Source organism: Lytechinus variegatus, chromosome 15 (genome assembly GCF_018143015.1).
Source record: "Lytechinus variegatus isolate NC3 chromosome 15, Lvar_3.0, whole genome shotgun sequence".
Taxonomy (NCBI): domain Eukaryota; kingdom Metazoa; phylum Echinodermata; class Echinoidea; order Temnopleuroida; family Toxopneustidae; genus Lytechinus; species Lytechinus variegatus.
Window position 1 is genome coordinate 19,211,922 of NC_054754.1, and position 72,089 is coordinate 19,284,010.

A 72,089-nucleotide genomic window follows, 5' to 3' on the forward strand; every position below is an offset into this window, starting at 1 on the left:
CATTTATTGTTAATGTTCATCCTCTATTTCTATCTCTCTCTTCTCTCTCCCTAGTTCCTTCCTCCTCCTCCGTTTAGTCCCTCATCTTATTTCACAATTGCTTATTTCTCATCAAACAAAAATTCAAGGATTTATTTTCAATTGACTTTTACAGTGGAACTCACATTCAAAAGCTCTGGGGCTACTTGTTTCTTAGGGGGAAGGGAACAAATCAGAACAGAAATTGAAATTTTCACTGGCATTATTTCTTGTGACCTGGCTGCAACAATTTGATCGTAAATTGCTACAGCTTTCAGTGTTGATTGCTGCACTGGCCAGAAGCCCGAAAATGATGTTGACATTGTATGGTTATCACCGTGACCTTGCATGAAAATTGTTTCATTTCCGTTCTTGCGACTTATATTCTTTAAGACTGCAAGCAGTTCAATGTCTTCCAAGCCTGGTGCCCTATGGGTTGCATTGAGCAACCAAAATTACAGAAAAAGAATAACAAACTCAATACGGAGTCAATTAATCAGTTGAGCACCAATTACTTGACCGATAAATTAAAGTTAGCCTTCATGTGCATGCAGTGCTGTCCATGCTCTCATTGCCATCAATGGTATTTCTCGTTCCTTGTTAGTATTCTGCATACACAGACCCTTATTTTTCGCATATTCGCATAATGCATAATGTCTAGTGCATAATGTAGGGTCTGAAGTACTGAGACTAGATCCACTATGTACTGTGGCTGGCTCTATTTGTCACAGACTATAGAGTTTGGAGTGTAGTCTTTGCTCCAGACATGGATTTGGCTAAAGTGCCAAATTGAGTGTTTGCAGACTGTGTTTGCAGACTACCTTGTTAGTGATGTTGAAGCTGGTGTTACGACTCGGCAGGGTTGTACCAAAATCATTAAGTGCAAGTGGCGGGATAGATTAGCAGTGTAACTGACATGTATTCTTGACTCAGGTGCAAAATACTAGGTGGGAGAGGGGAGGGGGTGATATATGTTCTTTTAAATTTTTTATCTAACATTGAGTAAAGATGGAATATGCATGTTTGTTGGGTCAACTAATGCCAATAACTGTGTACATTTGTGTTAAATTTACCCGTGAAACATATTTTTAACGTAAATTTTATCTAGTCTACATGCTTGTTATTATCTTACGTAATATTGATTAAATTTTACACAACTTTTTAGAGAGAGATATCGAGGAATATGATTGAAGAGGATGAAGAAGAAGTGTTACTTATATGATATAAAAAGGTGAAGAGGAAATATGAAGAGAGAGAGAGAAATTTTAAGATGAATGAAATGATAATATAGGATTTGTATAGCGCATGTATCCACCGTGTTAGGTGCTCAAGGCGCTCCAATATTACCCCGGCTAAGCTAGTCTACCCATTCCAGTGCACACAGCTTTTTGAGGAATTACTTCCTGCCGGTACCCATTTGCCTCACCTGGGCTGAGTGCAGCATAATGTGGGTAAATTTCTTGCTGAAGGAAAACAACAGGCCTTGGCTGGATATCAAACCAACGTCAATCAGATTGAAAGACAAGAGTCATGACCACAACACCTCCACTGAATCAGGGACGGATCCGGGATTTTCCAAAGGGGGGGCACATTTTTCGAAGAAAAATTTGAAAAGCAAAAAAGATTGTCAACCAAATATTAATGAAATTCTGTCCCAGAAAAATATTGACAAACGAAAAACCCCAAAAGTCTTCATTTTCATAAAGAGGGGGGGGGCCTCACTTCTGTTTTAATGGCTTTGTGCCCCCCCCCAACTGCCAGTGCACTGCATATTGTATAATGATGAAAATGAAAGAAGTTTAGATGTAGAAAGATAGTTGTCTTGAAGAATCAATGCAAGATAATAATAAGATGAAAGGTACATAAGTTATAATCAGGAACATGATAAGCCAAACATTTTGAGGGGCATAGCGTGGATGAGGCAAAAAAATGTTTTTTTAACAAAAAAATCTGATTTTACTTATACTTTGACTCAATATTTAGGAAATGATATCTAATTTCACCATAAAGTTGTCCTTTCCTTTTCTTTCTTTGTTCCCCTTTTCTTATTTTAAAAAATTCTTAATTACATAAATTTTAGAGGTTCAAATACGCCAATGGCTGTAATGCATCTTTAAGCATTCCTGAGATTGCGGGACCATCCCTTCCTACATATCATGCATGGATAATTAGTCATGTCTGTCTGTCTTTCTATTGATTCATCGCTTGACAGTACCATTACCTGTAGTCTTTGGAAAACAGCCTCGAGTGGTACCACTGGCGTTACTCTCTCAGGCCCCAATGGAGGCAGGAGACCACCGTGCCCTGCAGTGCCTCTTTTAGTGCATGGCTGTGAAATCTTCTTTCTTTTGATCAAATTTGAGGCTGCAGAATAGTGCCCTTTGTAGCTTGGCTTATTTGAAAAAAGTGCTCTTTACCAAAGTGGCCAAAATAAATTGCAAGTCCTACTCTCATATCAAAATTAAATGGAATTGAATGTATTGAAGAGTAATCTTAAATGCTGATTTATGAATTGATGTGAGCTAACCCTTCTATCTATCTTTCTATCTTTTGGTCTGTCTGTTTGTCTTTCTGTCTGTCTGTCTATCCATCCATCATCAATCCATCCATTCATCCATCCATCTATCTATCCATCCACCCATCTGTCTATCCATCCATCAGTCTATCCATCCACCTATCCATCAATCAATCCATCCATCTATCCATCCACCAACCCATCAATCCATCCATTCATCCATCTATCTATATCAATCTTTATCATTAAATCTCACATGAACCAAACCCAAACTCTCACCCCCTATGAGACATGCAGCTCTCTCTCTCTCTTTCTGTCTTTTTCTCTCTGTTGCCCTTTGACCCACCCCTTCCTCTCTATCTTCCCTACCATGTTACAAATTTGATATACAGTAGAGTAGATTGTTTATGCCTATACCCCTATTTTATTTTCCTTGCCTCACTTCCCATCTTCATTTTTCCCACCCACACCCCTTCAAACCTTTTCGCATTCTTTTTCTCTGAATCAAGAAACCCATCCGAATTCTCATGGGCATTTCACCTGAGCCTCTCTCAGGGAAAGGCAACAAAATTCTCAGAACGTCTTTTTTTTTTTAATTAACTGTAGAAATCCCCTTCTAAGTGCGCTTATCGTGAAAGTGCATGAAGCTTGCAAATTCATTTTTCAAGCTGTACTATATGTATAAAGAGCTCCCTCTAAGCTCAAGTGGAAGCAGGATTTTCATGGTCGATTGAGGCTTATCGGCTTGAATATTCTAAGAATCTGTTTTGAGTATTGCAAATTGCTTAGGACTTGAATTTCAGTTGGGATATTTCATATATTGCTCTTGCTTAGTTTCCACCCCCCCCCCCCCTCCTTCACACTGATAGAATACCTTGCCATATTTGTTTTCTCCCCTGCATAAATTATCTCCATCATTAAGGTATTTTCACATCATGCCTAATTGATTGCTGGAGGGAGCCCAACCACCATAAATAGTTTGAAAAGAGAGGATAAAGAAAATAATGAATGAATTTATTACTTCATCACCTAATTAATTGCTGATGGTACTCCTTTCCCATAAATAGATTGAATTAATTTCATCACCTTTATCCAAGGGGAAAGTCTCTCTGTTTCCTGATTTTTTTTCTATGCATTTATTGTCTGTTAAAGACTAATGAAATGGGGGGGTCAGAATATTTCTGATGAGAATGTCAGAGGTCAAAGGTCACCAATGGACAGACGAAGAGGTCCTCCAAGTTTGGGGGGGGGTCCCTTCACCATCTGACCAAGGGGGCAGGGGCAAATTCTACTAATAAATGAGAGGTATCTTAAAAAATTTCCCTTTACCACAAAAACGCCTTTCTCTGTCAAACAACTTGGTATCAAGCTTGGCACAGATAAGGTTAAGATATTTTTTTTTTGCAGGATTTTCTGCATTTATTGAAATAATATACATAACAAATTAACAATGCTTGAAACATAATCATAATATAGTATAAAGTACATAACCAAGTGACAATCTTATATGTAGTGACTGAAGACATGAATACATAAAAAAAATATATATATATAATGAGTAAAATGCAGAGGCAAACTATATAAGCAAATACATGCTTGAAGCATAGCAGCCAAAAAAGGGAAGGGCTACATGGAAACCTAAGAAATTAATTGTGTCTGTAAAAAAAAATTAATGTCACAAATCATCAAACCAAGGGAAAAAAAGTAGAAATTGAAAAATGAAGTGTGTGCTAGTGGGTGCAAGTGCAGTTGGAAGATTTATGAATATCTGGATAAAAGGTATTTTTTGAATGAAGCTTTAAAAGAAAAGACAGATGCAGTGAGTTTGATATGATTGGGTATGTTGTTCCATATATCTGGGCCGTGGTGTCTTATTGTTTTCTGTGCTAAAATTATTTTCGGGTTTGTCAAATGAAAGTCTGATGAGTGACGTGTAGGATATGAATGAATGTCCCTATTGTAAGTAAAAATGTGTTGAAAGGATGTAGGTATAGCATTGATTGAGAATTTGTACATAAAAATGGCAGATTGTAGTTTTTTCTTCAGTCTATATGATAGTACTTCTCCATCTTCTTTAGATATGAACATATAGCTTTTTGAAAGGTTAATTTATCTAAAGGGATATCTGCATTCCAACCCTTAAATCAAACTTTGCAGATGATTGACTGGCAAATTCACGTGCATTATTCATGTTTTGAGATTACCATCATCGCTGATAAATTGCCATCGTTGAATGAAGGAGATGAACTTAGTGTTTCTCTCTCTGCGTCATGCTGTGCGCAGATGCGGGTGCACTAAAAGTCACCTCCAATGTGCACATGAGTTATCGCTGTTAACATAACTTCTGAATTGTTTGTTTGTATTGGCTCTACCTGCTTTTGCTCTCTCTCTCTTACTCCCCCCTCTCTCTCTCACTCCCCTCTATCCCTCTATCTTTCTCGTTCTCTCTATCTGTTTCAGAGTCTTTGTGTGTGTTTACATTGGTCTGTCAATCTGTGTTGTGTGCGTCAGTCTTTCTTTCCTCTCTCTCTTTCTTCCTTTCATACTCTCTGTGTCTCTCTCTCTTTCTCTTTCTTCATCACTCTTCATATTTTTTGCTTATTCGGATGTTTTTCTTCATTCCTTAAATTTTTTCTTCAGTCTATGTAGTTTATTATTAATAATAACCTACACCTTCCACAATTTTTTACTCATTCTTACTGTAATCTTAACATTTCTTTATTGTAATTTCTTTCTGTCTTCTCTTTTACCCTAACTCTTCTTGTTTCCTACCGTTATATACCCCTCCAATCTCACCCCTTTACATCTCAGCAAGCAAATCTCTTGCTACATAAAGGTTAAACCAGAACTACGTCGAGACGGTGTAGAACGACGTCATTGCATTGAAATGTATTCATTGATGTAGGGTCGACAGGTGGTCAAACCTTTGCAGGCTTTTTACCATTGTTCCCAACTGTTCAGTACCTCGCTTCCTTCCGCTAGTGCGTCGTTCTCCTGAACATTGAGGTGGATTCATGGACACCCCGCCTGAATCATGCACCGTTTTTTCACTTCCTCAATACTCTACAAGTCTGTAGTCACTATAAACATATGCTTTTGTAGTTATCTGTCCCTTGTTATAATGCCATCATAAGCTAAGAGTGAAAGATGACTAGTTGCAGTGAGCCTCAGTTACCTAGAATTTTTCTTAAACACATTTTCTACAAGAAGATTATGATGATGTCATGAAAGTTTATAGCATTTGGTAAATGATACATTACCATTTGTGATGTTATTTCAATTTATATCATCTATATGTTCTTTGTATATACTAGCCTTGATGTTCTGCATCAAATATATTCTTGAATAAAGAATATATAAAGAATACTACTAATAGCCAGTTTACACTTTTGTCCAGGTAGGTGTTTCATGGCTGTTTTTAAGTTAAGAGCTACTTTAAGAAATACTGGTGAACCTTTCTTTCGTGCTAAATAATCACCAATGAACATTTGGTGAATGGTGAATACCATTTACCACAAGAAAGGATCACCGGCCATTCTTATAGTCACTCTTAACATATGAAACGGCCCCTGGATTACAAACTTGAAATCATTGTATGGTTTCAGCTACTGTTGTGTGTAATCATGATTGCAATGCTTTTGGTCAAACAAGACCGCTTGAGCTTTAATAATAATAAAAATAGTTGTATACTTACCCAGGGTAGCCACTTGAGTTCTGAAATCTACTTCAGATACGCCATACTTACCTATTCCCTTAAATGCCATTCGATCGCCACGCTCGAATACACCCGGCAAAAATTTCTCCTATAAAAGGAGAAAAAGTCTGCAACGCAGACTAGAGCCCCGCACGACAAGGAGGGAAACCCCGCCCTATACTATAAGTACCTTGCGTGCGTGGCTCACTTCCTCTTTCTTTTGCCGGCGCCCGAACCTAACGGTTGTGTGGCGCTTACGCTCAGTTAGAGTTTCTATACACCCAAACAGTTAAAGATTTTCCCAAGAGTAGACAGAGGTCTCAGAACCCACGTCTCGGGACAAAAAGTAGACAGAGGTCTCAGAACCCACGTCTCATTACAAAAGTAGACAGAGGTCTCAGAACCCACGTCTCATGACAAAAAGTAGACAGAGGTCTCAGAACCCACGTCTCATTACAAAAGTAGACAGAGGTCTCAGAACCCACGTCTCATCACAGAAGTAGGCAGAGGTCTCGGTACCCACGCCTCATCCGATCCCATAGCCATAACCAGACGGAGGTACGTTTCAGGCCCCACGTCTATATTATCCACCATAATGAGCCAAACAACTGGATCGAAAGACTCTCCCCGTCAGGGCCCCAATCAAGCCTGTAATATCACTTCCCAGAACAATACGAAAGAGGATGGAGCTATGAAAGATGATGGAGGAAAGAAAACCCCCAATATAGCCAGGTCTAAACGAGGTACAGGGTTCAAAATCCCCCTCAAAGGAAAAGTCAAGACCCCCTCCCAGGCCAGACCCGAGGGGAAGACAGCTAAAACCCCTACTCCGGACGAATTAACCCACGGGACGTCCGTCACCTTACTGGGAAAGATACCGAAGGTTAAGGGGGCCGAGTTTTCTTTGGACGACTCGGATAAATTCGAGACGATTCCCGTCAACAAGAAAGCGAAGGTGGGGGAATCAGGGAAGGACGTAAAAACGAGTTTTCATCCCCCTGACGACACGGACATTGCCTCGGCGGCATGGTTCATGAAGATGTTCCAGGCGGCGCAAAAATGTATGAACTTGTCGAATCAGCCGATTGCAGGCGACACCAGCGCCCCTACCAGATCAGCGGCGCAGACCAAAACTCGGCCCGACAGCCCAGGCGCCCCGACGCCGGACGGGCCGCTGAGGCGTGACGGAGTACCGGCGAAGCGGCCACGGCCAGGACAACGGGACATTGAAAGCCGTACTCGGGGGAGAAGCCCGAGTACCTGTCATGCTCCCTCTATTGATATAAATGAGGATGATTCAAACTCTGAATATGGCTACCATCGGCCCATAGCATCCCGCAAGCGAAAATGGGCAGACTCTTTGCTGTCTCAACTTTCCACTTCAGGTTCAGAGAGACAGAGCATTGCTAGCGGTCGTTATGAGAAGGAGGGGGTTTCAGTGATTAGTGAGGGTTTTTCTTCAGCTATTTTTGCTTCCAGCCCCAGCTCTCGCCATGATAGCGTAGAAAGCAAGCCTGTTTCGGCTGCAGATTTGATTACGAAATACTGCCCCCAGCTTAAGGCAGAGACTACCGACTCAGAGGAATCTAAGCCTATTTTCTGTCTCGATTCGGAGCTTGGGAGACAATCTGTCAACTCAGCTGCGGTGAAGCTTGACAAACCCTTCTCATCCTGCCTGAATTACCTTAATGACAGGGGAAGGGACTTACGTCCTACCAACAGAGTGGTTAAGAAGCACTTTCGCTTTGGGGAACGAGACTTTAAGCACGCTTTCAAGACTCCCACAGTCCCAGATGCAGCCTTTTGTGTTGGTGATGCTAAGGCTAAGAGATCGCGCTACTCTAATCAGAATCCACTCGGGTCACGTAGATTTAAGCGTATGGAGAGTCAGTTGACCTCTATTGACCAGACAGCCAGGGCATCTATGCGCCTAGCAACCTATCACACATATCTTTTGACAGCCTTTCGGGAATCTGAGAAACTAGGTATCTCCCCAGAGGATCGCAGAGACATATGGGAGTGTGTTATGAAGATTGCAGAATACCAGTTTGAACAGGCGTCGAGAACGGCCATACTTTGCACGAGAGCAAGACGTTCACAGGTCATTGACCTACTTCAGATTGAAAAAAATGCTACTCGACTACTCGAAAGACTGCCAGCCTGGGGGGATGACCTTTTCAGTGGTCGTTTTCAGGAAGTTTTAGAATCTTCTATCTCTGCCTCTTCCACGGCTGATAAGACAGTGTACAGGTTGTCTTCACATTCTTATGGCCAACGTTCCTCCTCACGTCAGCAGGCCTCTGGGCCGAGTAACCAGCAACCGCAGGGCCCCCCACAACGCGAGGTCAGGGCTAGGAGCCCCCAGACCAATCAAAGGACCCCTACACCCTTTCGGGGTCGACGCAGATTGTCCCGCGGTTCTCAGTACCCCCCTAAACACTTGTGACTCCTTGGCCGGACCGTTTTCCCCAGACTTACACGCCCCCGTAGGAGGAAGGCTCATTTTCTTTGCAAAAAATTGGAGCCTCATAACAGGAGACAAATTAATTCTCAGGATAGTGCGGGAGGGATATCGGGTCGAGATCGACCCACATTATCGGGATGCGTTCGCACAATTAACCAAACCTCTGCCCTCCCCCACTCTCTCGAAACGAGAGAGGCTCTTTTAAGGGAAATCAACGAACTGGAGAGAAAGCGTGCATTTTCCAAGGTGCCCTCCAGCCGAAAGATTGTTTTGTCAAATGTCTTCCTAATTCGGAAACGGTCTGGAAAATTCAGGATGATCCTGAATCTAAAGAAACTAAACAGGTTCATCGAAAACAAGCCATTCAAGATGGAATGCCTCTCCAAGATCCTGCCCCTGCTTCGCCCCCACGAGTGGGCGGCATCTATAGACTTATCGGACGCGTATCTTCACGTTCCAATAGCAAGGTCCTCTCAGCATCTCCTAGGTTTCGCAATAGGAGGGGACACTTACCAGTACCAGGCCCTCCCTTTCGGCCTTCGCTCTGCTCCTCGCATCTTTACAAGGCTCGTCAGGGTAATTGCTGCAGAGCTAAGAAGAAGAGAGGTAAAAATTTTTTGCTATCTGGACGATTGGTTGATCCTCGCCCCCTCAGAACAAACCCTTCTCAGACACTTGAAGGTCACAATCGCGTTAACGACAAATTTAGGCCTTCTCATAAACTGGGAAAAATCAAGATTGACTCCAACTCAGACTCCGGATTTCCTTGGAGCATTTATAGACATCCCGAGTCAGGTGGCAGCCCCCCTTCCCCACCGGGTTCAGAGAATGAGAGCAGTCGCGGAGCAACTCCTGTCCAGTCGTCTCTCGACTGCGAAGACTTGGCAGATTTTTCTGGGACTCTTAGCAAGCTTAGTGAATACAGTTCCCCCTTGCAGACTGAGGATGAATTTTCACATAAACAGTTTGGAGATGATTGCGGTGCAGTTAGCCCTCCAACACTTTGCATCCGAGATAGTGGAAAAGTGTGTCCTGATAAAGTCAGACAACCAGACGGTGGTAACATATCACATAGCAGACTTCTTATCGAGGGGGCGCTATCTCCCCTCGGACTGGATGCTCCACGAGGCTGTGGCCAGGGAGATATTCAATCATTTCGGCAACCCACAGATAGATCTATTTGCCTCAACACTACCAGGGACACAGCACTACTACCCCGAGCCCAACAAACTGAGGCTCACACTGTGGCCCATTACAGGGCAGCAGCAATCAAGGCTGGACTTTCTGAACGGGCTGCCAATTTCTCAGCAGAACGTTTACGGTCTTCCACACGATCAACCTACGACTCCAGACTCAGTCACTATGTGAGATGGTGTCGGCAGGCTAAGACTAATCCATGCAGGGCATCTGTAGGTGAGATTGCTGAATTTTTTATATCTTTGTATGACAAGAATTTGGCATGTAATACTATTCGGGGTTACAGGTCTGCCATAGCTGTCCTACATGAAGGCTTTGACAATGGTGAATCTGTTTCCTCGTCTATTTTTCTGTCACGGTTATTAAAGTCCTTCTTTCTTAACAGACCCAGTAGAAGGCTTCTTGCTCCTGCTTGGAGCCTTCCCCAGGTGTTAGTCTCCCTCAGTCAGCCCCCTTTTGAGCTAATGCATCTTTGCGGGATTTAACCATAAAAACTGTTTTCCTTCTGGCAGCGGCTTCTGGTCAGAGGCGTAGCTCTATCCATGCTCTTACCACAGCTCCTGGGCATATTCGTTGGGAGAAAAACAAGATTAGACCTATTCCTCATGGCCGTTTTCTTGCTAAGATCAAACGGGAGTCCTCTCTCCCTCTTGAAATTGTTCTACCATCCATAAGTTCCTTTTCTTCAGTTGGGGAGGATAGATTTTAGACAGTAAACACTGATTTCATGAGACAGTCTGTAAAACAAGGCTTAATTGTCAGTATATCACCGAGGATCTAGATCTGGTACAGTTACATTAACTGAACTTTGTGAAATCTTGAAATCTACGCTGAAAAATGTTCACACCGAAGATCCCCAACACAGATAAGCGCACGTGGGACAATTTATAATTATTGCTTAGGGCGTCGGGCCCGACGCCCTACCCGATTCCTGTGCTTATTTGCTGATTTCTCAGCAATTTCACAATTTCTTCCAGAATTCTTTGGCACATGCGTTTTATACAAACAGACACTTTGGTGGTCATTTCATTGGATTCTGTACGAACTCATTTTGATATCGTTACCAAAACTAGCATTTACCTTTAAAATGGTATCTTGATAAGACTAAACAATTTCTTGCTTCCGATCAACTTTTTGTTAGTTTCATTCCCCCTCACAGGGCTGTCTCGCCGGATACTATCTCTCGTTGGATTGTGGAGGCAGTGAAATCTGCTGGTGATCCAGTCATCATTCACCAGAAAGTTAGAGCCCATGACACAAGAGGATTGGCTGCTTCCTGGGCCCTATTCAAGGGCGTACCCATGGAGGATATAATGAAAGCGGCATATTGGTCCAACGCTAATACATTCACATCCTGCTACCTCTCGGATGTCCTCGGTGATGAATCCAAGTTTGCGAGGGCCACCCTGTCCGGTCCCCATCGCTAATCCAAGGTATGAGTTTAACTTTACAAGCTTGTCATTAGTATCTTGTATAATAGAATTGATCTGTAGGGCCTCTTGGCTTTGACCTTTGGCCTGACCACCTCCCATAGTTGTTTCCGTGGGAATCTGGCATTTAAGGGAATAGGTAAGTATGGCGTATCTGAAGTAGATTATGTTGTTCAGTAGTGAACACCATATCTACGAAGTAGCCATACTTACCTATGCTACCCTCCCACCTCCCCTCTTTCTGTATCTGAGGTTCGTTTGCCTAAGAAAGAGGAAGTGAGCCACGCACGCAAGGTACTTATAGTATAGGGCGGGGTTTCCCTCCTTGTCGTGCGGGGCTCTAGTCTGCGTTGCAGACTTTTTCTCCTTTTATAGGAGAAATTTTTGCCGGGTGTATTCGAGCGTGGCGATCGAATGGCATTTAAGGGAATAGGTAAGTATGGCTACTTCGTAGATATGGTGTTCACTACTGAACAACATAAACTGTTCTCTCAGCGGGCCCTGCTATTATTACCTCGGCTTTAGCTGGGCTGCATATGCACTCAAGCATTCAAGGAATTAATCTTACCGGGTACCCATTCACCTCACCTGGGTAGAGTGCAGTACAGTGTGGATGAAATTTCTTGCTGAACGAAAATACACCATGGCTAGGATTCGAACCCACGACCCTCTGTTTGAAAGGGAAGAGTCAGAACCACTAGACCACGACGCGCCCAATCCCCAAGCCCAAGCAGCATTCAAACATCAAGATGTCGGATGGGTACCACCACACACCATCAGGAATTTTTCTGATCGGCGTAACCTCTGTGTGCTGCGGGCAGATTGTTTCAGCTGTGTCTGCTGTGCAAACCCTTCACTCGAGTTAAGGGTCTGAATGTGCAGCCTATCAATGCCTTGTGCACTGAAGGTCCTCTCGTTCCTGTATGTGCCAGTCTATGCGTCGAGACCCACTTGTTGATCAAAGTTTCAATCAGGGTCTGTGCCTGCAGACTATGCAACTGCTATGTCTGCTTGGTGCCTGTGGTCTCAAGCACAGTTTACAGCAAATCTCTTATAGTTTTCTCTTTAAAGATTACTGATCACTCACATTTTGTCTACATTAAGCTTTCAGATATTGTTGATTGTGCTCTTCAAAAATATCTGATTTACTTCACATTCCTTCGAGCAGAAGCCCCCCCCAAAAAAAATGATAATAATAATAATAATGATAGGAATGAATGAATGAATGAATTTAAAAATATAAAAAATAAAAATTATATAGTTATAATGTTATTGATAGTGAAGTTAGTCCTTCCCACATAATTGTAAATAGCTGGAGAATATCAGTCAAGTTTTTGGTCACGTAAATCGTTCAAATTTAACAGTTGTATGAATAATTTTGATGATATCTATTGCATGATGTGTCCAATGAAAATAACTTCCTTTTCATTTTTTTTTTTAATGCATGATGAAAATATAAACCCTCAAAGCATTGGGTCATGGTAAGAAAAGGAAAGTGTGCAGTAGCAGGATAGGTTGACATCCGTCTTTTCTAATTACTGCGGCTGCAGGATTCTCTTTATTTGAGGTCAAATACATTCGGGTAATAAATAAGGACAAGGCGATCTGTTCTTGGTAAATAACTAAGGGATTGAGTAATGCCGGAAGGGGTATGTTTCCGCAATTAGTCCATCATGAAGTGCCATCTGGGTTCTTCATGCGCTATCAGTCTCTGTCTCTCTCTCTCCATCTTTCTCTTCCCCTCTCTTTCTTTTCTGGTGCTCTCCTTTAATTAATCTCTCATTTACTTCCATGTTTCTATCTTTCCTTTGTCCTTCACTCTCTCTCTCTCATGCTCTCTCTCTTCATCTCCCACATGCTTTGCCCTATTCTCTTTCTCTCTTTATCCTTCATGGCCCCTTCTTTCCATGCCTCTCTACTAAGATGAGTATGAGGAATCTGAGAAAGAGAGAGAGAAGAAGAGAGACAGAAAGAAAGAGCATGAGAGAGAGGATTCTTTAATGGCAAGGAGAGGGAGGAATGGTGAAGTAAGAGAGACGGCACGATCTCCGCTTGTCGTAGAACGCGGTTTGTTTGATCAGCCGATGGCTGGCTCGTCGGACCATCACTGTTGGCGAGCCTGCCGGTTTCTGCGAAAAAAAAGGGTGGTCGAGGCGATGATTGCTTACGTACATGCTGATGACAAGTGCATCGGAGTCGATCTTCACGCCTCGGTGCTACCAGCTGACTAGGGAAAATTGAGAATGCCTCCCTTGTCCACGGGGGAGCCCCACTACCTTCCATGAATGGGGATGTCCAAGAATGGTCTATAATCTTTCCAGGCATGTGCAAAGTAGTAATAAAACCTGAGACAGGTTGCTTTGTTGTCGATGGTCATTAACAATTGCCATCACTTCACGTTTTGGAATAATAAAAGAAGAGACAGGGGAGTAGAGGCTGTGGTTAAGATAGCAATATGTTCTGTTTCAACACCCCTCGGCTTATTCCTCGAAAATTAGACGATAATTCCTTCCAAAGTATTTCCAATCATGAATTTATTCTTACGGCTGATGTGTAATGATATACCATCTTTATAAGTTCCCAGGAAAGACTGCAATTATGTTCTTTATATTCAAATTCAATTTCATTTTTTTTTTAAGAATGTAAACATCAAAGCAAATGCATTTATTGATTTCGAGCCCATATTTCAAATTATCAATGGGAATTCTGGTTTCCATCTAGCCGCGGGCTTGGTTAAACGATTCCCTGAATATATCAATAGCATATCTCTATCCTCTGAAAGGAATTTGCCGCATCCTAGTTCTGGCTTGGAGGCAGTTCTACTACTTACTTACCCATAGCCATTTAAATGAGGGCACTTTGGCCCTATTTGCTTGAATTTTCTTGGAGTTTACTGTGAAATCAAGTGCTTTACCCTTTTCGCATTTCCTGGTCATGAACTTAAATGAATATCTTCATATATCTGTCTTATTACTTGCCCCTCTCCATTATTATATTCAGTCTCTCTCCCTCACTCTCTTACTCTGTCTTTCCCTCTCTTGTTAACCCCTCTCTCTTCTCTGTCCCTTGCTTTCTACCTCCCTCCATCCACTTCTTCTTTGTTGGTGTCACTTCTCTTTTCTTAATTCCAATACCCATTTCTTATTTCTCTCCTGATTTTCTCCATTTTTCATTGCTTCTCTCTTTCCCCTTCCATCTAAATGACTGGACCTTGCAATGGTTACTTGTAGAGCACTTAATCACTACATATATAAAAAAAATCTGGATTGTTAGTTGAAGAAGCAGTTTGTGTATTTTTTTTTAATCCATTGAATACTGATTTATATCATTTCTATTGGCTTTGTACTGGGTCGATTTGGTTCCGGTAGTTGGGGTCAAATACTTGCATTCACAATTCTGTTTGTTCATCATCTATATGTCTGCGCTAGGATATATTATTATTTATTTATTTTGCATTTTTTGCATTTGTAGGTACTGTATTCCTGCGTAGGGGTTCATTTCCACTTTATCTATCTCTTCTATTTTTCCATCATGTGATCCTCATTTGCCTTATCCCATACTTTAAATCAATTAATTTTTTGTTTCATTCTGAACAATAACAAATAAAAAATGTAATTCAATCAACTTTTTGCTGAAAGAAATTAGATATACAAGTAAGTAATTAACTCTATTTGTAAAGTGAGCTTGAATTAATTGCATGAAAGACAATAATACTTCCTGATATTTATTTTGAATATTTTCTTGTTTCATATTCAATATATCATGTTTTAATTTTATTTTTTGTGTGTTATGATGCTTCCTACATAATGATGAATGCTTAATACCATTGATAGATGGAATTTTCTTTTTCCGGTCATATTGCTTCCTTAATTGAAATATTTTCTGAGAAAGAAATAATCCTGTCAAAATTTCCTGCAGAGATGTGTAGTATGAGTGGGCTTTTTCTCATAATGTTGATTTCACGAAAAATAGCATGGCTAACGTGCTTATTGGTTGTCCATATATCACGCTGCGCACATGTAAAACCTACGGAGCAATATGCTGCTATCAGAATGTGTGTGTACACACACCAGCCACACAAACACAACAGTCCTGAAACACACGCACTCATTCTCCCACATTAGATGCTCTAACCCACTCACCTTCATATTCTTTGTCTGTCTCTCTCTCCTCCCTTTCTCTGTCTATCTCTCTCTTTCTCCCTGCCTCTCTCCCCAGCCATCGTTCCGCATGTGAGCTTTCCGCATTCCCTTTACCCTGAAACAACGATCCATCTCACCACCCGGGATCATGATTCCGGGTCGTACTTCGATATAAAAGATGATGTCATTCCACCACTGTTAGCCCTCTTAGTAATCGACATGAAACCTTACAAGTTATAGGCACATGCCAAACAGGAATATATACAGCTATAAAATCCCCTGGCAACTTTTATGAGTTATCAGACCGAAGCGACCACGTTGGACAGGACATACAGTTTGTGGTCCTTCCGCAGATGATTCAACAATTCTTAATCCCCATCCATCAATATTTCCTCACCCTCTGTTTTGTTTTAGAAGCAAGCAGCACCTGCGGCCACTATACTCATGTTACTGACGTTATCCATACTTGGAAACGCATCTTTCGCTAGCAACTCGTAGCGCCAAGCAAATACCGTCGCTGGACCTGCGTCAGCCTTTGTTACTCTGGGAAACATCACAAAAAATTTATTTATCAATATATACAAGAGAGAAAGAAATAAAGAGAGATTTGGGGAACAGTTGATGTTTTTTATTGGACTCTCCTGTATCGTACTGAACTCTGATGGTAAGGTCGGTCCTTTCAATTTATCTTGTGTGGGTTAGTGATATCAGTCGTGCCGCGACAGAGATAAAGAGGGAGAGAGACACCGTCTCTCGAAACTTGTTGCCATTTTACCTCCTCATTACTCCAAGGATCAACCCATCTCGTTGGAAAGCCTGTTTTTCGCAAGCCATCTGATATGATTTCCTCTCAATGGTAGACACTTAAAATGCAGAGCTAGGAGGGATAGTCATCAACAGACAATTGCTCTTTCTTTTGCCTTTATTGCATTGAATGCCAACGACAAAACAACCCTTTTAATATTGGTAATATATTTACAAAGAGACAACTTCTGGGAAAAGGCGCAGTTTGCCTCTGACTCTTGGTGTGATAACATCAATATCTTGATTTCCTGCCTTCATTGTTGCGTGTGCCTTATATTTTCGTCTCCGGCCAGATGATTTTTCGACTGGATATGCATTTTGGACTGCCAAGGTAGGATTGTTTAAATTCAACTTGCAAATTTCTTACTTTTCAATCTTTTTTTTTCTTTCATGTATTAATTTTGTAAGAGATTGATAAGTTGTTGCTCATTTATATTTTTTCCTTCCCCTTTTCCAATTTCACGTAATTTATTCCTCATCTCTTTCTCTCTTTTTCGCTCTCTTTCTCTCTTTTTTGCTCTCTATTTCATTCTCTTATTTGCTCTCTATTTCATTCTCTTTCTCACACTGTCTCTCTGTTCCCTTCCTGTACTAACCCTAATCCTCTCTCTTTTCCTCTCTCTTGCACAATCTCTTTAAATTACTTAATCTCTCACTTGGAGGTTTTTTTTAATCACAATTGAATATAATGATGTAATTCCCTTTCAATTTAAAACTTCTTTGAATGTCATGCTGAAAAAGAGATGTTCAGCACTAATCCAAAATTGCGTTTGAGTTGTCATCAACACTGAGAGGTTTATTTATATAAAGTTTTAATATTTGAGAATTACTTATTTTTCTCATTATTTTGAAAGGGTGATCTGAAGTCTATGCAATAGATGTAGAAGTCTGTGCAGTATTTTTTTTTGTTTTACACTGAATATTTATTATATCTCCTTTTTTTTGGGGGGGGGCATAATCATAAACCAGAAGATTCTTGGCAAGACGATTCTCGTTCAAAATAGTATTTGTGGAAGACGTTTATGAAATCTTGTATTTTTGCGGAGGTAGTGAAAATCTTTACCATTTAATTTATAAGTAGATACTTGGAATATGGGATGTGCTGCAGTTAAGTGATGCTTTGGAAAAGGTTTCTTTCTTTAACACTAAAAGTTATAGCGCTAAGATCAAAACAATGGATATCTTTAGAGGACCTCACCCTCATAGAGTTTGAACTTAATACCAAACACTGTAAAAGCAATAAACAGAATTTGTTAAAAATAAAACCAAAGGGTGTTGAACTGACACCTTTGATTCAACATAGATGGAAAAGTTTGGTGTAATCCTGTAAACATTTGCAGTGTAGTGTTAACACCACATTTTTTATGGTGAAAGTGTTAATTTAAACACTGTTTGCCCTTCCTACTTCATCTGTACTTCATAGCGCTCCTCCTTCCATACCTGATTTAGGCGTTACACCGAAGCCACGATCTTGCCTTTAAACAAAAGTGCTGACTCGCATCGTACCCCAATCTATTTGCAAGTGGATTATAATGATGGCAATCGGGATTTGTATTTTGCGCCTATCATTTTATGTAAAGACGTGACAGCGTGGATGGCAGGGGCTGAAGAGAAATGAGGATATTATTTTTGCAGCCTATGGCGTAGTCAGGCACTCATGCTCAAGAAACGAGCTCTATAACATTAAGTTGCTACATACTAGCCTTCTCAGGCAGAGCTTCTGATCTTATCAATAAGCCAATGATCATATTAAAATTCAAGAGGAGTAATAAGAGGATGATGGGAAGGGAGGGGCAAGAATTTATAATAGAATTATTGGAGGGGGATTCCGTTCTATCTACCCACCTCATCAAAATCCAATATTTGATGGGGTAATTTAAGACTTTGAGCCATTCAGATCTTGAGAAACAAGAGAGGCGAGTACACAGCTCGTTCCTCTGTCCCAGTTCTCCATCCTGGCACCCTACATCGATGAGTGAAGTCGGAGACGCCAGTTTATGTATAGTCACACCTATTAGATGACACTTGCGTAAGCGGGCGATTGTGCTGCCGAAAATTTAGACGGACTCATCGGGACTCTCTCCTTGCCGTTCATTGTTTATTGCTTGTCTTGGGGGACAGGGTAAGGAAAGGGGTTAGTAATATAGGAACCTCAGAAGGGTTTTGTTGTTTGGAGCGACTGCATGGGATGATCAGTGGACTCGAGTTTGTTATCGTCCTTGCGCGGGATTCATTCCTCCAGGCTCTTTTGAAGAGTTATGTAGCTTGAAGTTGCAGACTTGCGGAGTTCATTTCTTGCATGTGCCACCCTAGTGTCGTGTCAGCTAAGCTTGACTGTGAAGTATTGATATCATCTCACAGCATTTCTGCACTATCCGTCATCCCACCCCCCCCCAAAAAAAAAAAAAAAACTATCAACTCAACAATGGTTATTCGAGGGATGTTGGTGTTCAATCATCTTTGTGAAATACCCGTCGTCTTACTTGTGATTACTGCATAGAAAGAAGATCATTGATTATCATTCATCTAATACCACGAACTTTGCCATTCACCAGGGAAAAACGTTTTGATGATGTTGTTTTGTGTGAAGTTCTATAATCCTTTCGGTTCATCGGTATCCAGAACGTAGCGCCTAGGGATGTTTTTGAGGAAAGAATGAGCAAGAAACAAAGCTGGATTACCTCATATCAAAAACCAAGTTCAGCCCTTGGCGCCTTCTCTCTATGCCATCTGTCTTAAATCCAAGCTTCGAAACCGGCTTGTTTTTGCAGGCTTCTAGAAGCATATTAACAGCCCTTTCTGGATTTGATGTGCACAAGCCTGGTGTGGTGTACCAGCTGTAACTGGTCCAATATGAGGTGAACCTTCTTTTTTGTTTTGATCCCTTTGTCCTTTTAGGGATCACACTTGAACTGAGCTTAGTTGTAAAGTACTGAAGTGCATTTTTGCATGAACTGGGATTCAAAGTGGCAGTTTGTATGCATTCTGCAAGAGCATATTTCAAGTTGCCTTTGTAATTTTTTCCCGTGCAATTGTGAGTATCAGATTGCTGATTTTGATGTGGCTGACTTTATAATCACTGTTTGTGGACTTGCAAATGCTATCGATAGATATATGCAGGGATAGCTCCACCTCTCACCCACCTGTGGGCACTGCTGTAACCCCCTCCCGCCTCGCACCGTCAGTTTCCTCCACTTTACAAACAAAAAACACTTGATTCTTACGTCTTTAGTATTCAGGGCACCTCTTTGCATGTACGGCCGAACAAACTTTACCTCCTTGTGAGGTGGCAGTTCAACCAAGAGGAAGAGATAGGGCGAGAGACCAAAAAAGAGAATGCAAGCAGGGAGCACCAGTTTGCTTCCGTAAACAACCATAAAGTAGGAGCAGGTGGTCGACGCCACATGGCTTTTTTTTTCTTCTCCTGCTGCCGTAAAGAGACATAAGCAGAATAATTGAGCATCTAATTGGTCAGTCGGAAATCTCTGTGATCTCTACATGCAGATTTTTCAATCAATAATACCTTCTTGACTGTTCAAAGATTTGATGGAGGCCTCTCTAATTAATAATGTACTGACCGCAGAAGCTGCTCCTTGATAGATAGCAATTATTTCAACCCATCCTTTGTCACTACAGGGATACCCCTTAGAAATAAAATCTTTTAAACTACAGAGAAAGCTTCAATCTGATTTCCAATTTGGTGTAGTCCCAAAAAATCCTGATTGCTTGAAAATTAATCAGCCAGGGTTTTTCTTTTCAGCCAGTGTCTAGTGCACGTCAGAGCTGTCAGCAGATGCGCTGTGAGCTACTTGTGTTTCACAAGAAAACAACAGCTGTGAGAAGAGACCCGTCAACTCTCGTCCTTATCGGATCATAAACTAGTAAATTTAGAGAGCTTTTCTCTTTTCTAAACATCTCTGACTTCTCAGTATTGTCATCCTCATCTCTTCCTAATATGGATATTTGCGTGTTGTTTGAGGATTTCTAACACTCATTTATTAATTTAGAGTGCATTTACATTATTGGAATTGACAACACTGACTGAGGTCTGTGGTCTGCGATTGAACTCACTTAGGCAACTTTGCCGATGTCATATTTCCATCCTTGGAGCTAATATATTCATCTATAGACTAAATAGCATAAACAGTATTATTGAGTATTTCCTCGTGATCTGGAGAGACCTGTGTTGTGAATCTGAGAGCAGCGAGTGTTTTTTTTAAAACGTTAATAATGACATCAAAATTAGTCAATGCCATGGAGATTAAACGATCAGAGACTTTTACGAAAGAAGGCACTACGTAAGTATACTATCAAGATATTTCATGCCACATTTTATTGATATGTACCCTTGCTAATGTCATCTTGGAATAGTGAATTACAGAAAAACCGGCTATATTGTACAGTGAGTAAAACAGGCACTTATGTAAATGTCCAACTTGCTGAATTGACTTTGCCCAGATTCAATTTCTCTTCCTTGGGTATGATCGAAAATACCTGGGGCACATGTCATAACGCTGTTCCTCAATTAAGGGTGACTTTAAGAACGACTTGTGATCCTTTCTTGTGGGAAATGATACTCACCATTAGATATTCATTGGTGATTATTTAGCATGTGAGAAAGGTACCGGCCGTTCTTAACAGTCGCACTCACCATACGAACAGCTTTATGGAACAGGCACCCTGATTTGGACAAAAATGAAAATAATTAGCTAACTTAAGAATGTGTCAGATAATCAAGGTTTGTCGTAGACTGAGCTTGATAGCACCTAGGAGGAAGATCACCCAGTTGTATAAAGCTTTTTATAGGTTATGCATGTCTGGTGACCCTTTCTCATATTATATGGTATACATCCTTTGAAGATGAAATAGCACCTAAGAACGTATTCCAGTCCTGCGTGAAGTAGCTCGTAACTTTAGCTTACTGTAAAACAACTTTATGAAACACCTTACAGGCCGACAGAAGAATTCTTATCAATATGAGTATCACAAAAATGTTGATGCATAGCTTGATGAAGTAACCAACCATTTTTCCTTGCAAAGCTCTGGGGCCCCATGATGTAAAGCTTAGCGATTGATCATACTCAATAATCAATCCAACCAATAGTAGAAATCAACCCCAGATCAATCGCTAAGTTTTCTGTTACAGACCCCTGATGTAAGTTTCTCCATTAAGACAGGGTAGTGTATCTTAAACCATGGACATTATAACATAAAGTTTTTATTTATAATTGATCATAAGGCTGAGATCATAGGAATCAGCCCATGTTCAATCACTAAACTTTATGTTACAGACCCCTAATGTAAGTTTCTCCATTAAGACAGGGTCGTGTATCTCCAACCCTGGACCCCTTAACATTAAGCTTAGCAATTGATCATAAGGCTGATTTCTATGATTGGTTGCATTGATTATTGAGTATGATAAGTGTTAGACCAAAACGAAACTGGTATCGTTTAACACTTCTCTGGTGTGGACATAATAGATTCTGGGCCGGTGTCAAATCAACACCAGAGTTATTGCAGTGTAATGTACAATTTAGTTTGCTTATTAAATCCCAGCCATCATATTTTTGGGGTGAAAACAGGCAAATTATAAACTTTGCAACGCAAATCACACATAATGTGACCCAAAAAGAAGTAGAGATAATGATAAAAATGCAGATTTACCATTACTTGAACAACACATCCCACATTATTTGCTAATGTGAATTGCCTTAAAACAATAATGAATCAGAATGATGATTTGAAATTGGATGTAAACTCAGTCAACTTGCCTCTGCGGATTATACTTCTAGAAGTATTATAGGTTCAACCTAATCAGATATGCAATCATTGACCTCAAATATAGAATAAGGTCTTTGTAAAGACTTTTTTCTAGTTTCTCATAATATCAGAATTCTTTTTTTCTTTCAGTGCAGGATTGTTTTATCCAATTTGAGATCAGGTGTTTCCTTATATTGCATTTATATTAGTGCCAATGGCATCAAGCATCCAGGCTGGAGTGCCTCTAAGAAGCCACCATTATTGCCAGTATTTTTGTTTGAGACACACTTTATTTTCAGATACACTGGGAAATCGATGCTCTATTTCTTGCACGTCAACTTGTACAGATCAATAACTTCATTCTAATGTTAGAGAGAGAGACCCCCAAAGAAAGGCCTCGACTGGACTGTTTTCATTGTTCATTGATATTTGCGCTGATGGTAGAGACAAAATTCAATTTGGCCGGAAGCAGATTCCCTCTGAATTGACAATTTGATTATTAAGCAGCAGTCTGTATTTGTTCTGTTTCTTTGTTCAAAAGTGAAAACAAAATTGTGTATCATGTACAACATCACTCATTGACGTGAAGTGGAAAAAGGGGTGTTTTCAAATTATTAGAAATGTATTTTTCCCCGAGTTCACAACAGTTTTAAAGCTTTGAAGATCTTGTTTTATTCTGTAATTTATTATTTCTTTGTATGTTTTTTCTTTGTTTTAGTCATTGCTATGACTTCCTTTGAATTGAATTGAATGGATTTCTTTTCAAACATTTAACAATACATATAGATTGATAACATATACGAAATTGACAAATGAAAATGGGAGGATGGCCTACTCAGCAGCATCAATCATGGTGCTGCTGGTCTTCCAAGGGGTACAAAGTGCAGAGATGTTTGCAAAAAGTATTTGTCAAAAAATATATGTTAAGATTTCACCGAGGTGGGGAATATTGATGGAGACTCGTTGTTGCTTAGAATGGGAAGTCCGGGAAGATTCTTTGTTTTCACATGCCGGGAACATTCTTGTCAAAGTTGGATATAAAAGTGAGCTCATCCAAAAGAATGTGTTACTCAGTGATGGTGGTGTTGCTTGTTCTGCAGCTGCTGCTGATGACGATGATGACGATGGTGATGGTGATGATGATGATGATGATGATGACGATGATGACGATGATGATGATGGTGATGGTGATGATGATAATGATAATGGTGATGATGATGACGATGATGACGATGATGACGATGATGTTGATGGTGATGGTGATGATGATGATAATGATGATGGGGATGATGATGATGATGATGATGATGGTGAAGTGATGGTGATGATGATGTTGGTAATGCTGATGATGATGGTGATAGTGATTATTATGATGCTGATGGTGGTGATAGTGTTGATGATGATGGTGATGATGATGATTTATTCAAAATTGATTGCAAATGTTAATAAGAAATTTGTGATCAGTATTAGCATAACTGTATAGAATCAGTCTATTATTTCTATTGCAAGAGGCAGACTATAACTAATTGCAAATCGCCAGTCAATCAATCACAATTTTTATAACTGATTTTAGGGATCTTCATTTCTTTTATAATTGATTGCTAGTGTGCTAGTTGGGACTCTCAGAATACATTGATCCAAATTTTAAAATGGATGAGACTTGTAATGAATTGTACCAGTATGCTGTATAATAGATCAGTATGTTAATATCTAACTTGGATAGCCCTACAACCATTGAATATACATCAAAGACACGTAAGTATGGGTTTATAAGTGTATGTGAATATGAACTATCTGAAGATAATAGTTTGTTGTTATTTGTGAAAGGCATTGCCGTCGTCTCTCACATTCAAGAAAACGAGTAAGTTGCTTTAAGAAGATTGTGGTTGACCTTTTTGAAATTCCTGATCTTTTTACCCGTGCTGAAAAAAATAAAAGCAAAATAAGGACGAAATGGAGTTCTGTGCTAGCCTGCAACAAATTTAGGATTGTGATTTCTTGCTATTCATAAAAGGAATTAAAGGTCATTTTTCACATTTTAGAAAACGTGGTCACTCAGTAAGGATAAAACAAATAATGTAGTAAGGACATACTGTATAGACATGGACAGAGATCGTGCAGTTTCCTGTTCATAGTTCATACCTGTTTGGAAATGAATGGATATGAAATGAATAAAAATGGAAGATTTGAACAAGCTGGAACTCTGTTTACTTGTAGTAAATTACGTATTGTTGTTAGGCATGAAAGGCATTGATTAAAGGTCACATCTCACGTTTCATAGAGCATGGGCTTTTACTAAATTGTAGCCAAAATAAAACGCCTGTAGCAATATCATTTTTCCTGTCAACCCATTCTTAGCACAAATGTATGTGAATATGAACTATCTGAAGATAATAGTTTGTTGTTATTTGTGAAAGGCATTGCCGTCATCTCTCAAATTCAAGAAAACGTGAGTAAGTTGCTTTAAGAAGATTGTGGTTGACCTTTTTGAATTTCCTGATCTTTTTACCCATGCTGAAAAAAATAAAAGCAAAATAAGGACGAAATGGAGTTCTGTGCTAGCCTGCAACAAATTTAGGCTGTGATTTCCTGCTATTCACAAAAGGAATTAAAGGTCATTTTTCACATTTTAGAAAACGTGGTCACTCAGTATGGATAAAACAAATAATGTAGTAAGGACATACTGTATAGACATGGACAGAGATCGTGCAGTTTCCTGTTCATAGTTCATACCTGTTTGGAAATGAATGGATATGAAATGAATAAAAATGGAAGATTTGAACAAGCTGGAACTCTGTTTACTTGTAGTAAATTACGTATTGTTGTTAGGCATGAAAGGCATTGATTAAAGGTCACATCTCACGTTTCATAGAGCATGGGCTTTTACTAAATTGTAGCCAAAATAAAACGCCTGTAGCAATATCATTTTTCCTGTCAACCCATTCTTAGCACAAATGTATGTGAATATGAACTATCTGAAGATAATAGTTTGTTATTTGTGAAAGGCATTGCCGTCATCTCTCAAATTCAAGAAAACGTGAGTAAGTTGCTTTAAGAAGATTGTGGTTGACCTTTTTGAATTTCCTGATCTTTTTACCCATGCTGAAAAAAATAAAAGCAAAATAAGGACGAAATGGAGTTCTGTGCTAGCCTGCAACAAATTTAGGCTGTGATTTCCTGCTATTCACAAAAGGAATTAAAGGTCATTTTTCACATTTTAGAAAACGTGGTCACTCAGTATGGATAAAACAAATAATGTAGTAAGGACATACTGTATAGACATGGACAGAGATCGTGCAGTTTCCTGTTCATAGTTCATACCTGTTTGGAAATGAATGGATATGAAATGAATAAAAATGGAAGATTTGAACAAGCTGGAACTCTGTTTACTTGTAGTAAATTACGTATTGTTGTTAGGCATGAAAGGCATTGATTAAAGGTCACATCTCACGTTTCATAGAGCATGGGCTTTTACTAAATTGTAGCCAAAATAAAACGCCTGTAGCAATATCATTTTTCCTGTCAACCCATTCTTAGCACAACTGAAGCTAGGTCTTAAGGTCCTTCTGAGATCATTTGTGCTGGTGCTTAAAGAAACGGAAATGTTTAACGTTTCATGATTGACCTTCAATTTTCTTTGCAGCTTTCTTTAAATAACGGTCTATTGCATAAAATACAATAAAGAGTGAAAGATAGACAGAAAAGGGGTTTCTGTGGTAGCCCACTAAAAACTTGAGGATAATGATTTCTTGTTATTCTTAAAAGGTACTAAGGCCATCCCTCATGTTTAATAACATGTGAGACATTCACTCTGAAAAAAAAACAAATAATGAATAAATGAAATAAAAATAATGTGTAGCAACGATATTATGTGGGCAGCGGATCTAGTCCCCACTAAAATAGAGATTATGTTTAGAGTCATGTGGTATGGGGCATGGGCAGGAGATAAAGTTATTTAAAATTCCAATTTGACCTGACTTTATTTCCTGTTTCTACTTTTGGAATATATTATGAAAGATAAAAGATTTAAATGCTGAAGCACCATTTATGTATAAAATGAAATTCTTGCAAAGGAACTTACAATGAATTTTTGTTTTTAATTAGTTTAAATTTGCATGTAAGGAACATAGATATTGTCTTATTGATATTGCTATGTTGATTCTTGGTGTTTCATAAAAAGTTCTTTTATTGACTTTCACTGACTCCTCTGCTCTTAAACCAATCGGGTGCAAGGATTTTAGTAGCTTATCACTGTTGGTAGTGAGAATCACCGACAGATCACTTTGTGAAACTCTCCCCTGCTTGACCTTATTCAATTTCCTGTCCTCGTTGAGGTAAAAAGGTCGGGGGCCCTTTGCAGAAAGAGAGGCATTGAAATTCAACTTTTAAAAAATCAAGCGCAAGTCCCTAATGCAAGCATGTCATTGGTTGGAAATCAATTTGCAATTGACATTTGGAGTTGTGTTTGATTGCAACTCTATCTGCAACAGGCCCATTTTACATAAAAATATATAAAGAGGGTAAAAAATGAGGCAAACTGGAAAGAGAGTAAGAGGGTTGTTGGTTTATTTTTTAATGACGCTCTCATTCAAAAAAGAATATATGCACTTATCAAAATTACATTATCCCACTTGACTGTTTTTGTTTATTTTTTAAACAATAGATAGGCGTTATATTTACTAAAGAGTTGAGAGTCCGAGGATTATTGAATGGCAGTTAGTGTTAAAGAATAAAGGTTAAGTAGAAAATGATGGTGGAATTATAAAGGCTTGGAGGTATATAAATATATATTGAAACTCATAACATTGTCAGTGTAGCTGCCATTTTCAAGCAATGAGTGTAAAAACTTTGAAATGCGTGAAATCAAGTTGATCTGCTTTTTACTCTGAGCATGAAATTTCATTAGAAATTTTCTATTAAAAACTAATCATCGAACAAAGTATTAGTAATTGCTTCTCCTCGCATGCTAGAAGCAAGAGTTTCCTCGAAGGCTTTGAGCATCTTTGTGTTGGATTGATGAAATCAGGATGCCTCATTGAATTGTGTGTTTTTTGTGAACTTTACAAAATGAAATCAAGATTATGTTTTCAGAGGACAACTGCATCATGACCTTTCCGGTCGTGAAGTTTGAATGTGCCTAAAGCAGTACGATTGTACATTGGAAGCCCAAGAACTGCTAATTACCTGGCATTGGCTCTTTCCTGTTTATTATTTATCTTCATCTAGACCCCATCAAATCAGTAGACCTCTCCTCCCATCCCATGTACCATATTCTTTGCCCAACTTCAGAAACTTGATGCTGACAGTACAAGTCCAATCCCATAGCTATGATAATCAAGCGCCCTGTACCGACGACTGTTATTAGATTAACCCATATACTCTCGCAGCACCCCTATACGTTTCCTTGCTAGTAGGGTCCCAGAACACCTTACCGTTCCTCTAACCCGTGTCTGATGTCCCCCTGTTCTCTCATTTGCGGTTTCGATTTCGTTCTGTGATATCACACGCTAGACTTGTCGATAGTGGGATATAAAGCTAGCAACTTGAAGTAGTGCAACCTTAATAGGTATTATTTTGTTGAAAAAATGATGTATGGCACTAGATTCATCTGTTACAAAATTGTATGAAAATATATAAATTATACAGTAATTGATAAGCACACCAGATGGTATTGTGTCAATTAAATTTGCTCATTTTAGGATGCTGTCAATTTTGTTAGCAACAATTCATCAGCAGTTTTACTTTTGCTCATTGTCCATCTCTCTCTATCTTTTTCTCATTCTTTCTTTCCATCTTGATGAAAATTCTCATACTTTCTTGCCCACTAATTTTCAAATTCTTTTGGTTTCTCCAATTTTTTTCACTGGGAGTCGATGCACTATAGGTTTAAAAGCGCTCTTGGTTTTGCGGGTCTCCCGGGTGTGTGCCAATTTGCACGCATGCCGCTCACTAAAGGTTAAATGGATTGAGGCTGCCAATTTGCCTTCGCCCCAATTTCGCATCGCAATGATCATAAAATCAATAATCCTTGCTTCATGATTTCACACTGACGCAATCCGTCATAATGATTGGATTCTGTGAATATTTTTTTTTTCATTTTTTTATTTTAAGAATAATATTGACCGATGATGCCGTCATTGTCACCTTCCTTCATGAAATGTTGATGTTGTTTACAGGTGCACTCAATGACATCAAACTCTATAATCAATATAATATTTTTCTTTAAAAAAAGGATATTTACAAAGGCAAACAAGGAAAGGGTGGATGATCTTATGGTACATGATTGCAATCAGTACAACTTTTGATATATTACAGCATTATTACCTTGACGAGCCATTAAAAAGCCCACAACGGTCTTTCTTTAGAAATGCCCTCTTTCTTTTTTGTATATACTCCAACGCATTTTGCATATATAGTTCCTCCTCCATCAACAGCTAGATGAGATATGTAATGAAGGAGTGACGATAGAGCAGTTTTAGCCTGACCGATATTGCCAGTAGCAAAAGTAGGGTTCTCAATGCGTAGAAATAAGTGAATGAGGGCTAAATTAAAAAGAAGAAAAAAGATGAAGAGACGGACGAGTTAGGAAGAAAGAAAAACATTAATTTTTTTTAAGGGTTTTGGAGGTTTGAGGGCATATCCACCAAGGTTCGTGTGATCTCAAAATCTGAGATTTGCCTTTGACGGAGTAGATTTACAGCCTAGATATATCCTCAGTCTCGAATTGCTGATGATCTAGATTGAAGAAGGTGATTTGGAGGAAATCATTTCTGTGCCATCTATGCATTTTTCTGAGCCTGTGTTGGATGTAATTTCTGTGTGTTTCGCTCAAAGGAAATTTTCATTTTCATAAAGAACTTCATCAACAAACTGGAGATCGTAAAATCCAATTTCAATAGCTTCAAACAGTATGTATTTACTTGTAATATTAAGATTAACTGCCGAGTTTTCATATTTTGATGATCCTTACTGTGAATGTATGCCTGTTCAACTAATGAAAATGAGGTTGAAGATAGGTAATCTTTGTGTAACTCTCTGCTTTTGTGTAGTTTCTCCTAATATAACTTTGTAAAAATGTGACATCCCATAAAATTCAACATCATTATCTCAAGTTTCAAAGTAATAATTGCGATATGAAATTTGGTTGTTTTTTTTAATGTCATCCTGTCAGGTTTTCTTCTTATCACACCAAACAATTGTTGATATTTTCTTAAAAACAAGATTTGGTATCTATACAAGATGTGAACACCCGCTCATTTCAAGTCGAGTTCTGTTTTAATATTCTAAATTAAATGTCACTATTCAGATTACAATCTAAGAGATTATAAATAACCTATTTAGTTGAATTGGGGTTATTTCTTGATATTTCAAGAAAACCATAGAACTACAAATGTAAAATACCTAATGTCATGATATTGAGGTTACCAATAATGCATATAATGTGGGGGCATTGAATCTTTTAGCTGTGATAAAAGCTCTTGGAAAATTGTACTTTGTATCATCAAACAGTCATTTTTTTTAAGTGTGGTGGCTTTCATTGATCTTCCCAGGCACACACAAAAATATTTATTTTTATATTTTTGGTGCTACTTTTGACAACAAAATACCTGAATCTGCAACATTAGGTGAGATTTAACATTGCAAAGAATGGGGATTTCCAGGGCTTTTTTAGCATTATGGGGGGGGGGCTAAATCGCCCCCATTCCCAGTGTAATTTATTCCCTGGATCTTCCATTTTGTTTCTTTCACACAAGTAACTTCTTCCAGTTCCAGCTGGTTCATTCTTTAACACTGAAACCTACACAGTTCATTCTTTAATGGGAGGATGGAAAAATCGTGTCTAGGAGCGTGAGGGATGTCCACGTTTATCCTCATCCTGGGAATCTTTGATTTGTTCAGAGCTTTCTTGGAGATGCAACAACATTTCCTTACAGTTGAATGTCATCGGGGAATTCAGAAAAACTTGAAAATTGAGAATGCAAGGTATTCTCGGATCAAGAAATTTGCCCTATTCTACCCCATCAGAAAATGGATGGCATGCACTGAAAGGTTAAACTGTACTTCCTGCGGTGGGTGGGCTTTAGAAATATGGGCCCAAGGTATGGCTGAATGTTCTGAAATAAACAGTATGTGTCTGATTTGGGATCTTATGAGTCTTCAGAGATGCCAAGTTCAAAGACCAGCTATGCGTGAGATTTTCTGTGAATCTGGGTGAGATCACAGACATTGTGTACAATATATATTGGGATAGGCTGTGATAGTTGCGTGAGACAGAGATTTGAGGGGATGAACAAGAGTCCAAAATGCGTGAGTCTCACGCATAATGCTTGAGACTTGGTAGCTCTGAGTCTTGGTTGTGATGCTTGCATTTAGAAATGTATTATTTGATTGAATGCTCCATCTTGGACATGTAAATAGAGGAAACAAAATGAAAAAAAAAAGAGTGCTGAGATGTGTTATGTCTGGTGCAATGGACAAACAAGTCCTCGCACGCAAATCAAATCACGGCAAGATACCTTTCTGATTAAAGCCACATCTCGAGTCGTTACGTACGCGAGGCTGAGCGCGGTGGGGTTTCTGCGAAGTGATATCTTCCGCTGGCCTCTACGTGCCCTTCAACTAGTCTTGGATGATAACGAAAGGTTGGATGGTTTTCAAGATCCAGGCCGAAGCTCATTGAATCTCCCTACTCTCAAATTCTCTCTTAATTACAATATTCATCCTGTTTTAAGATAAGCATACGTGATGTGATGACTTCATTCATCTCCTTGTACAGGGAAGGTTGTCAAATCCTTCAAGAGATGACCCTCGACCTTCAGAGATTGCATGCTTCATTCAAAGAAATGCTTGCCTCAATAAGTAATTAACTCGATTAAGGAAGGCTATTCGATGGATTTTCATTCACGTACGAGCTCAGATGTGATGATGCAACCTCAGCCTTGCTTCCATATAACTTTTCCACTAACATGGATATAATCACAGAGTTGTGTCCATGATATACATTTCTTGTTTTTTCATTACCCTCTTTCTGATCTGGGATTCCTGATTTGTAAGATAATTTCTAACTAAAATTTTTAACCAAGCAGTGTATGCAGACGTGGCAACCGTTCCCTTGTTAGAGTATTTGTGCCTCTTTTTTGCTATGAATACACCAATAATTTTTTTGTATGAATTGTTTTATTTTCAATTTCTGATCATGGAGTATGTATTTTACAAAGCAAGTGACACGAGTGCCGGTTTGACAGTCCCAGACCAGTAAAAATCGCTGTCGGGCCAGTAACTTGTTCCATGAAAAGAACAAGTAAATTCTCGCCTAAGAGCACATGGTTAAAAAGGTGATCAAGTTTTCAAGTAGAGTCATTTCACATGTTTTTCACCAATCTCACTCCAACAGGCTGGTGATTATTATGTTGAGGAATTTTTGTAAAATACTCTCTTTTTTTGTAAAAAAAAATACTTTCTTTTTTCCTTCTAAGAATACTTTTTTTGTGGTTGTAGAAGTTGGCAAGTCTGTGTATGCCATATACCTACTGGAGGGGGGGGGGGAGTCGATGTTGTTCCATCGTGTATTTGGTATGACGAAAATACTGCACCCATATTTAGATTTCACTAGAAATGTAACCACTTTGAAAGAGGAGGTGCAAAATCTGACACAAGGGTGACAGGCCAGGCTTCATTTGGCAAACAGTCTGTACGATCTTGGTTTTGAGATGAGGTGAGAGTGTGCGGGATAGAGAATTGGAAAGAAAACATATCAAAGCTGCATCTGATAGATACCCATACAAACTAACAAACGCCTGTTTGTTAGACGCCAGTAGTTTAAGGCAGGGATCGTGCTGTATTACACCTCTTTACGTCATCTGCTCTGCGCACTCTCCCCGTGGGCATATGCACAGTTGCGTTGCACCCATCGGTTGCAAACACAACTCAGCGGGGTTACGAGTGAGGGGAAGCTTAATTGAGGCTCAATTGCATTAGAAAATCCAACAGTTTGTTTACGACCAGATGGTCCCAAAATTAGTACTCCTTAAGTTGGCAGCTAGTATAATCTTTCAGTCATAGGAAAAATGAGCTCTTCAGTTTTCGATGCGAGTATTATTAAATGTTGTTTTTGTAGATATCCGAAAGCAGGATGGTTTGAAATTGTCCGTAGGGAGAAAAAAATAGCAGTCTAAAATATAATATCCTTCAACAACATCAATGATTTTGTATAATCCAGAAGAAAACACAGCATTCTATTATTCTAATATTATGCAAATAAGCTTGAAAATATGACTTAAGTAAGGAAAAAATGTTAAGATTTAAGTTTCTTGCTACACTCTCAAAACTATTCTGTTGGTTAACATATGTACCAGTATTTATCAATTGCTGTTTAAAACAAAAATGCTTGTAGAACAAATTTGATTTTTTTTCAACCGATTCTTAAATCATTGGTACTCATGGTAGGTTCATTTTAGCACACTGACATTTTCCAATATCAGATGCCTCAGAAGGCTGGAGGAGCATTAACCCTGAGTGAACAAATAAAATTCATCTCATGTTCTCCATCTTATCGTAGATACCATACTTGTAATATCAAGGGTGCTTTAAAGAGCACTCCTCCTTAAAATCTGATACAAAATGACATTTCCACCTCGTGTCTCCATATCACTCTCTGTATATTGTTTTTCTCCACGGAGGAGGGTATGAGTTTGGGTCATGTTACTGCATCCATCCAGTGAAATGAGGCTTACATTTCTGAGAAATCAACACAAGGGTTCCTAACCAGCTGAGAAAATGTGTTAGGATCTTTTGTTGTCTCACTTTTAAAATTATTTTGAAAAGAAACCTCGATATTTGTGAAGTTTAATTAGTCATTTTTTGTTCTTCCTATGCAATATTTGTTTAAATTCCGAAATCTTTCCCAACTCGTAATTGCAAACAAACATGTAATGAGGTAGCTTGCTCTGTCGTTTATTTGGGTTTTAAGGCATGTGCCAGCCTGCCCAGCAGCATGTGAATTCTCACCTATAAAATAAAAAATTATTGATTTGGTTTGAAAAAATGTAGGGATTGTATTTGTGCTGCTTTATGCGCAGTTTGTCATTTGTCTGAAAAGTATTTTCAGTGCTTTGAACAGGTTTCTTAGCTTGTGCGTGCCTCCAAAGAAGCAAGCACTTCCTAGCAACACTAGCCTCGGTTTCAGACAGTTCTTCATTTTCCTTCTCGCTCTATCGGATTTCAAAAGTTTTGATTTGAAAGCTATCATCTTGTAGAATTCATTTTCTAATAAAGTTTTTTTTTTCTTTCCATGTTTGTTTTCTGCTACAGTGCTCGGGATTTGAAGGATAAAATGCGCTTTCTGCGAAGGCGCCATACAGACAGTTCACTACGAGACACCAACAAATTCAACTGCGAGAAGATTTCTTTACTCGAGGTGGAGGACGTACGGAAATGGGGCGAATCATTCGAAAACTTGTTGAGAGATAAGAGTGAGTATTACATTTATTTCCTTTGGCAAGGTAATCAAATGATCTTGATCGGCATCGGAGGGAAGCCCATATTGGCTGCAACAGAATTGTTATTGGCAGGAGTTTACAGATGAGGGAGATATGGTTCTTTTAAGGGCAATATATTTGATGTCCTCGAAAGTAGAGCCAGTCGATGTTGTAACTACAATCCAAATCGGGCATAGACAGTAAAATCCGCATACATTCGTAATTCTGAAGCTTCGTTATTCCAAAGGTTCGTTATTCCGAAGGTTCGTATTTCCATAGGTTCGTTTGTCCGAAAACGAAATGAGGTTCGTAATTTTGAAGGTTCGTTAGTCCAAAAACGAAATGATTAATGAACCTTATTTCATTATCAGACTAATGAACCTTTGGAACAACGAATCTTATTTCGTTTTCGGATTAACGAACCTTTGGAGCATCGAACCTTATTTCGTTTTCGGATTATCAAACTTTCAAATTAACGCCACAATTGTTCGGAATAACAAACCCTTTTACATCTTCGGATTAACGAACATCAAGGTATAGGCAATTTACGTGTTTCAGAATTACAAACCTTCGGAATAAAGAATCTTTGGAATTACGACCTTCGGAATTATGAAGTGTGACCGTAAAATCATGAAGATGAATGGAGGTATTATGAATAGGGTTTTCTTGCATTGTGTTTTACCACTGTTGCGAAATTGTTAGATACTGTGATGTATTCTTGGTGCTGATTATCTGAACTTAATGTTGACTCTTTCTGTGTGTCCTGTGATGGCCAGGTGGGTCACTGCGGGAAATGCAAAGGTCTATTCCCAATTATTCATGCAAACTAAGAAAAGAGTTGTGTCTAGATGTAAATGACTAGCTCAGATGTGTGAGAAGGTTCATAAGTCACATCATTGACACCGTACTATTGCTTCAGTATGGGCTGTAACATTAGGAAGTTATTGTCCTAATTGAAATTTTTTTTTAATAATAACTCCTCCCCCCCCCCTGTGAAACACTTTGATATTTTGAGATGACACTGATAAAGTGTTAACACAATGAATGACTTAAACATTAATGTAACACCGCACCTTTTGTAAGTCTGCAAGGGCAGACTCATATGTGACACTTAAACCAATTATAACTAAGTCTGAAGTGAAGACTAGATGCCAAACTCCCTGTCTGTGTCAAGAGCCAGCCATGGTTTATATACAGGGTATGCCACAAAAAAGGAAACCTGTTTTCAGAGACAGATTTCACAATTATGAATTATGTGTTTATCATAAATTTGATATTTATGGTAAGAATGGAATCTCATCTTTAATTTGATACCAACATATTCACAAATCGTTTGTGCATGGCAGATTACAAACGATGAATATTGAGACATGTTGCGCAGAAACTCATACAATCTGAATACATTCTCATTTCAGGGATCAGTGAGAGAAGCTTAAAGAATACAAAAGAAATGCTAATGAGCCAGTCGTCGAAGAAGCATGGTTGTAGTAACATGAACAAATCTTGTTCAACTTTTCTGCGCAACCTGATTTTGACATTGAAATTTCAAACTCGTCTTGCTCATTAATGCAAGAAGTGTTCGTCTCATATTGGGTATCAAAATGAAGAGAAATAATTGAATGATATGATTATGTGAATGAAATAGCATCATTCATTTGCCTTTGAAGAAAAAAACAGGGGAATCCCGGTTTCCCTTTTTTTCTGGGATGCACTGAATACTCTCTCTACCACAGTACAGTGTACATGAGTGGATCTAGTCTTACTACTTCAGACTCTGCATTATGTACTATGCAAATTGTGAAAAGTAAGGGTCTGTGCATGCAGGCTATCCTTTTTCTGTACGATTGATCCTCTTTCCCAGTCTCTCCGTCAAGGGAAGACTCACAACAACAAATAGACATATTAGCATCTGAAGAGGCTTGCAGGTTTGTTTTTCGGAGGCATGCCGAGAAAGTGGGTCGAAGTGCATTTTAACTGGAAGGCCATGATTGAGCTAAAGATGTGGCCGAAGATAGAATGATTTCCATACCAGATTTGTCTTTCAATAAATCCCAGAATTCTCGTCTCCTCATTGACTTCATAGTTTCGTCTAGAATCGGGGGATCTCATCCATCATCCATTTCTATTTTTCATCCAATTTTGAATACTTGGATTGAAACACTATCACTTTTGAATGGAGAGTGTTCAACTGAAAAGCACTTTGTATGGTTTTTCATAAACTGTGTGTTATAAATAGCCAGCCTTGATAACTACATTTTGAGACTATACAGAGGGGAAAAATCACCAAAATTATTTGTATAGAGAAACTAAAATGTTTTTAAAAGAGGAAATTTACATGTTTTGCACTTTTTTTATATTGGGTAGCGATAGCTGAGTCGGTAGAGCGGGGATTCGTTTTCCGGTGACCCGGGTTCGATTCCCACTTGGTGCGCAAGTGCCCTTTGGTAAGGCATTAATCCTCAGTACCAGGTCCTTCGGAGAGGACCTTAAGCCATCGGTCCTCTGGTTGCTTGCTTACAAGCATTCATGCTTTCTTAGCAATCAGGTAAAAAATCACCACCAATCACCAATCAATGTTCAGGCGTGAATGCATTAGGTAGTTAATAAGAATTATTAGTGTATTAATCATTTAAGTGGGTCCATTACATCAAACTTCCCTTTGAAACAACACCACGTTGGCAATCCGAACTGTGGTGTTGTACCCCATTTTCCATTTGGATCTCAGTTCGGATTGCGAACTGCGGTGTTGTGCCCCATTTTCCATTTGGATCTCCTAAAAATCATTTCCAAGCCCTTATCAACCGTGCTTTATCAATCCAGGGGTTTATCCCCGCTGTCTCAATTTCACCCCCACAGGCCAGTATATGAGCATTGAGCAAAGGACGAAAAGATAAACAACAGCTGCGCTATTACATAAGACTTCTCTGCCTGTAGTAGGACCTTCGAATGAAATTATTGTATTCCATATTTAATCACGTTTTCAAAGGCATATTGTACTCAGTAACCCAATGTTAGTCCATTTTCAATTTCGAACGAAGAAAATCGACCTCGGAATAAGGAAAGTAAGAGAATAAAAATGACGGCATGCTTACAGGGACCGCACTGCATCCCATCGTGTGTGGTCCCCTGCTGTGACTGTATATGCCAGGCTGTTGTTTTATCTTCGGACCAACGTCAAGAAACAGGGATTTTGATACTTAAATTGCTTTCTTGAGGCAGTTACGGCTGGAGAAGAGAGTTGATGAGAGGGGGAACTGGGGTATAGTGTTCTCAAATGGAAGTTTTTTGTCATGCTATATTACAAGAGTACACTGCTAAGAATGTTGCATTGTGGGTTGGGAACCTGGCCAAATTTGAGCCAGTGAGGACATGAGATGGTGCTGTTGGCTCAATGTTTTCTTTTATATAAGGATAACAGGGACGATGTGTTCTTTCTTTTTAATAGGGGATGTGGAATTTTATCAAGAAGCCATAATTTGAAGAAGAATCAAGCAATGATATTTGCAATATGGATAAGATGTAGGCTGAGGGATGCCCATCTTTCTAGCGAAGAAGAAGAAGAAGGAGGAGAAGAAGAAGAAAAAGAAGGAGCAGGAGGAAAAGAGGAATAAAAAAGGGAGCAGGATAAGGAGGAAGGAGATTTATGGCCGTTCATTTTGTATATCATTGAATTAGCCAATTCTGGAAAATTAAATGCAGTTGTAAAAAAAATACAATATCGACGATCAAGATATCCATTTGTGTGGGATACATTTTTCAAAGAGTCTTTGAGATTTGTTTGTACAGCATTGACATGTGTGACATGAACTACTTTACCAGGGGGTTATTGCAAATCTTGTGCATGCGTAAGGGAATGTATCAGGTAACAATTTGTGCCCCCGAGAAAGTAAGCTTTTCAGATTCAAGAATCCAGCTAAGCTCTTCAAGAGACATCAGAAATAGAAGGGGAAAAGTATGCAGGTAACAATTTGTGCCCCAAGAAATTAAGCTTGCAGATTCAAGAATCCGGCTAAGCTCTTCAAGGGACGTCAGAAATAGAAGGGGAAAAGTATGCGAAAAAAAGAGGAATATTTTCTAGTGAAGATAAAGGTCTAATGTCAGAAGTGGAAGGGAAAATATGCCAACATTTTTTTTGTAAATACATGAACAATTTTTTGTCTTCATATTTTCATTGATATTTTCTTTCTGTTTTATCTATTCTTTCCCTAGATGGGCTGGAAGCGTTCAGAAAGTTCCTCCAAACCGAGTTCAGCGATGAAAACATCGAATTCTGGTTGGCCTGCGAGGACTACAAGAAGCTCAAATCCTCCAAGCTTTCTTCCAGAGCAAGGAAGATATACGATGATTACGTCACGATACAGGCCCCAAGAGAGGCAAGTTTTAATGCAGAAGGGGGGATAGTCTTCAGCTCCTCCCCCCCCCCCACTCTTTCGAAAAACTGTTAACAAACTTGTAAACATGACCATCTGATTGTGATATTTTGCATGGTCAGCCCCCCCCCCCTCACGTTCAAAACTGTTCCACGGCCCCTGCACTGGACATAAACGAACCATTGTACAGTCATAGAATATAACCATCTGGAGGAACTTTTGTAATGTTTTGACCAAAATATGTTTTCAGGTATCAATGAAAAATTGTGAAAGCACATCCTCGATCATCTCCCAATCCGGCAGTACCCCAATGATAATTCAACACATTCCTTATGTTTGCCCCTGGTGCTATTTCATGGGAACGTGCTGTCCTGAAGACAAATTATTGTTGTTCAAGAGCTGTTTGTCGTTGGTCAAGACCCTTTGTAAATCAATCTTTTGGGGATGATCGAAACGACCAAAATAGACAGTTTGTGTGTGCGCTTGCATGTAATGAATGGATGAAAAGTGGAGGAGGTGTTTTGCAACTATGTTCAAATCATTTACATCGTGAAACTCAAATTGAACGAGGGACCTGCTTGGAGGCATTTCCAGCTAGAATGGTCTCTTTGAATAGCAAACAGTTAAAACATGATAGGCAAACATCTCTACTGCTGGATAGGTAGAGGAATGAATATACAGAAAGGTTAAATACATGAATTGCCTTTATGTATACATGTACCTATAAATACATAATCAACATCTAATTGATTATTCATTCAACAAATTATTTTTTGAATAGTAAAACATTATTTTTGGGCATTGGAAACCTTGCGTTGTGTAGCTTCCATTGATATTTTCACCTCCCTTCCAAGAAAAAAAAGATTTGATGATGATGATAACAAAGTTTAAGTAAAGCAGATTTTGAAATAAAAAAGAATAAATAACTGTAATAATATTAGTAATTAGAAAGACAAGAGTAGAAATTAGAGGCAAAATTTATTATAATTGAGGGGGGGTTGTGAGGAGAGGGCTTTTTCAAAACTTGTAATCAATGACCCTACCGCCTTACCAAAATGCCCCCTTCCTCATTCATTGGGTGGAGGGGGCAAAAATACCAGTTTTGCTCTCATTCAATTTTTTGTTTCAAAGATATGTATACAATAATCTTGCAAAAAATCAATCCTACTCTTAGTTTCCTAGTTGTACATATTCTTAGTGTGTCTTGTCAGCAGGTTCATTTCTGAACTCGCCTTTATCAGTATGAACCTGTCGCCACTTTGGAAGGGCCGCCGGAGGGTGATCTTGTGGCAAATAATTGCGGTTACAACGTAACCTGACGAATATTGATCTGCTATGGCCATGCATATTTGCTAGCAGTGCAGCAGCATGCATGGCAATGAATAGAGAAAGTTCGTTATTCGAGGGATGTAGCGTCTATCGACACACCTGCATAAGGGTATCAGGTGCGACAGGTTTAATTTCCCAGAAAATGGTCAGGTCGTTTGTTCGTTTTGCAGTCCCAGGGTGAAGATGTCATAAGTGTGTCTATCTGGAACGGGATATCTCACTTAATCTCCTGTGTTTTATAAAGGTTTATTGAACAAGGACATTAAATCTAAATGCAAAAGAGTTAATCTGGTCCCTAATCCCACTCCTCTCAAGAGAAAGATGAGGGACCAGTCGTTTTGGAGTGGATTCACATCTTTTGAGAGTGCATTATAGCTCCTTCTGGAGTGAAAATGTCTAAATTATACACTCATCACTTCAGAAGAAGCGATATAATGCACTCTCAAAAGTTGCAAAATTCCACTCCAAAATGACTGGTCCCTCGTCTCACTCTGAGAGGAGTGGCATTTAGAGTGTTTAAATCACTCCACCAGAGTCCTGTTTCACAAAGACTTGTTATAGTAACAAACACACGATATCTATGACAAATTTACCATTAGCCAATCAGATGGAAGGATTTCAGTAGCTTTTAACTGATATTGCAAATTTGTCAGTAAAACGGGTCCCATTGCAGAATGAGTTGCATTTGATCACAATTAAAAATAATCGAGCGCAAGTCCCTAATATGCGTTTTTCATTGGTTGAAAATCAAGTTGCGTTCAATTTTTGGAGTTGCGTGTGATTGCAACTCTTTGTGCAATGGGCCCCTGGAACGTTGAATGGTTCCATGACATTTGCTCTGGCGACAATTGCTCCAATAGAAAATCTGCACGATAAGCCAAACTTAAAATCTGGTCTCCAATACTAAATGAACCCTATTCCGTATCTTCACATTATTTTGAACCAAAAACTTATTACAATCCCAACTAACTGTATCATCCCCTTTGAGATATTAAGAGCGGAGCAAATGTTGTTGTCACCCATCGATTAGGGTAGTGTTTCATTGAACACCTTGTCTGTGATTTTCAATGACTAATGTGCTTGCAGCCAATCAGATGCAAGGATTTCCATAGCTTGTAACAGATGTCGGTGAAAGTCTCTTCCAGGTTTGGGATAGGAGGGAAAATGATATCTAATCAAGGAGACTATTGATCTCTTTGAGTTATTACGGGGATTCATCAGCAGTCTGGCGGCGTCAAGTTGAAATATTTTTTTCTAATAGAGGCATTTAAAGGTCAAGTCCACCTCAGAAAAATGTTGATTTGAATCAATAGAGAAAAATCAGACAAACACAATGGTGAAAATTTCATCAAAATAAGATGTAAAATGAGAAAGTGATGACATTTCAAAGTTTCGCTTATTTTTAACAAAATAGTCATATGAACGAGCCAGTTACATCCAAATGAGAGAGAGTCGATGATGTCACCTACTATTTCTTTTGTTTTTTTATTGTTTGAATTGTACAGTATTTCAAGTTTTACAAATTTGATGATTAGGACCTCCTTGCCTGAAGCACAAAATAAATTTAATAATGGAATTCCACTTGTTCAGGGAGGAATGAAACATCATCATTTCGCATAACAATAACAAGAAAATCAAAATATTTCATATATCATATGATAAAAAACAAAAGAAATAGTGAGTGATGTCATCAGTTCCCTCATTTGCATTCCGACCGAGATGTGCATTTAACTGTTTTGTGAAATGAAGGGAAACTTTAAAATGTCATAACTTTCTTATTTTACATCCTATTTTGATGAAATTTTCAGTGTTATGCTTGTTGAATTTTTCTCTTTTTATTCAAATCAAGATTTTGTTGGGGTGGATTTGTCCTTTAAGATTGTAGGATGGAGCTGGCTGCATGCAGCAATTAATAATTTCCTTCTATTCTCTTCTCCGTCCGTAGGTTAACCTTGATTCCAGGACGCGGCTGGAAACCGTCGACAATCTGAGCGCACCAGACGAGCACACGTTCGACCAAGCCCAAAAGAGGATAGAAGCGTTAATGGAGAAGGACTCCTACCCGCGTTTTTTACGGTCCGAGATTTATCAGAAGCTCCTACGCGAGAGCAGTAAAAAGGGGAAGTGATGAGGGCCAGAGTAGCTGCCATTTGGCGGACTCGACATGAACCACTTCTTTACACATTTTTTAATGTATTATATTATGAAGAGACGTGTGTTAACTCTGTAGCGGTGAGAAGAGGAGGTAAAGCGAACCAAAGCACTTTTAGTCGTACACTCGTAGAGTTCTGCACCCGAGGGCTACAACAATAGCTGCATCATTGACGTGTTGGGGGTCTTATAATAGTGCCCCCTCTGTTGTTGAGATGAGATTACTACAGATGGAGAGTCTTTCCTCCAGCGACTTTTGGATTCATGCTGAATTAAAACTCTGGGAAGTTTTTCTGTTTGTTTATAGTGATATCTCCGTAGCAACGGATACTCTTTGATAGCCTATCATGAGAACTTGTACATTTTTAGATATTTTTTGTTTTTTCTTTTTAGCCATTTGGAAACTGCTATTCTGGCACCTGTCAATCACATAAGCATCACCATGACAACCATCTAACAATGCACCTGTGCACCATGGTACGGACGACAGAATCTTGCCACATTTGTAACTGTAATATACCGCCCTCTGTAGACTGCAATAATAGCTAACGATCACCCGGCCTGCTAGTGAATAAGCAACTCGCCCACCCCCCTGAATCTGTGTTATGTGCAATGTTATTTAATGGGTATTCTAGACTATTTTATATACGAGTTGTATAAGAAAATCGTGTGCAGTAGATGTAATTGTTGATTACGTAGTTTGCTCTCTTTGTTTGCTTAAAAATTAATTATTGAAACGTGTGGGTATATGTGATTTATTCAAGGGATTTGTAGGTAAAATGTTTTGGTTGCTTGGGATATTTTTTCCAGAAACTCCAGAAGCTTAAGACCTTTTTACAACTCTTGTATGAAACTTTAGTGTAATCCTACATACATTTTTTTAATGTGTATATCAAACAGTCCAACTCAAGAAAGCTGACATTCAAGATTGATAGAAAAAGAGTGCTTTGCAAGGTATTTTCCTACTTCAAACTATATTTTTAATATAATAACATCACTGCCATAGACTAGAAAATATGTCAATAAGTAATATTTCTGATTTCTCCTAATGTTACAAAAAAAAAATATTCAGTTGTTGAAAGATATACTATCAATTCCAACAAATATTCTTTATCAAATATCCTGAAAGGATGATAGGGAGATGTGTTTTTTTTGTGTAAGTTTTCAAATAAATTGGCATCAAGTGTATTCTTGTTCAGGATAAATGATAGGAAATTTTTTTAAAATATTTATATATACTCCTGAATGAATTCGCTTAACTTGTCCCTGTAAGTCTGTGTTCCTCTCTCAAAATTTCTTCTTCCCACTTAAATTCTTCTTCCTCTCTCATCAATAGATTGTCCTTTTCTTTATTTTTGTCTTTTGTTTATCACTCCTACGCTTGAATTTTCAGTCATTATAAAAACTTATCCTTAAATAATTGATACAAATTATCGACAAAGTAGGAATTTCTTATATTTTCAGCATACTGAAGCCATTTAATCCGTTGTTCCGGTTGCCATTCCAACTCCCCATCTTTCTTCCCACTCCATCGTTTCAACTTCATTATCTATCATCGAACTTTTATCTACCTTTTAATCTTAATACCCCCACCTTTTTTTTAAAGCACAGTAATTATAAACAGATGCTATTTCTTAGAAGAATAAAAGTAATTCTCTTATTTATCATTTTGTGACCATAGAACTTTTGCTTTTGTGACCAAAAGGGGGGCCAATTAAAGTGAATTTCCTGTTATTCAGGCCATTTTAGTGACATTCCTGCCAAATATAAACATTGGGGTTTGAATTTCCATTAAAGGAGCTGCCCAGCATGTGTATGGTTCAGACAACACACGTGGCATTACATATGTATAGTAAGCCCTTTGATCATTTATGTGTCAAGAATAACATTGACACCAACAAAAATTATTGACTTTTGATAATGAATTTTTGGTGTTAAGCTCGTTGCATACTATGCGATCTGATACATAGGTTCCCTGTGGTTCGAGTAAAGTCCAAATTTTTGGCTTTACGTGGAAGCGAATGATGATTTGGAAATGAATTTGCTTTTTTTCCTACAGGGAGGCTCGCACTGGACTGAATTTCGATTTCAGTAGTCCTACCACCATTCTGAAACTCCAATCACCAGGATTTATTGGTTGGAATGTTCATGTCGAATGTTATTACAATTTCCTTGTGACATTCAAATCGCAGCAAATCGTATAGTGTGCACCGGGCTTTACTAAGGAAATGGTTTTATTGATATCAAGAATTTAATTTTGGGTATCAAGAAGTGTATGCCAAAAATATGTCTGTGGTAGTGTCAAATTTAAATTCCAAAGCAATCATTTTGTAATGTAAATATTACTAACGGACCAACGTTTCTGTCCTGTCATAGATATTGCTTGTTTTTTCACAATTCCCTTTCATCCAATATGATTTGGGTTTATTTCAGCTGCCAGGGAATAATATCTGATTCATCCATACACATAAACTGCAAAACCAGCGGTTAGAATTAGGCCTCCACTGTTTACATGGTTCTACACCAAGCACTTTACACTAGCGCTAAATTCTTGGTGTCAGTTCAACACCTGTTGGCATTGTAGCTGGTTTCCATGGCATTTGCTCCGGTGACAATTGCTCCGGCGACAATTGCTCTGGCAACAATTGCTCCGGCGACAATTGCTCCAATGGAAAATATACACGTTAAGCCAAACAAAGCCTAGCCTCAGAAATTATATAAACCCTAATCCTTACTTATCTTTACATTATTCTGACCTAAAAAATTCTATTACAATCCTAACTCTAACTCTATGCCATCTGAGATATGAAGACCAGAGCAAATGTCCTAGGAGCAAATGTCGCTGGAGTAAATGTCCCAAGAGAAAATGTCACCGGAGCAAATGTCGGGTCACCTTATAGCCTGTGTAACATCATATGGTGTATTGTTAACACTAGAGATTGTTTTATTTCTGACTGGTGTTATTTGGGATATATTATACATACCTGTACATGCATAAAACCTTTGGGAGGTGTTTCACAAAGCGTTAAGTGTGACTTGGAGTCCTGCTTAGTGCTAAATGCACACATGATTATGTAACGCACAGTCTTTATTGATTAATACGCAGTAATTTGAAATACTTCAACATTTCAGAATTATTTAATAGGATCAGTAATAGGAACAGTAAAAAGTATGTTTAAACAGTAAAATATAGGATTTTTTCAAGGATGAAAGGTCAGAGGTCAAACTCCAAGAACATCTTTAAGCGACAACTCTGTATGTTGAATGTAATCCTTTAAGGTTAGAATTGCAAATGAATCACAAATAGAAATGCTGACACAAAACGTGGCTCCTAGTATTTTGTCAGAGCATCTAACCGCGCTCTTTTTTAAGCCCAACCAACCAGTGAGTTACTTTACTTGGAAATTAACAGTCATTCGCAGAGAATGAAGCAGAAGTAAGGCCCATTAGCTTCACAATGTCTGAACACTATGACCTATATTCTGAATTCCTGACCCTATTTCCACAAAGATTAGTGATCAATCGCTAATTTGAAAGAACAATTCTGATTGGTTCCTAGTCAGTTTATCTTGAGGCAAATGAACATGCAATGATGATCTCGATAGGCCATTTCATTTAGCGATCAGTTACTAATCTTTGTGTTATGGGAACAAGTCTTGCTTAGACTAGAGTCTAACTCTGTGCTAAAATTATGGTAAGCCAAACATGTAAAAATTCTGTTTACATTGTATGTTTCTTATTTGTACTGTATTCTTTCCTACTATTGTAATGGTGTAGAAAAATATGTCAGTTTACTATTCACATGAATCAATTTGGCGCCAAATGTCCTGACAAATTTAACCTATACTGTTGGAGATCAGTGTCGCATGTGGCTTTCCATAGTTAAACCACAACTTTAGACCTGAGATCGCATGGGCCCATATTCTGAAGTCAGGTTTAACTTAAACTCAGGTTCAAAGTTGTGGTTTAAGTATGGAAGGCCAATTGTTACATAAATCACTAATGGTAGAGATATCATATTTCAGCTCATTTGGCTCTCAAATCATTCATAATTGTCTAGGAAGTATAAATAGATTATTGTCTTCACCGTCAATGAATCAGGAAAGAGCACAGTAAACATAAGAAACATACAACTTAATAAAAATTTTGACACTTTTGGCTCCCCATAATTTTAGCACAGAGTTAGACCATGGTCTAAGTTAAACCTGACTTTAGAATACGGGCCATTGAAACCAAGATCAGAATATGGGCCTTTAGAAAGAAAGCTGTTGAGCTTGGCCGCACAATGCCAGAATGAGGTTCAAGACAGTTTGTAATGAAATAACGTTGATTCCTACAAGAGAGCTGTATTTTCAGACCACTTTTTTTCCCCAACCACCCAGTGCCGGCTGCACAGAAACGTTGTTAGCCGAACAGAGCACTTACGAATTGTGAAGTAAAAACATTTATTTAATGTGTAAGTAATGCGTTGTAACATTAGGCATCGCTGCCACATCAGTTGTAACGGGGCCTCTGTTAGTGCTAACAATGTTTCTGTGCGGTCGGTACAGGTCGGAGATTGGCTTACGCAATTATATGTGACTGGTAACCATCGAGAAGCATACGAAATGACCGAATAGAGATATGCAAGATGCGACGGTAGAATTGGGCCTACTACCAGTGACACATCAGGGGAGAGCTGATCTTGTGAATGTGTGTGGTTTTACAATTGTATGTGCACAGGAAAATTCATATCTACTAATCAACCAAAATGTGTAACTTTTATGCAAAGCTTTCGTTTTTTTTTTTCTTGAAAGGATTATATTTATAGAGAAATTTGTGTGATTGTACTGCAGGTCTCGGAACAAGGTGTAGAAAATGATGCTATATTTTTGCAGATGATAATTAACGCCAGAGGTTGATGTTTTTTCTATGATCGTGGGTATGATTTCTATCAGGTTATAGTAGTAAATGCGATTTAGAAATATCATATGATATTATATGACCTGTAACATCACTATGCACATGTGTGAATAATATGTAGCCTACACCTCGTGTTGATCATAGTCATTGATATGTGTTTTAGACAAAAAAGATGATTTTTCTATCATTTTTAGACTGGATGTCGCATCTCAATGATGTACAATGGCACTTTGAATTGCAAACTACTATGGTCCCTCTCCAATGAATTCTTCAGAGGATATTAGATCTGAAGTATAGATTGTTATTCTGAAGTGCACATTTTAATGAAATAAAGAATGAATATCTTGTAAAGAAACTTTATTGCAAATTAAAGACCCAGTGTCCTAAAAGGTTGAATAATAACCTGTTTTCATTTTTTTTATAGTTCCTGTTGAATTCTCTTTGAAATATAATTGTTAAGAGGAAGCCGTAACTGTAGCATCCCCAAAGAGGATATGTCTCCCCAGCCTGCCCCCTTAATTTTTTTTAATCAGTTTGCCTCTCAAAATGGTAATATAACATTTCATCTTTTGTCAGAGTAGATACACTCTAAATTCCAAGGATTTGAAATAAGTCCAGATAAGCTGTAAAACAGTAACCAATCGATTATTGGCTTAAGATTTTAATCATGTGGATTTTAATACAAAGCTAAAAGACATGAATCTCAATCTTTTGAGACATAGAAGTTAATCCTAAAGATTAAAAAAGAATCTTTTTTTTGGTTGGTCACATTTCATAGCCGATATGGAATTATTGGAAATCCTTCGAAATGTAGAGTGTACATGGCCCCATGGTGCATGTAAGAGCAAAGGTCAACATTTGCATTAGAGAAAAAGCCTTTTCCCTTCAAATCACTCTTACTATATATACCTGATCACGTTCGATGTCCAGTCAACCTTACTGAACTGGGAGAGGCATGCCCTATCTTTATAACTTGTTGTTCTCTCGCTATTTTTGGAAAACATTTAGCATATGGAGTGTGGCTATTTGCGTAGGTAGAAGAGTTTAAAGAGATTTCGGGCAAGAACCTCTGTGATTTTTATCCCAGAATAGATACCGGTAGAGCATTGATGTGCAATGATGATGTTTATTATTAGCCCCCCCCCCTTCCCCGGCTTTTTGAGGAAAAAATAAGGCAAGAGTATATTCCAGCTTCCCTTTCATACCCTGCGGCATTTATAACATGACTTTAGCAAAGATGGCGTGTGTGTGGGTGTGTGTGTGTGTGTCTGTATATTACCTATGCTTTGACATACCTACATTCTATTGGAACCATTACACGTTGGAAGCTTAAAAAAAAGGGATCACTATTATACTTGTGGCCCTTCCACGCTAGTCATTCATCCTGTATTTCTAATCTTATATTTTTCATTCTGTGTAGATTTATATTGTGAATATATTATGAAATGAAATGACAGTAAGACCATTACAATAAGCTTTATTTCTTTGTCCGTTGATGTCTGTGTATAGCCAAAAGGAGAGAAGAATTACAAACATGAGACATACTATGAGAAATTATATGTTGATACTTTGAAATAAACACATCCACACAAGGTATATTAGCACCTTCTGATAAACCCGAGTATTGCCCTTTTTCTTTATTTTGTTTGATAGGTTTGGAAGAGGATTGTTGGTGTTGGTTGTGTGTTGATGGATTGACGGAGGGAGGGGGGCGGTTACACGACATTTGCTCCGGCGACAATTGCTCCGCTCTGAATTCCACACACAAATGGAATGACCACCTTCAACCTTTGATTTAACACTATACCCTATTCTAAACCTAACATAAAACCCTATTGCGACCCTAATCCTATATCTTAGACGCAATAAAGCCCGGAGCAATTGTCGCCAGAGCAAATGTCATGTCACCAAGAAGGCAGATGAATAGAGAGAAGGGCTAAAAGGAGGATATAGAGAGTGTAGAAGATAACAGTGGGTTGGAAGAGATAGAGAGAAGGAAAGAAAGGATTAGAGGCCATAAAGGAGACAGGGAGGGAGGAGGAAGATGAAAAGAAGAAGAGGAAGATAAAAAAAAGGCAAAGGAAGAAAAGATCGAGAATGGAGATGATAATAACAAGAAGAATGAGAAAAGAAGAAGAAAGAGAAGGATGAGAAGGAGAAAAAAGACTTAGAAGAAGAATTGGAGGAGGAGGAGGGAGAAAAGAAGAACAGCAAGAACAAGATAAAGAATGATAAGACAAATGCGAAGCAGATTACTGAGGAGGAAGAAGAATTGGAGAAAGGAGAAATAAAAAGAACTGACTCTAATACAATAAAGAAAAGGAGACCAACAAGAGTGGAAGAAGAAAAAACAAAAAAAAATTGATAGATATGAGAGAGAAATGACTCGACACCGAGGAAGACTAAAAAAGATAAAAAATATAAGAGAATGTACAGGGGTGAAAAACTTCAACATAAGGCAGTCAAAATAGGCCTATATACAGGATAAAATTAAAGAGACGAAGCATAATTATATACGAACAAATTTATGGAAAATGGGAGGACGGAGTTAAAGGTGAAGATTATTTTCTTGTCAGAATACAGAATGAATGAATGGGTGCATTTTTGCACCTTTTTTCCACTAAGGGTGTTAGATTACTCCCAAAAGGTTAGTACAAGTATTTCATTTAGGGTTTAAAATGTCTTAGTGTGTAGCGAGAGAGAGAAGGAGAGATAGAAAATAGAGCATATTGCGCTGTTTGTGTGTGGGGGTGGGTTTCTATAACTTTTTTTTTAAGGAGAGGGAGGGAAGAGAAGAGGAATGCACAAATTTTCGGGGCGGATGATAGTCACAACAACCCAAAATTAGAATATACCCAAAGCCGAATCAACATCTAAAGACTTTTAGTGGTATGTTTTTTTTAGGAAGAAAGAGGAAAGGGGTTGCACTTGGGGGCAAATCTCCCTCAAATTAGACTACAAAAGGGATTAACTGGCTGAGGAAAATGAAATTATTAGGGATCTCGTCCGCCATGACGTCCAGAGTTGCACGTCACACTGCTTGGGGTTCGTACAGTGTTGTTTCATCATCAGAGGACTGAATCCGCGGCTTAGGGATTCTCTGAAGTACAGTCTAAATAAATTCTCACATAATAAGGCGTACCCTTCTCCTACTAATGAGGCTTTTGCACTTTTAGCAGGGAACGTGTGAAAACAACGATACTCGGAGACGGTATTTTCGTTTCTCTTCCCAATTTCACAACCCCTCCCCCATCTCTGCCAATAATGAAGAATTTGGCCCAGGTCTACTGTACAAGGGGGTAGGGTGCTTGGGGCCATGAACCCTACCCCACCCCCCCCCCCCCAAAAAAAATAATAATAATTATGATGATGAAGATGATGATGATGATGATAAATTAATTAAATAAATTAATAAATAAACAAATCAATTAATTAATTAATAATTTACGACAAAGAAAAAAGAAAGAGAAATGGAAAGAAACAGAAGAGTGTGAAAGATGAAATGATTTTTGTTGTTAATATTATGCCAAAGTCCATAAGGAAAACAGTTTTTGTATTATAAAAGGTCAAAGTTTTGCATGCTCACTCAAAATTCTTTGCTCATCACGCCTCTGATCTACTGTATTGTGCTACAAAATATTTTTGTTTCTTCTTCCAAAACGATTAGTCAATATTATTTGGAAATATTTGGGCCCCGTCTTACAAAGGGTTGTGATTGATCCGACCAATCACAACTATGAACAACCAGCAATGTCAACATCTAAAATGGAAATTTGTTCAAAAATATTTTCTAGATGTGATGTATATTCATACATTCACCGTTCTCTTGAAGATTCAGTGTGATTCTCTGTGTTAATAGGAACATCGTGCAAAATTTCCCGAAGCAAAAATTATGACAATCGTGGATTTCCATACACTACAGAGGTTGATCTTGGATCAATCGTAATTCTTTGTAAGACGGGGCCCAGAAATATACAATATGCCTTTTATAATTATTTAGTGAAATATCAGCAAGACTGTTCTAAAGCACAAGACAGGATGTTAACCGTGTTTGAGCTACTTGGTGGACTTTTCCCTTTAAAGGGGTAATCCTTGCTGAAAATAACGAGAGTAATGTTCACGGAGCAAAATGCTGAAAATTTCATTTAAAAATCTGATGACAAATAGCCAAATTATTGAATAGCAAAGTTATCAATATTTTATGTAAACAGTTTTATGCACATCGTCATAAATATCGATGGGCTGATGATGTCACATCCCCACTTTCTTTTTTCTTATGTTATTACTACTTTAAATCATAGTTATTTCATATTCATACATGCGTGTATGATACATGTCTCCCCTTTGAAATAAGATAGGTTGCAGCAATTGATGTCTTATGCATTTCATCAGTTGTCAATCAAATTTTTTTAGTTCTTGGAGACCAACTTTGAATGAAAATAACTTCGTTATTCCTTTGATTTTATCAAATTATAGGGAAGGGCAACTGCTGAACTTCATTTGTCCAAGCTGGAAAGAAATATTGATGACTTTGGAACTATTTTGGGCTGGCGGAAGAATTATGGCTACTTAACTGTTTCAGGTGATGAATTTGATCCCATCAGGAGATGTCTTCATAAATGGCGATTTATCTTTAAAGTGAGTTGGCTACGATACCCTTTTCTGGTCAGATGTGGAATGTCAGATATATATCCTATCCACTGGTAGTACTCATTCGACCCTCTAATTTCAACTCCATTTTGTATGATATTTTTTAATAGTGCCATTTTGACAAACAAGTCTATGTATAGACTTCATGTACAGTTATAATAATAATGCACTTCCCCATATTTTTGATGTCATGTTCCCTAAAAATCAAATTTATCATAACTACCCCACGAGACATTCTGACGAACTTCATATACCACTTTACAGAACTTAAATTCTTGAACTCCCTATCTAATAATGTTAAAGAGAGTGTCTCTTTAAATTCATTCAAACGTAAACTCAAACTTATCCTGCTTCATTCTACTGGGCGTTGTGGCCCAGTGGATTAGTCTTCGGACTTTGAAACAGAGGGTCGTGGGTTCGAATCCCAGCCATGGCGTAATTTCCTTCAGCAAGAAACTGATCCACGATGTGCTGCACTCGACCCAGGTGAGGTAAATGGTTACCGGTAGGAAGTAATTCCTTAAGAAGCTGTGCGCTATGAACGCCTAGCTTAGCCGGGTAATATAGGAGCGCCTTGAGCACCTAACAAGGTGGAAATGTGCGCAATATAAATATCCTATATTATTATAATTCTTCGCAACGGAACTAGCACCTCATATCTTGAATATCATCCTTAAAGTTTTAATTTTTACTGTTTTATCTTTTTTCATGATGAATCAAATATTCCATTTGCATTAGATCAATATGATTTCGTTTTTAATAACAGGAAAGATAGACCTGGCGGTGGTGTTGCGTTATATGTTTCCCACAATTATGAATACAAAATTCATGACGAAATCACTACTATGAATGAATATGTAGAGTCACTTTTTATCGAAATCAATGTCCTAAATTCCAAAAATATAATTGTAGGTGTTATATATAGACCACCAAATTCCAACCACAATGATTTTTTACTTTATCTTTCTAACTTAGTTAGAAATCCATTGTTGGTGAACAAAGATGTTTTTATATTAGGAGATTTTAATATCGATATATTGAAGCATGACAGCAACAATACTGCCCATGAATTTCTTGAAACATTTTTGACTTCTTCATATTTGCCATTAATATCAAAACCCACTCGCATTGCAGATCGCTCTGCAACCCTTATTGATAACATATTTTGTAACATCATGCCGTCTCCTGATTCTGAAATAATACTATCCGATCTGACAGATCATTTTCCCATTATGTCACATTTTCCCCTTAAAAATTCGTGTATTAATCCTTCCAAGCCATCAAGGCGGAGACCTACTCCCGAGAATCTTGCAAGATTGGGTGTTTCGTTAGAATCTGTTGACTGGTCGCCTATTTATAACAATAACGATGTAAACACATGCTTCAATAACTTTCTTAATATTTTTAACAGTGAATTAGACAAGCATATTCCAAAAGTAAAAGATAAACAAACTAACTACAAAAAATCACCGAGACTTCCTTGGATATCCAAAGCACTTTTGCGTTCAATCAACAGAAAAAACAGTTTATATTATAATTCCAAACTTAAAGGTACTCTTCAGGCAAAAACTAAATACACCACATATAAGAATACTTTAACTAAAACAATACGTTTGGCAAAGAAAAGATATTTTACTGATCAAATAATTCTGTATAAACACGACATTCAAAACACATGGAAAGTTCTTAAACAAGCCATGAATTTATCCAGTAACAAGTCCGATATAACTGAAATTAGGTCTAACGGTGATATTATTGGTGATCCTGAAAATATAGCTAATATTTTTAATGACTATTTTTCATCTATAGGAACTAACCTAGCTCGAGACATCCCCCCTTCAACAAAACACTTTCATGATTACCTAGGTACACCTAATTCTAGTTCAATATTTTTCACTCCCGTAGTCAAAAAAGATATTACTGACGTTGTATCTAATTTGAATAATAAAAAAGTCCTGGTTATGATGATGTCAATAACTTTATTTTAAAAGGTATAATATCTGAAATTATCGATCCTCTGACATATATTTTTAACCTTTCTCTAACCTCCGGTCAAGTCCCTGATCGCATGAAAATTGCCAAGGTCATTCCATTGTACAAAAAGGGTGACAAGTTAAGTGTCAGTAATTATCGCCCAATTTCTTTATTATCATCCTTGTCAAAAATTTTAGAAAAAGTGGTTTATAGCAAAACAATTGATTTTTTTAAATCTCACAATATTTTTTCTAACTTTCAGTTTGGATTTAGAGAAAAACACAACACAGAACATGCACTATTGAATTTCGTTGATAAAGTGGCCCACGCTTTTGATAATTGCTCACATTTAGTCGGCATTTTTCTGGACTTCTCCAAGGCCTTCGACACCATTAACCATGATATCTTATTACATAAACTTTCTCATTATGGTGTGCGCGGGAAGGCCTTGGAGTGGTTCAGAAGCTACTTGTCCGACAGACGTCAATTTGTATCTTTGAATGGTCATGCATCCAACATGCAATACATTAATTGTGGAGTCCCGCAAGGCAGTCTGTTAGGCCCTTTATTATTTATCATTTATATTAATGACTTTTGTAAATCATCTGATATCCTTTCGTTCATTCTTTTTGCAGACGATTCTAATATATTTTATTCCCATAAAAATCCATATACCTTAGTAAATACTGTTAATAATGAACTTTTAAAAGTCACACAATGGATAAGATCCAACAAATTGTCTCTTAATCTACTTAAAACTAAATATATGCTATTTAGCAATTCCATTGATACACTTCCCATGGACATTGTTTTAGATGACACTAATTTAGAAAGTGTCACATTCATTAAATTTCTCGGTGTTACCGTTGATAATAAGCTTTCCTGGAAATACCACATAGATTGTATATGTAAGATTATTTCGCGAAATATTGGCATTATCAATAAACTAAAATATCATTTTTCGTCGTCATCACTTTTAATGCTATATTCTTCCCTGATCTTGCCTTACTTGAATTATGGGATACTTGCCTGGGGCAGCACCCACCAAACCATTTTAGATAGACTGTTATTACTGCAAAAGAAGTCCCTTCGTGTTATTCATAATTCAGCTTTTCGTTCACACACTGACCCACTATTTTTTTATAGCAAATTGCTGAAGATAAGCGACCTATACTTATTTCATTTAGGACAATTTATGTTTAAATTTGACAAAAACACACTTCCACGTGTATTTGATTCTATGTTTCCTCTTAATCGGTCTTTTCATAATTACCCTACTAGGCAATCTAACGAATTTCATTTACCCCGTTTTAGAACTTTATTGGCAAAGAGTACATTTATGTTCGATGGTCCTAGATTTTGGAACTCCCTCGACATTAACATAAAAAACAGCCCTTCCATACATTCTTTTAAAAGAAAACTGAAAAACTTCTTACTTCAATCCTACCGAGGTCTTCATTACTAATTCCCGCTCGTTATCATCTCCTCTCAGACTTCAAGTTATGTTTTTGTCTTTATCATTTTGTTTTATCCTCTCTTTTCGGTCGTAATTTGTCCTGATTCTATTTTACGTTTATTCTACTTTTGTCGTCCTGTTTTGTTTTTTCTTTTTTATTTTTATTATTTCTTCGTTTTGTCTTGTTCTGTGAGTTATCCTGTTCTTTTTCATCTATTCTGTAAATCTTCGTAGGCAAATAGCAACCATTGCGTCTCTCTCTCTCTCTCTCTCCTCTATTCTCTTCCTTTAGGGGGGTTCACATTATACAAGCGATGCTTTTGAGTGAATCCCCCATTTCCACAGATACTTTTCTTTCCAAAGTATTATAATTTTTCTATAAAATATTTTGTATTTTTTTTATATGTTATTATCATTAATGTATTGTAAATATTTGTTAAAATGTATGAAAATGATTTGTATATTTGCTATTTCTGTTGGAAATAAAATCTGAATCTGAATCTGAATCTTATATCCAGTTATATCATCTTTTGTTACTTCACCGGATCAAGCTGGTTTATGGTCAGTCCTTCCCCCATTCTGACTTTTCCTTCTTTTAGGAAAAAATATACTTATTATGTTATCTTCTCTTGTACTGTCTTGTCTCCTGGTCTGTCTTGTCTTCTATGTCTTGTCATCCCCTCCCTCTCTCTTTCTGTTTTTTCTTCTGTCTGTTGCGTAACATATCCTTCATAGCGAAGACCTCTTTGTGTGAATAGCATTCATTCTGTAATTATGTTTACATCAATATGATTTCAACCTTTTTGTTTCTTCTCTTTTTTTTCTTTCCTGTATATATACGCGCATACATGAATAAGTCGATTATACTTTCTTCATTTCCAAGGGGGATCCACACTTTACAAGCTTTGCTTTTTAGTGGACCCCCTCATTTCCATTTATGCTCAATATCATACTGTTTTTTGTTTTACGAAGTGAGAATGCTCGTCTATAAATTTGTACTTGATTTGTATTACTTTATCTTACTATGTATTATGTTTTGAATGGAAATGGAATAAAGAATTGAATTGAATATGGGAAATGTTTTACGAGCGTGATCCCAGCAACACAAATTTATGAATATGGAACATCACTGTATGAAACATTCCCTGTGATGGCGCCATCACCAAGTCTAATCGCTTATGACGATGGTCTCCCGCATTCATTTATATATAGTTATTACAAAATACAAAGATTGTAAAGTATATACTTTACATTATTTGTTTAGAATTGTTTGTGTATTTTCTCCTACTGTTTCTGTAACGTGTTTTTATTGTCTTCTCTCAATTAAATATATATGTATAATAACAAATTTTATGTCTCATGAGCAAACTATACAATAACTGAAACAAGTGTTATCACAGAATACATTTGTATACGATCATCGAGAAAGGAATATAACTGATAATGAAGAATATGAAACTTGTTTCTTATACAGATTAAAATTCATAAGAATCTGAAATGATATAGAGAAGAAAAAAACGAGATAAAAATAAAACAGATGAGTGATTCCATAGTGTCTTACGGGAGATTTATTTTAAAGAACATTTTTTCGACAAGAAAAAAAAATATTCCAGTAACTAAAGTTGATCATCAAGTACTACCGGAGTGTTATAGGAAGACCAAGACTCAACATGACTTGAATTCATATCCTATATTTAAAATAGTATAATGTGTCGTACGGGACGCAGAAAAGGTGGCTTTTTTTGGAAACCACAAGTCCGTGGCCCGTATTCTGATAGCAGGTTTAATTTAACCCTAGTCTAAAGTTAACCCCGGTTTAACAAAACCTCCTCTAAACCTCACCTCTGGTGTAAGTGTAGTTTAATTATTTTGGTATTCTGATAGCCAGGCCATGATTTGTTGGATTTAAACCAGGCTTAAACTACCCCCTGCGCGAGTTTAACTTTTTGAGGATTTATTACCACACTTAAACCAGGGTTAACTTAAACATTGCTATCGGAATACGATACGATACGTTTAACTATGGCAGTTTATTACCACACTTAGACCAGGGTTAAGTTAAACCACGCCATCAGAATACGGGCCTGTGAGTTGAACAGGTAATTTTCATTATAACTGAACTCAAATTGATATCCAGTTACCCAAGAACAAACACATAGAAAGCATAATATACATTATACAATATACTTTGTATTATGTTTTGAATGGAAATGGAATAAAAGAATTGAATTGAATTAAAATACATACTCAAATCCCTCCCTCCCGCTCCCACTCTCTTACACTCTTGAAGGTGACACGACATTTGCTCTTACTCTAGGCTTAATTTCGTCTTATAGGGTTACAATCAGGATTGCAATAGGGGTTTATGGTAGATTTAGGATAGTCAAACCCAGGGTTGAAGTTTGTCATTCGAATAAGTGTGTGGAATTTAGAGCCGAGCTACTGTCGCCGGACAAAATGTCATGGAACCCTTTTGAAATACCCCGGGCTTATGAGACGCCGTTTGTACCAAAATTATATAGAACAATTTGTTATATAATCATTATTTAACAAACAATATCAATTATACATATATGTAATTAACATTTTATTCATAAATAATTACTATTTTATAACTTTGCAATATTCATTGTTTATATATCATTACAAGCCACGCTTCATTATTTATAAATAATAGCAATTAAACCCTCCATTACTTATGAATAATTATTATTTGTTTTCCATTATTTATAAATAATTATTATTTGTTTTCCATTAATTATGAATAAATACGGGCTACGTCATTGTGATATTTAAGAATCAACCATTTTCAAGGTTTTCGGTTTTCTCCAAATAGAGGGGTCCTCGAACATTGTATTTACATTTCCCCTGAGAGTCTTTTCCCTTATTAAAGGGAAATGAAACCTTTGGAACAAGTAGGCTTGTGTCGAAACAGAAAAATCAAAGAATAAGAACAAAGAAAGTTTGAGAAAAATCGGACAAACAATGAGAAAGTTATGAGCATTTGAATATTGCAATCACTAATGCTATATGGAGGTCCTCTCATTGGCAATGCGACAAGGATGTGTGATGTCACATGTGAACAACTTTCCCTTTGATGGACTATAAAATACCCTCAAAATGTCTCTTTTTTGCTTTTTCTTATGGTGATACAAACTCTTTATCCACGATGTATTCTTTAAAAATCTGTATTGCATGCCCTCTTATTGAAAGAACACAAGATCTACTGATAGATGTGATACAAGAGGCAATTTAAGTGAAATATATACTAAAGCAATGGGGAAAGATATATCACTACCATTTTTTTTTACTGGCGGAAGAATTATGGCCATTTTACTCTATGAAGTGACGAATTTGATCCCGTCAGGTGTAGTCTTCATAAATGCCGATTCATTTTTTAAATGAGTCGGTCGATGTAACCTTTTCTGATCAGACATGGAGTGTCAGACATGTATCCTATTCACTGGTATATAATAAACATTCAACCCTCGAATTTCCTTATTTTTTATGATTTTTTTTAAGTGCCACTTCAACACACGAGTCTATGGGAAATGAATTAGGCCTGTGAAACCTTTAGGTATTAGCTAGACTAAACCTATAGAGGGCAGCGTATAGTTTCTTATTTTTTAACGAGATGCATTATTGCGCGATGTGTTATTTCATTTCAAACGGGACAGGGTAACCAATCCTGTAATGAATCCGGCTCTATCAAGATTAACGTAATTTTCAAAGAGTAATCGTATGGATATACATAAAGTAATGAATTATCTTTCAGCTAAGAAAATATGGTCAGACTTTAAAGTCACCTCCGTTCATTTCTTTTTTTTTTATTGATAAAATTACTGCAACAAATCGTAGTTTTGTTTAATTTATCAACATTATTTTGTTACGAAATTTCATTGATTTGTCTGTATTATCTATCATATTGAATATGTATTGTTACTTTGATTATATTTTGGAAAAAAATTGTTGAACGGAAATAAATAAATATAAATCTAAAATCTATGAACTGAGTCAACTAACCCCTTGTCATTTTCTCCAAAACAATGACGGTTCGAGGCTTTAGATTGTATTTTTCATTAAGTTCAGGTTTAAGGAACGTGAAAAATTGCATTTTTCGTGAAATTCTATTTTCTTCCCACATTCCGACAAGTCCTGTTTTATCCAACCGTTACCATAGTAACAGTGCCTCTTAGCCAATCAGAATCAAGGAAAGATGTCAGGGACCCGTTGCATAAAGAGTTGCAATCAAACGCAACTCTTAAAAGCATGCACAATTTCATTTTCAGCCAATCAACAACGCGCATTTGGGACTTGCGATTTATTTTTTTGACTTGCGTTTTAAAACGCAACTCTTTCTGCAACGGACCCCTGGGGGGCGTTTCATGAAAGGACTTGTCGGACGTTTTATCCGACAAGTCCCATTTTATCCGACAGTTACCATAGGAACAGTGCCTCTCAGCCAATTAAAATCATGGCAAGATGTCAGATCTGACAACTTGTCCGACAAAAAAGTTGATGACTCGCTCCCCGTTCAGTGTTGTTACGCGCATGTGCATGCATCAGTGCAGTTGAGTGCCCCCCCCCCTCCCCGAGAATAGAGAGATATTAAGACGAGAGGCAGAGAGTGACAGATAAAAGAGACAGAGAAGAAGATAGAGATAGAAAGAGAGAGAGAGAGGGGAGAGAGATAGAAAGAGAACGAAAGGAGGGTTCCGTTGAACGATGAAAAAAAAGCATTAGACCGTAAAATAAAACTTAATTTAGATTCACATATTATTTTTCTCTAATAAAACACGATTCAAGATTTGTCATATGGCGCACATTATTATATAGATCTATACAACAATATTAATTTCAAGGAAAATATTACGATCGAGTTTGCTCTCTTTACAATGAATATCAATCAAGCAAATACGTTGCATTCTTTTTACTATCAAGATAATACCACTATTAATATATTATTTTCTTAATAGATTTCAGACGAGTGTAAGTACAAAACGTACTTGAACAATTTATTGATAAACTGAAAGTACATAAAACAAAACATAATGCCAAACAAGTACAGAACGAGTCGATAAGGTTTTATTAATAAACCCCTTTTTTCCAATACACATCACCACATGCTGTGATGTTCATAAGAAATATTTTCTTACGAAATCATGGAATGTATTTACTGGATATGTTTTTTTTTATTTTTAATCCAACCAAAGTATTATCTGTCCCTTCCCTGCAAAAGTTAATACTTCAACTTCGTCTCTCTTGGTTTTCTATTCGTATTTCCAAATACAAATTCCGCGAAAGAAAAAAGAAAAATGCCCTCGAGTCGTTCTTAATTTTGATACATGCACGTTCACTGGCAGATCCGGGGGAGGGCAAAGCCGGCCCGTGCCCCCTTTTTAATCTGAAAATGCCGTCAAAATAGAAATGTGCCCCCTTATGAAAGTGAAGAGCTTTTTTTTGCTTAAGCTTTTTCGTCGACGAAATGTCCTTAATTTTTGGTTAAAAACTTTTTTTTGCTTGTCAAATTTAGCATCGGAAAATGTGCCCCCCTGGAAAATCCTGGATCCGCCCCTCCACACGTTGGCTCTCCATAAAGAGTACGTCATTTAGTATAACTTGAACACTTATAGAAAAAAAACTTAATGATTCCTATCTTACTTAATATAAATTTATTTTGTTCAATAATGATGACATTCTTGTTTTACAATTTAATACGTGAATACATAAAACACAGTGGATAAGTTAGGCCTGTAATCTGAAGTTGGGTTCGATTTAAATTCCAGTTTTAAGTTGTGGTTTAACTATGGAGAGCCAATAGTGGCATAAATATTTATAATTTAAATGTATCAGCTCATTTTTCGCTCAAATCAGCCGTTTTGGAAGGACAAATAAGACAGCCTTCTGCACCATTCACGAATTAGGAAAGAGCACATTAAACAAAAGAAACACAGTCTACACTGTAAGGAAAATTTTGATATTTTTGGCTTTCCATAATTTAAGCAGATTTAGACCATGATCTAAGTTAAACTTGACTTCAGAATACAGGCCATATAGGGTGAAAGTTCAGGAGAGTTCTTATTCTCTTTCTTATTTTGCCAGCGGCCGTAAGACAGATGCCGACCAAACTCCATACACAATGGGACGTTCACCCTGATAACATTTTTTTTAATAGAATGAATTCAAATAAATCCAGGTCAAATTTGGTATAAAAGGGAGATGGATAGTCCCAACATTTTCAAATGGACGCTTAACGACGAGCTTTGATTGGCTGTCAAGGTAAACAATTTAGGCTGTTCTACCTTAACAGCCAATCACAGCGCGACGTTTAGCGTCCATTTTCAGATTATGGACTATAAATTAAATGAAAACCCACTCCTTAACATGTAATGAATGGGGACAATAGACCAGTTCGTAATTACTTCATGGACAATTTTGGTCAAATGACCTTTCATTTCTTTCATTATGATAGGCAGATTTCAAAGCAAGATATTACGTAAGCTCGCCTTTACATAGCAGGATGAATAAATTGAATAGACCAGATGACTAGAATAGCCCACCAATGAACACTTTATGAAGGTATTTGTTGCATTCCTACTTTGAATGCATATCATAGCATGTTGCACAATGTACTTGGCAAACACTGTGAAATACCAGTCGTTCGTGGACGCATTGTTGTTTTTTGTGGACGTAAATGAAAACCATAATTCAAAAGAATATACATGTATGAATAAACAAGACATCAAAGTTGGTGATTATCTCATTAGATTTTAAACCACCATATTCCTCTGATCATGCCTTGAATCTTTTGATCATGCGCAGAAAGGAACTATATACGAACTGGCTTATTTAAGGATCACATAATTCCTGATACACCATTGATCGATTTCCAGTCTGTGTCCTATGTATAACTATAACTATAGGCTGTTAATATAATCAATGATTCATTAGGACATTGTAGGCATGAATACTATAAGCATGATAAAATATAGAGCTAAAAATAGTTGGTCATTTCACTACTATAGAAAAATATATACGCTGTAGCTTTTGAATGATTAAAATGCTTCCAGATCATCTCTTAATAGGGCCATCCGAATATTGGGTTTATCTTAAATCTTAAAAACTAATTTTAAATTTTAAATATCAACAGATTTAAATGTGAATATTCTAGCTGTATACTTGAATCTACAAGGTTTAAATCGAATCCAATATTCAGCTGGCCACTATTCAAAGCTGATTTGGACTTTTTTTTAATCATTGGAAGTCAAGTGTAAGGACTATTCTAACCATGAGACACGATAATATATTTCCACTGAGGTCAGTAAAAATACACTCCAGTCATCGGATTAATGAACTTTCGTAATAACAAATCATATTTTCTTCTCAGATCAACGGAGCTTTGGTCAAATAAGACAGCTGGCAGCCGTCTGTTTTTAAACATTTTTTTATTATTTTTTTTAAATTTCTCCTCGTACAGTACACAATCGGCTCACTATCGTGCAGCCGCCATTAAATCGTTAACAAATCAAAATCTCACCGACGAGGCTCATCGATTTTTAGTCTTTATTTCATAAAAATATATCAAACGAACTGTACCAAAATAAAGATTGTTATTTTGGCCTGAAATGCACCACAACGGGGAAAAATACACTTAAATCGGGGGAAAACAAGTGACTTACTTCTGTATTTGGTGAGTGGAGCCAACGGAGTTCAGCGGAACAATTAACCAACATACATGTAACAGAGACCGAAGCTCTTGATCTATGGTCAAATAAGCTTTGGAATTTCTAACCTATTGTATACACGAGCCTTCACCATCATCATCATCATCATCATCATCATCATCATCATCATCATCATTATCATCGGAAAAACGAACTGTAGCATTTATCTACACAATTTATTTTTCTTTCGTATATACATCACTACGATATAAAATTTGATTTCAAGTTGATACTTATAAGGTTAAATGCACTGTCACCCAAATGATAATTTTCAAATATACATCTAACTTTGAGAAGGAATGTATAATTTTTTTCAACACAAAACAGCGCCCAGTTTCAAAAATGAGTTGTGATTGATCAGATCAAACATAACTATGGAAAGCCAGCAACATCAACATCTAAAATGCACGTTTGTTCAAAATATTTTCTAGATATGCTGGTTGTTCATACATCAATCATTAACACTTGTAAATTCAATGTGCTTCTTTTCGTCTACAAATGACATGTTTGACATGTTTGGCTTCCCATAATTTAAACACTGAGTTATAGGACCATAGCCTTAGATGAAACAGACTTTAGAATACGGGCAATGGTATTTTTAGGGCGGCAAGGCAAAGTTGACAAAGTTTGTTGCTAAGGGGCGTGGCTTATTAATCCATCCTGACTACTGATGTCAGAGCATTCTTCCGGTTCACCACGTTCTTCTTCCGGTACTAAAAGAGGGGGGTGATAAAAAAGAGACAAAGATGAGTGATTGAATAAATAAGTAAGTAATATTAAGAAGAACTTTGTCAATTTTAAGATCTATTCTAGAAATTCCATCATGTCCAGAATTACAAATGGCAGTACCCGTCTTGTCAATCTCTAGATACTAAAGAAACAGTTGAATAAATGAACGAATCAAAAAGTAAAATGTGTTCCACTGTGGAGTCTGTTATTAAGGCAGAAATTAACAGGACCCTTACAGAGAATAAATTCTTGGCGCTCTGTGACATCTTTGAATGGCATATTTGGATCCGGATGTGGATATGAATTAAGCACTTCATGTAGCTGTAATGTCATTCTTAGCAACTGGAATTTCTAAGATATTAGATGATGAGGATCGTAAATTTCTTGAGGGTTGGTAATGATGCATCAAAGACCTATTGTAACTGGGGGAAGTTCCATTGATTGTATGAAAAATCAAAAGAAGGATTTCAAAGACTATGCGTTCCTTCAGGGGCAACCATTGAAGAGTTTTCAATATAGGGGTGATGTGGCTCGCTTGCTAGGTAGAGTTACAATACGCGCAGCTGCATTTTGCAACCTTTGCAATTTTCCAAGTTGAGAATCTGGTAAGTTGTAAAGGAGGCTATTACCAAAATCGAATCGTGAAGAAATGAGTGAATGTATCAGTTTCTCTGTTGCTGAGCGAGTGAGATATTTTCTTATGAAGCCAATATTGCGGAATTGATAACGAACTGATCTGCAAATGTTTGTAATTTGGTTGGACATGGACATGTGAGCATCAAAAATTGATGCCTTTGCTCATGCAGGACCTAGCCTGTGGAATTCTTTCTCACACAGTTTGAAAATCCAGACTTCGGCGACCACCTTCAAGGGCAACCTGAAAACTTACCTGTATAATAGAGTTTTTTGATAGACATTGACTTTTTGTTAGACATGTATTACATGTATTTGTAAATAGTTTTTGTTGTTCTGCTCTGAAGCGCCTTAGGAATCTATTCAAGATGGAAAGTGCGCTATATAAATCTTATGTATTATTATTATTATTTATTCTAGAAAATGTGGAACCCTCATGAAATAAAAAACAGAGCTGTAGAATAATTATTATTTGAAAAAGAGTGATGCATCTGAACTTTTTTTTTTGGGGGGGGGTCAAATAAAAAAATCTCAGATTATTATTATTATTTTTATTTATTATTTTATCCTATTTTAATTTTTTTATTTTTGTTTTTTTATTTTTTGGGGGGGAGGCTAACTCACCGTGTAATCCCTCGGCTTGCCGAAGCCTATTGAAATCGATAGGCGGGAGGGCAGCTTGGTAACCGTCGATGACAGTCGTATTGTCGGAAGCCGACAACGAATGAAACCGTCGCTCGTCATCACACACGGCATCGTCGTCGATATCGAAGTTCTCATGACTGCCGACATTGTCTTGATGGTTGTGATTGGTTGACGGAATATTCAGGTCTAAACATTTAGTGATGAAAAGAAAATTACATTTTCTTTGCAAGAAAATGTCAAACAGAAATGCACCTTAGGCCTACAACTACACTCTTTATTTAAGAGTGACTCTGAAAATAGTTGGATAATCAAAATACAAACTTTATCATACATAAATATTTTTCTGTAACAACCTGGCTATAGGCGATTTATATAAAACCTTTTTTTCCGGACAGGTTCACTTTTCTCCATTTATTGTCATGGTCAAAATATATCTGCTGCACAAAAATAATTTTACAAAGATAAAAACTAGACATTTTACCAATAGTACCAATTTATTACTAATTAATTTCAAGGGTTTAATTCAAGCTGATAACCATGATAACTGACGCATCGAAAATGTTGATCCCGGATCACTCTTATTTATTTTTCGTTCACAAAATAAACAAAGTAATATTGTTTTACAAAGTCAATACATCACAAAGCATTCCAATCACAATAACTCATTAAAAAACAGAAGATTGGATAAATTTGAATCAAGCCCCTTTTACACCTTCACGGATCCAACACGGATAATCCCGAAGTGTTAATCCGGGGTCATCCGCGTACAGTATGGGATTATCGTGTACACACTGGCTACTCATCCCCCCACCTCAAAAACGGAGGGGCTTACCTTCAATTTTGAATGATTGTAATTCATCTGCGAGTGTACTGAAGACAAATTGCTCAACTCTTTCTCTTTCCAATGATTCTATGAAAGCCGAAACAGCGTTGGGTCCTCTCCTCAAAAGTTCGTCAACAAACCTGAAATGATTCAAGACAATTTAAATGGCTCAGTGCGTTCACTCTAAATTGCAGGTATTCAAAAAATGATTCCAGGGGCCCGTTGCATTAAACTTTTACCTGAGAAAACTCGGGTTGTCTATGTTAAACGGGACTTTAGAATACGGGCTATTGTCTTCATGATGACAACAGAAATTTAAGGATCATCGACAGGATTAATGAATGATCATCACCAGGAGGAGGGGGGGGGGGGTAACATGAATAAGAAAATGTATCAATTTATAAAGTTGTTTGCTTGACTTGACTTTGTTTTATTTAGTTATTTAAAAAATCTTCACTCGCTCGCTTGTCAAATTTGGTTGGAAAGCGATTTCATCAGGCGCTCCCTATTACATATCTGCTGGGATTTTCTAAAGAAATAAACCTCCAATCACAAGTTCCTGGATCAGCCCTATAGTTGCCATCCCGGGGGGGGGGGGGGGCTTACATTGACGAATGGATACCATGCGCGACCAAAAAAAAAAACACGTAAAAGGATGTCTTTTTCAAGATAGGGCACGTTACGTACGTAACGTGATAAGGGTGTCAAAAACACAAAAATAATGAAAAAAGGGTATCTATTTCGGTAAGAAAGTTACGTGTTTAGGGTTAAATTTTCGGGGATGATAAAACAATAAAATGTTTTATAAAGGATGTCCTTTTTGCCCCAACACTACGTGTTTAGAGTCCGATTTGTGCGAGGTGTAGAAGATGGGGTCGTATATACTAAACCAAATGATATGTATAAAGGTAAAACCGACGACCGAAGGACCCCTGACATAACAATGAAATATTCCTGTACTTGTTTAGGGGTTCATTTCAGGGAATATTTGCCAAGAGCATCGTTCTGTTTCCAATATACTTGTTAAGGGTAGGATTCACACGCCAATACTTGTTAAGGGGTGCATTTTCAGAATATGAAAATTACGTGTTAAGGGTGCTTTTTGAGACCACATGGTCGCACATGGTATCCACTCGTGAATGGAAGTGGCCCCCCCCCCCCCCCGGGGTTGCCATGTATGGCTTTATAAGGGTGCATGGCACTAGGTTATTTTGATAGGAGGGGAGCAGGGGCGTCGATCCATTTTTCAGATGGGGGGGGGGGGCGAAATCATGACTCAACGTTTCAAAGGCGCTCGATCACACAAAACAAACAAACTCACACACACACCCTCACACACAATTTCACCAACATGCCGCAAGCGCGAGCTGAAATTTTTTAGTATACTGAACTGAAAACAGGAAAAAGTTACCTGTTTAGGACTGTTTGTAGTAACTCATGAGGAGGATACAAATCTCACTACACAGATAATGCGAGTGCCGAGAGTGAGCTGAAATTTCTTTATATTCTTACCTGAAAGCTTGATATTATAAGCATTTTTGGTACCAATGATTAAGATGGGTGTCTAAAATAACAATATATATGCGAGAGCGAGCTAAAATAATTTCGATCTGAAACAAATTGACAGTTTAATGGACGTTTTTGATAAAGAACAAGATATGTATCCAACAAAAGATTATTGCGATTCGAAGCGGGAGTTCTTTGGAGGTTTAGAATTGAAAAACGGGACATTTTATTTACCTATTTAATCATGAAAAACATACATGTAACACTGAAAATTTCATCACAATTGGATGTAAAATAAGAAATTTATGACATTTTAAAGTTTCGCTTAATTTTACAAAACAGTTATATGCACATCCTGGTCGTTCTGCAAATGAGGAGCCTGATGACATCATCCACTCACTATTTCTTTTGTATTTTATTTTGTGAAATAGGAAATATAATTTTCTCCTCATTGTCAAGTGAAACAACGATTAACTCATCCCAGAATATGTCGAGTTAGCATTGTTGAATACTATATGGCTCAGTCAAGTTGGTCTGATTGTCAAATCTATAGAAAATGAAATATTGTATAATTCAAACAATCAAAAACAAAAGAAATAGCGAGTGATGGACATCATCGACTGACTAAACTAGATGTGCATAGTAGCGAAAGTTTAAAAAGTCATAACTTTCTTATTTTACATCAGATTTTGATGAAATTTTCAGTACTATGCTTGTTTGATTTTGCTCTATTCAAGTCAGCATTTTCCTGGGGTCGGATTGACCTTCAACTAAAATTTATAGTCTTACTATACTTCAAATAAATAAAAACAAGATGATAACTCACCGTCTTACTTTAGCCTCTGTTGTCACATTATTATCGATAACTTCAACTGTTGTTCTGTCAAAGAAACTTTGGCTTCTGAGGTACGCATAATGGCGACTTGGGTCTAGATGTGAGCACAGGAAAGGGAGGTTGGATTCAAGAACCTGCAAAATTATGATAATGACAATTATAATAATGCTAATAACGTTGATTATAAAAATTATGATCAGAATAATGATTACAAATATGATGACAATTATAATACTCAGCAAAAACTGTGGTGTTATCCGGTGTACATAGTCAATGACATAGATGTCCACATCAGTTATTTTACACCGGTGTTAAATTGGTGGTGTTAGTTTACACCTATAGGTGTTATTACAACACATTTTGTTGTTACATTTACACTCTTTGGTGTTATGTTTAATCTCTAGGATGTAATTTTAACACCTCAGTATGTGGCCCTCTATTAACACCAGCTGGTGTCAGTTTTAACACCGCAGTTTTTACAGTGTAATACCTATAAAATCAATAATAGATAGATAAAGATAAATGGATTTTATTAAAAACATGTTTCGCAGTAAAAACTGAAATGAACATGAATTACAGATTAAAACAATTACAAGACAAAAAGCAATATAAAGTATTAACATAGGAATTAAAAATCAAAATTAAGGGGTCACTCTCGCAGTGCACTTAATTTCGGCAAGGAGGAATACATATCCAGGCACCCCAAATGGGGGGTACCTGTAGAAAATTAACTTTGAATACAATCATCCAAAGTGCACCACGAAAATTACCCTGTAAATATTTGACGTGAAAAAAATGTATATATATAAAAATACTAAGTTCTTACTTCGGTATAACAAGGCATAAATTAAACTAGATTCGATTCATAAAAATAATGATAGACATAATATTAACAATAACGATGATGATTGTGATGTGATGATGACGGTGGTGATGCTGATGATGGAGATGATGGTAGCAATAATAATAGTAATGAAAATAATAATGATTAAAACAACCTCATCAACAACAACAAAAACAATAATAATAATAATGATGATGATGATGATAATTGATGATCATGATAATAATAATAATAATAATAATGATAATAGTAATAATAATAATAAGAAGAAGAAGAAGTAGTAGAAGAAGAATGATAATAATAATAATAAATAATAATTCACATCATCTGTATACACGCACATTAGTTCTTAGAAATTCGACGAATGAGATCAATACTTAACTTATTGGCACGTTTTTTTTAATTTCACTCCAAACCTCTATGCCAACGGTGACCTATATTACATGTATATGAAGAGATCGATTCGGGGGTGGAGCATTACCAAATGATATTATTAATCATGCTATGGCTACGCAAACATGTTTAAAGTAATTCTAATGACACTTTAACTATCAAAGACACAAAGGAATGATAATCGTGTTCTTTAAAAAAATAATAAATATGCAAATCGCCGTGTTTTATAGGCCTGTTTATAGCCCTATCTAATTTATCGTCGATAAATTTCCCTTTTGATAATTTTATCTGATTTTGAAAATTATGCAAATTAACATTAACGGAATAGTGTTGTGGACTGTAATGTAGATGTAATAAATTTTGAATATCCAAAATAATAATTTTGATCTATTTATCATAATCAAGATTTTAAGCAATAAATAACTTTCAGAATTCTGATAAAAAAAGGACATTTCTAAAAGCTACAATTAGACCTACTTACATCAGAATAATCTAAAAAAAAATTGTATAGGCCTATATAATCCCATTTCCACAGATACCTTTCTTATATCTAATCTATATATTATTAGTCTACAAAATGTTTTGTATTATCTTTATATGTTAATTATCATTAATGTTTTGTTTAAATATGTGTTATAATGTATGAAAATGTTTTGTATCAGTATTTATGTCATTTCTGTTGGAAATAAATCTGAATCTGAAATAATACGCATACCATTGTTCCGGCAAAACTAGAAATTAATAACGCTTTATTTACGTTGGGGAAAATAGTACAGGGGTGAAGTAGATTTATAAAACACAAATACTTAGGAAATAATATCTTATTATACATAATTTTGTTTCCTATTCGAAACTGGGAATGAAAGGTACTTCCTCTCTGGTATGGAAGGTATCCCAGAAGAAAAAAAAACAAACCCTGAAAAAAGCAAGACGTACAGGCCCTATAATTTATATCCACACATAAGAGGAAGAAATTAAGATAAAGATACTGGATTACAAGAATGGATACACACAGACAAGAAAAATTTCTTCAAAATATGATAATACGACTGAAAATAATAAGAAAATGAACAATGTGACAGAAAATTAATAATCAATTTATAATCATGCCATGATATAATAATAAATAGAAAGAAATGTGTTCTGGAGTTATATAACATGGCCAGAATTGCATTCTTTACGTTGAACAGGGCAACATTATTATCAGGCAATATGTAACAGAACTGAAAAAAAGAAAGAAAAGGATAAGAAAAATGACAACCATGATAGTAATGGTGCATAAGAACAATTACAGCTACTTACAGTATAAAAAAAATCATAACTATACTACTGCTACTAAACTATTACTATTACTACTAATATCACCACCACCACCACCACCACCACTACCACTACTACTACTACTACTACTACCCCCACTACTACTACCAGCTACAACTACTTCTACTCATACTACTGCTGCTATAAACTACTACTACTTCTACTACACTTGTACTACTGCTGCTGCTGCTGCTACTATTTCTACTACCACTACTACTCCTGCTAATTCTAATTCTACTACATTACACTCATTCATTTGTTTTTACTCTGAGAATATAGTACTACAAATCTACACGTTCCAATAGTCCAATACAGTATACTTGTAATGCACTAGGCCTCTAATTAATACGACGAAAATAACTTCAAACCACCACAAAAGTGAAGATTCGTTTTTTGTATCACTGTATGTAGTCGATTCACAGACACAAAACAATACTAACATAAGAATAGGCTTTCATAAATAATGTCTCACATACGTGCAAAACCCATATAAATGAATTAGTATAATAGCAGTAGATGGCAACGTTAGAGCATAATGTATGCCGACATTACAATGCACACAGCAATTGTATATAATTTTCAAAGTCACCGACGCATGAATAATATTCAGATGTAATAATATACCTGCTTATACACCCCCATTCTCTGCACAGGGGTTAGTTGGCGAAGATTTCTGGGCATTCTCCTTGTGTTTTCTGCTCGGCTTGGATTGTCAGGTCTCCGGTTCGAATCCCGGCTGTTACTTCTTACAGGGTGGTACTGGCACTGTGACGAAAGCGTACTCATTTGTCCGAGTTTCTTGGCAGCTTATCTTGCAGCACAGATGAACAGGGATCGGAAATACACGCAACGCATTGAATTTGTGAGACCAACTTCCGCCTTTGCAGCTCAGGCGCTGACGTCATAATAAGTTTTGAAGTGTTATTGTGCTCACTCGCGAAACTATATTTAGGACAGTACTGCAAGTAGTCTAAAACACAGACATGATATTAGCTAAAGTGGCGTGTTACATACAGGAGAAATATCTTGTTAAAAACGTCGTTGTGCTGTAGTCATAATCAAATAATGTATAATATGTTTAAAAGAAAAATGTATCAATGATTGGCACTTCACACACACACAAAAAAGGAATCTTATTTATTTAAGAGCGTCAGAATACTAGACTTATCTATATCGGCTCTCGGGTCAACACAAAGGGTGTTTTCAATGGTAATCAAGGGACTTCCCCTTGTCTAGTCTTGCATGTCGAGTCGAGAAGATGGTCAAGCAGGGTTTGCCACACAGCTAGGGTGGGGTGAGATGGTGACGGGTACAGCATAAAGGGTCAAATCAAATGGACACACAACTTTGATAGATTAATATGCCGTTATTATTTCTATATTGTTGATGAATTAAAACGTTAACATTGATATCTTTATCTTTGGTTTGAAATAGAAAAAAAAAAATTATAGACTGATTGTAATTCCTTTGCGAGAGCTTGGAGGGACCAATCGATAGACGAAGAAAAGAACTGATGAATTTTCAGTGATTGGCTTGTTTGATTTTTCTCCATTCATTCAAGTCCACTTGCTGATATATTAATATTAAAGGGGAGAGGTTATCGAAAGAGAAAATCAAAACAAAAACATAAAAAATAGAGCAGTTTTATCTTTTAATCGTAATCTAATTGCCAATTCGAGATTAGAGTCTTCGTGATCTCGTTTTCAACAAAAACAGCCACGACTAGTCTTGTCCGAGTTCTCTCAACCGTTAATCATTCTGTCTATACTTATTTCCCCCCTTTTCACAGAAATCATTTTGGTTTCGGTAAAGACGAAGTAATTTAATTAGGATTTACATTGTCATAAAATAAGTATACACGTAAGAAAGGACACTTTGAAAGAGTAGATAGTTAACTTAAAGGTCAAGTCCACCTCAGAAAATTTTTTAATAGAATCAATAGAGAAAAATCAGATAAGCACAATGCTGAAAATTTCATCAAAATCGGATGTAAAATAAGAAAGTTATGACATTTCAAAGTTTCGCTCATTTTCAACAAAATAGTTATATGAACGAGCCAGTTACATCCAAATGAGAGTGTTGATGTCACTCACTCACTATTTCTTTTGTTTTTTATTGTTTGAATTATACAATATTTCAATTTTTACGAATTTGACGATTAGGACCTCCTTGCCTGAAGCACAAATGTAAAAATAATGGAATTCCACGTGTTCAGGGAGGAATGAAACTTCATTTCACATGACAATGACGAGAAAATAACAATATTTCATATTTCATAATAAAACACAAAAGAAATAGTGAGTG

At 37.3% G+C, this 72,089-nt stretch overlaps 3 protein-coding genes across 5 annotated transcripts; 2 read left to right on the top strand and 1 right to left on the bottom strand.

Moving 5' to 3' along the window:
* Positions 1-6,641: 6,641 nt before the first annotated feature.
* Positions 6,642-11,792, top strand: LOC121428664. Of its 2 annotated transcripts, none has more exons than XM_041625452.1 (2): positions 6,642-10,104; positions 11,030-11,792. In XM_041625452.1, exon 1 carries the CDS (start codon positions 6,823-6,825, stop codon positions 8,671-8,673), a length of 1,851 nt encoding a protein of 616 aa, XP_041481386.1. In that variant the 5' UTR covers positions 6,642-6,822; the 3' UTR covers positions 8,674-10,104; positions 11,030-11,792. The 2 variants fall into 2 exon arrangements, with proteins under 2 accessions (XP_041481386.1, XP_041481385.1); XM_041625451.1 differs by having other exon boundaries at positions 11,048-11,792.
* Positions 11,793-16,394: 4,602 nt separating this feature from the next.
* Positions 16,395-43,011, top strand: LOC121428636 (regulator of G-protein signaling 8-like). 2 transcript variants are annotated; one of them, XM_041625401.1, is made up of 4 exons: positions 16,395-16,595; positions 33,335-33,495; positions 37,711-37,874; positions 41,146-43,011. In XM_041625401.1, exons 1-4 carry the CDS (start codon positions 16,558-16,560, stop codon positions 41,326-41,328), a joined length of 546 nt encoding a protein of 181 aa, XP_041481335.1. In that variant the 5' UTR covers positions 16,395-16,557; the 3' UTR covers positions 41,329-43,011. The 2 variants fall into 2 exon arrangements, with proteins under 2 accessions (XP_041481335.1, XP_041481334.1); XM_041625400.1 differs by lacking the exon at positions 16,395-16,595 and adding an exon at positions 20,401-20,562.
* An 18,501-nt stretch (positions 43,012-61,512) lies between these two features.
* On the bottom strand, positions 61,513-70,704 carry LOC121428686. Its single transcript, XM_041625489.1, has 5 exons — positions 70,410-70,704; positions 67,220-67,362; positions 64,897-65,027; positions 64,044-64,250; positions 61,513-62,770 (listed from the first exon to the last, which is right to left on the bottom strand). Exons 1-5 carry the CDS (start codon positions 70,569-70,571, stop codon positions 62,691-62,693), a joined length of 723 nt encoding a protein of 240 aa, XP_041481423.1. The 5' UTR covers positions 70,572-70,704; the 3' UTR covers positions 61,513-62,690.
* Between the last annotated feature and the right edge of the window lie 1,385 nt (positions 70,705-72,089).

Excerpts from the sequence above, each read along its gene's own strand:
- LOC121428664 (XM_041625452.1), top strand. The coding sequence starts at position 6,823 with ATGAGCCAAACAACTGGATCGAAAGACTCTCCCCGTCAGGGCCCCAAT.
- LOC121428636 (XM_041625400.1), top strand. The coding sequence starts at position 20,495 with ATGACATCAAAATTAGTCAATGCCATGGAGATTAAACGATCAGAGACT. Across the intron at positions 33,496-37,710 it reads AAACTTGTTGAGAGATAAGA|ATGGGCTGGAAGCGTTCAGA; the intron begins GTGAGTATTACA and ends TTCTTTCCCTAG. Across the intron at positions 37,875-41,145 it reads CGATACAGGCCCCAAGAGAG|GTTAACCTTGATTCCAGGAC; the intron begins GCAAGTTTTAAT and ends CTCCGTCCGTAG.
- LOC121428686 (XM_041625489.1), bottom strand. The coding sequence starts at position 70,571 with ATGAGTACGCTTTCGTCACAGTGCCAGTACCACCCTGTAAGAAGTAAC. Across the intron at positions 67,363-70,409 it reads GAATGGGGGTGTATAAGCAG|GTTCTTGAATCCAACCTCCC; the intron begins GTATATTATTAC and ends ATAATTTTGCAG. Across the intron at positions 64,251-64,896 it reads ACAATCATTCAAAATTGAAG|ACCTGAATATTCCGTCAACC; the intron begins GTAAGCCCCTCC and ends CTAAATGTTTAG.